We start from the raw sequence: 66,902 nt of genomic DNA, 5'->3' as shown, positions 1-66,902 counted from the left end.
GTCACATCCTGTCTCAGCCCTTCCCCACCCCCCAACACACCAGTGAAGACAGCTGGAGATTTGAACTGGAGGGGAGGAGAGGGAAAGGGAAGAAAGAGGCTTTGAAGTTGGCCTGACAGCCCCGTCAGGTGTTAGTACCCCTTGCTTCCAAGCAGTACCATTTCCCAGGTGTTAGTACCCCTTGCTTCCAAGCAGCAGACAATGGAGACAGATCAATAGGAAAAAGATGGGGGGATTGCATATTAAAGTGTTAAACACTGGTGATGATAGGAGAAATCCAGTCCCTTGGCCTAGAGAGAGAAATGTACACAGACTTCTTCCTCTCAGATATGAACAAAACAAAACAAAACAAAGTATACCTCCAAACCTTCACATACAGCTTGGCGCCAGAAGGAGCAGACCAGTTACGACCAGAATCCCAGAACCGGAGTATTTGGCCACGGTGTGGGATGGGGTTGCAAAGGGAAGCAGGGAAGACATTCCTGAAGGAGCCCCTCGCCCACACTCCCAGCCTTATCTTCAGCAGCTCTGGGGCAGCCGCAGCGGCCGGTGGACTGGGAAGAACAGATGCGTTTTGGGGAGGGGGGCATGGGGCCGAGGGGCCGCCAGCGGTTTGTTTGGAGAGGTCTGAACCAAAAGCGACTGGATGGGGAGAAGGCTGAGGACCCAGGTGCCCTAACCACCCCCGAAGAAACCGCCACTCCCGGGTGGTGTCCGGTCCAGCGGTAGCGGCAGCGCAGCCCCTGCCTCGGGCACTGGGCCGGCCTGGTCCCCTCGGAATCCCTATCCCAACCCTCGGGTGGGGCGCCGGCGGGCCTGGGCTCTGTAGGTAGGGGGGTGGTCGGCTTTCATTGTGCAGATACAAAACCCAGGCTGGTATTGAATTCAGCCCCGCGCCCGGCTCCAATGAGGGCAACTCCCTGCATGGTCCTGGCCAGAAATCCATTAAAACTGGTCCCCCAAAGAAAAGCAGTCCACTAAAGTCTAAAAGAAACATACTAGGGCGTGGGGAGTGAGGGGGTGGGGGAGAGAAAAGAGGAGAGAGAATATGCTGGAGCATGGGAAGACAGCAATCTCTGAAACGGAGAAATTATTTTTAAGGACGAGCAAAAGAAAAGCCAGTGACACGAAGGCACGCCGGGCAGGTTCTATTAAAATGCCCACACTCTTCGGATCCTGGGAATGTCCATGTTCAAATAAACAAGCGCCCGGGCGTGAGCAGAGTGCTTTCTTGCTGCCGATAAAGCGAACGTTTATACTGTGAGAAAGGCGAGATTGATTTACGAATCTGAACGCGCCTGTTTTATTGCCGATCACAAATCCGTCAGCGCTCAACACACGCTGGGAAACTTCCCAACTCCACTTTCCAACCAGACCCCCCTCCCGGGCCGCCGCTTCCCAGGGAGACCCACCACGGGCGCTGGGGCTGCCCCGGCGGCGACAGGCTCTGGCAGGACCCAGCAGCCCTACTCTGCCAAGACCGGTGCAAGTAAGAGCGAGGGTGGTGAGGGCCCAGGAGCTGGAGGAAGAGAGGTCCAAAGATTCGGAGGATAGAGGTGGCCGCTAGAATTGTAGATGGTGAGCCCAAGGGGCTGGGGAGCCTGCCTGCAGCACTCAGCTCTGCAGAGGTTGGGGTCTGGGACTGAGGGAGGGGGAAGGTCCCTCAGTTCCCACCTGTGGGGCTGAAACCCTCAAAGGAACCCCAACCTTCTCTTTCCATTGTTTCCCTCCTCTTTCCCTTTGGTGGACCTCTAATCCTCACATTGCAGAAAGCAGGTTGTAAAGACTCAGGGGACTAGATCTTTATCACCTGGGCCTATAGAGGGCTCACAACTGGTTATCTGCCCTTATGAGTTATGGGTGTACATCGCCCCAAATATTTTCATCCCAGGAGCAGTCCAGCTTGCCTTTCTGCTCGCTCCCTTTTCTTACCAAGGCCTCCAGCTCCTGCATTTATTAAACCTCCCAGGGACAAAGGAGAGGATACCAACCAACACCAGTTATTTCTTGCCTGAGACAGTCCCCAAGACATAGGAGAAAATTTACAAAATGCAAACCAACACCCCACATACAGCCCAGCAAGTTTCTTTCTCTCCTAGTCTTAAGGGAACACTTCCTTCTTCCCAGCTGGAGTCTGTCTGTGTGTCTGTCTGTCTCTCTCTTTGTCTCTATCCCCTCCTAGGAGGATGGCTGCTGGTGTAGATTTTTAAGATACAGCAAGTAGAATATAGATTTGAAAAGGCTCTGTGTTCAGAGTTCACTTCTTAGCAAATCCTCCACACATCTCTTGAAAGTTGCTGGAAACTTTGGTTAACATGGCACAGCTGCCCCTGGCAATGGTCAGAACAGCCTGCACTGACCCTTCTCCCATCTCTCTTGCTCCTCTGGTGGGGAGGTACTCCGTGGGCTCTGTGAATAGCTGGGGTGGGATTGGGGAGTGGGGAAGGGGGTGAGAGTGATTACAGAAATAGCTTCCTAAACAAAGGGACTTCAGAAAATGGGTTAAGATTTTGTGGATTTGGATAACAGACCTCGAGAGACAGTAACCACAATGGGGGCCCTCTGTCTCCTTAGGACCCAGGGGTTTGTCCCCCTAGCCCTCTGAAGCCCCTGGACCGCTCATATCTGCCTCCCTTTGTCTTTCTTCCCTCAGCTCCCTCCAACGAAACAGGAAAGAAGGAGGGATGAACTGGATATGGATGGCGGGGTGAGTCTGCCTGAGGGAAGGAGCTCTGCACAGAGAGAGACCAGCACCCTACTTTCTTCCCCCAGCTGAGCTAAAAAAATTTTTTGTTCCTTTTCTCCCCAATGGACAGTAACAGAAAAACAATCCAGAAATTTCAAGATAGCAAAGAAGGGGTTGGGGGGGCTGGTGGGGGGTGGAGAAGATGGGACATACAACAGCCCAAGGACCCCTCCCTGCGGAGGTGTGACTTTCCCTTCTGGGCAGGAGGCAAGAGCCAACACAATGTCCAGTCTCAGAGAGGTCAAGGGGCTTCCGAGGTCATTTTGTGGTTCTAATACTGAGCTAATCGCCTAGAAAACGTGGCCTCTCCATGAACTCTCTCTCCTGCCAGCCTCCTACTTCCAAAGCCTTAGTGAGCCCCAGGGAAAAAAGGCCAGCACATTCTGGTCTGAGGCAGAGCCCACTGGCTCCCTCACCCTCAGAAGCGGGGCCCCAGAGGGGAGAGCAGAGCCCCCAGACCAAGAGAGCAAAAGGAAACCAAACTAAACTCTGAGCCTCCAGGAAGAAGGAAGGGAGCAGAGTGGAAGAAGAGGAAGATTCCGGCATCAACGAACCTTGCCTGTGAACAGAACAGTTTCCTGCTCCAGAGAGTTGCAAATATTTGTCTAGAATCCCAACCTAGACACAAAAAGAAAAACCGAAGACATCCACCTATACCCTGCTCTGAGGTTGGGGCATTCCATCCAAAAATTTCATTCCATTTTTCCAGGAGGTGGCAGTGACAACTGCTCACCGGTAAACAGACCTGTGGGACACCAGCCCCCAGTGTAGACAAGCAGAGTCACGGAACCCACGGGCCACATGTGCACCTCACCTCGCTACACACACACACACACACACACACACACACATGCTGGGGCTCCCAAGGCCCTCCTGCATTTTCTAAAACCAGAAAGCACTTCTGAGCTGCCTCGTAAACAACCTTTTCTGGGGTTTTTCTGGTGCCTAACACCTCAGTCCCAATCAATTCAAACACTCTCCAGGTGTCAGTCCCTGACCCAAGCATCTGTCATCATAAAAGGCATCAAACCTGACCAACCGTCCACCATAAAAACCCCGCAAAGATAGTTGAAAAAGAAAAAGAAGGAGGCGAGAGAGTGTTTCTTCTTTCCCTAGTAAAAAGAGCTCATAAAACGATTAAAAAAAAAAGCCAGCCCAGGCGGGGCTTTGTTACCTTTGAGCCTCTCGCCTCCTCTCGCCTGAACTCTGCAGATCCCATTCATGACGAACGGCTTCTTCCAAACTGAGAGAAAAAAGTTTTCAGCTTTATGGTTCCAAATTTTTTCCCCCTTGCAGATCCGGGAGTGGCGGCTAACACTTTTTTCCCCCAACAGCCGGTCTGCGGAGATTTGCTGTTGAATAATAACAAAGGAGAGAGGATACGTATTTAAAGAAAAGAAGTGATTAATGGTTTTCTGTATAATTCTCACATTTTTCTTAGCTCTTGTCTACACAGAATGGCTGTGAACTTTAAGCTCCATAGAAATCTTTTTTATTCTATTCATACCTTCCTAAGAGCAGCTTTGATTTGGTTCTATAGAGACATGGGGGGGGCATATGCTTTTTAAGAACTATTTTCCCCTCTAGAAGGGAAGGGCCGCCGCATCCCTTGGCAGCTAAACATCACACCGCGATTCCACCGAAAACAAAGCTCGCCACTCTCAACCTCCAGTTCCGGGCGATTTGCTACCAGTATCCCCGCAGCATTGAAACGAGCGGTTCAAACGCCCCTTCCCGCGCGGTGGACCCCAGCCCGGTCTCTCCCGGGCCCGTCGGCACAGCCTCAGACGCCCGGGAGCTGCACACCGGAAGAATGCAAAAGAAATAACAGTAAAACGCGCTGGTGGAATTGGTTATTTTTATTTTCTGAAGGGAGATGGGACCGAAAAATGACTTTTAAATGCATCTGCTCTCCCGAGCCCTGAGCTTTTGGGAGGCGGGATGGCTGTACCCGGAGCCACCACCGGACCAGAGCCCCGAGGCCGGAGCCCCCAGACCTTAGAACTTCTCTTGGGCTCAGCCCCAAAGCGGCCCAAGCCTGACAGAGCTTCTGAGGGTCACCTGCACCCCTCCCTTCCCCCACTCCATTCTAGGGGTGACTGGGACCTCAGAGACAGAAAGCTATTTGGTCCCCAGTCATACTTTCGATACTTTCTATGAGAAAGAAAATGAAAATTAATACAGGAGCAGGGCTTCACAAAAGAGGCCATTTGTCTTCTTGATTATCTATTTGCTTGTCAGAGTTTGAGCTATGGCACCGGCTAGCTCCTTTGTAATATAAAAATACTCTGAAAACCTGCAAACACCCAGAAACATCTGTGCAAAAAATTAGACTCATTAAAGCCTTAAACACCTCAGAGGAAAACGATACCTTCTTACGCGGGAGGAAAGAGGCCGGCCGCTCAGAATCCTCTCTCGGAACTTTAATAAGCAAAGAGCCGTCTGTCTAGAAGGAGACAGCTTTAACCGCATTTTATTTGCTTATGACAAATAAATCACTATATGAAAGCCTTTGTCATACTTAAGCCTCTTGTGTTCTACAATGAAACATTTTCCCCTCATTAGGGATTGGAGTCAGCCCTCCCAGTCCTTTCAATCCATTTTTGGACTAGAGGGGAAAAATTAAAAGCCCCAAACAAAACACACCCACCCCAAAAGGAAAACAAACCAGCCACCACAATTTGGAGTCCTCTGAGATACAAATTCCCATCGGATCCTTTGAAAAAAATTCCTCAACCACATAAATGTGCGGTCGAATGGACTGGGGTGCCTAAAATATACTCTGGGAGGCATTTATCTGCATCTTTACATCAAGGTTTCAACAAAAACACGCCGTGCTGGTCACAAGAAACCAAACATTTATTTCTATTGTCACTCTGTACAGGACACACATTTTCACGCCAACAAAGGGTTCTAGACTCAGGCAGCCCCAGAACTAAGAATGGTCCTGGTTTGGAATGTCAGAAAGAGCATAGGAGAGAGGACGCACATGACATAAAATAATTAATAATAATAATAATAATAATAATCAATGCAACAATGATAAACTATGGGAGAGGTCTCTGTAACCTCATCTCCCAGGTGGGAAGGGCATTTTATTTCCCAGTTTCACATTCACTTTCAGTCTGGAACAGGCCTCCACTGTACAACTCCAGATTGGCCAGAGGGTTGTGCCCAGCTCCCACAACGCAACTAGCTCCTCACCCCGCCAGACACGGCTTGACCTTCCAGAGGAAGGCCCTCCTGGTCTCTGGGTCCTCTCTTTCTCTTGGACTCAATTTCCCTGCCCTGCTCCTGCGTAGCCGAGGCACGCATCCCCCCACCCGCCTCCACTTGTCCCCTTGCTGTGGTCCCTACCCCAGCCCCGCAGTGGAAGGGGGTGAGCGGCCAGCGTCCTCGTGAACGGGCACGGAGGGGGAGAGAGGTTGTGTGCGTGTGTTTGTTACCGTGGCCAAAACACTGCGCTATCTGGCAGTCAGAGGATGCTTTCGCTGGGTTTCAGTAATGGGGGACAAAGAAAAAAAATCCAGACTGTCTTCCAGCAGCGGCAGCAGCAGAGGCAGAGGCAGAGGCGGCGGCGGCGGCGGCGGCGGCGGCCGAGCCGGGCCTCATTTGTTAGCGGGGTGTCGAGGTAATGGTCGCCACCGAGGCCCGTCCTCTCCTCGGCAGAGTAAACAAGACAGATGGGCCTGGGCCTGGCGTGATTAAAGATGAAACGTGGATCCATCTTCACCAAAGCTGAAAATGAGGAGTGCAGCCTCCTCCTATTTCTCTTTTTCTTTCTTCCTTCTTTTTTTTAAGGAAGAAAGCAAGAGACTTGAACCTTGCTTCTGGGGGGCCTCGCCCGCCTCCCTATTGTCATTTCTATAAATAAAGCTTCCCCTCCCCCCTCCTCTGCATTTATTCGTGTAAATAGACAAAGTGGGGGGAGGGCAGGTAGGCTTTTTCGGACCCAGGCCTCAGGGTCCCCTCCCGCGTCTCCCCCAACCGTCCCCCCCGCGCTCGCAACCCACCCCCGCCCCGAGGTTCGCGGCTCCCACGTGGGGGACACTAGAGCGCGGGAGGGCCTCCGTTGGGCCGGCCAGGGGCCCCTCCGGCTGCGCCTGCGGTGCCACCCGAGCGGATCTTGGTGTTGGGCAACTTGTGGTCTTTTTTCCACTTCATTCGCCGGTTCTGGAACCAAATCTTAATCTGGCGTTCAGAGAGGCAGAGCGCGTGGGCGATCTCCACCCTCCGGCGCCGCGTCAGGTAGCGGTTGTAGTGAAATTCTTTCTCCAGCTCCAAGACCTGCTGGCGAGTGTAGGCGGTCCGAGAGCGCTTGGGCTCCCCGCCGGCGTAATTGGGGTTTACTGGACACACACAAAGAGAGGGAGAAAGAGAAAGTTTTATTGCCCCGAAAGGGAGGAGGGAGAGCCCTTTCTTCCAGCTAACACAGTGTCTCCCTCCCTCCTTCTCCCGCCACCTCTTCTTCCTCCGGAGGGGGTGGGGATGAAAGAGAAAGCGGGACCCCAGGAAGAGAAAGAGACCTCTAAGTTTTGGAGGATTGTGTGGTCACGACGTTGTTGTTTGGGTGTCTGGGGGGAGTGAGGAATCTTCACAAGGTTTTAATCGCTCCTCTCTCCCCGCACGTGGCCTGGGGCCCGGGATGGGAGAATGAGGGGTGAAAGAGGGAGGGGGCTTCATTAAACCTTTCTTCTGTTAGTTCCCACCCTCTCTGCTCAGATTCCAAGCAGTGCCTGCCCCCAGTAAAAACTTTTGCCCACTTCTCAAGCCAAGGAGCCAGACTAGAGGAAAGAAAGGAAAAAAAAAAATACAGGGAGTTGACTCAACTCTCAGCTTAAATACAGATTACCTCCTCCCCCTTCTCCTCCCCCCCTTACACCCCTCCCCAATTTCCAATTTCACTGAGACTGCATCTCCCTGGCGAAAAAGTCGCTGGTGAGAATGGCAAAGAGGATGGGGAACCGACTTCAAAGGCGCGGGGCCCACCAGGCCATAAAAATTTATGGGGGATGTAATTATGTGGCTCTGAAAACAGGCGACCGTAAATCTCCGGCAATGGCGAGTTTATAGCGGGGACAATTGGCTTCCCCTAGCTCCCCCCCCCACCCCGCCCCATGTCTCGAGGTCCCTTTGGTGTAAAGCGCCGGGGGTGGGAGGGGGAAGGGGTGCCCACGCACTCACCCGTGCTCACGTGAACTTTGCGCATCCAGGGGTAGACGACGGGCTCTTTGCACGCGGAGTGGGACGGGCTGGGGTGCAGGGGGTTCTGAGCGCAGGGAGGCGGCGGGGGGCTGCTGCTGACCGCCTCGCAGCGCTGGCCGGGCTCCGGGAGGAGGGCCCCAGAGGGCGGCGGAGCGGGAGCCCGAGGGGACAGCCCGGGCGGTGGCGGGGGCGGCGGGGGCGGTGGCGGAGGCGGCGGGGGCCCAGGGTCCCGGCAGGCCGCGTAACGCTGCACGGTGCACGCGGAGCGCCGCCCGAAGCCCGCCTCCGGCTGGAAGCTGCTCTCTCGCCTCTGGCCGCCGGCGTAGTACCCCGGCGAGTGGTCGTTGGGTAGGTAATCGCTCTGTGAATATTCCTCGCACGGAGGGAACTTGGGGTCGACATAGTTTGAGTTGATCAAAAAAGAACTCATAGCCATTAATTTCTGGGAATTGTCCACAAAATATACTAAAATTTATTCCGACCCCTGACTCGTTTTCCTGTTTCCGAAAGCCCTCCTACTTACTGTCAAGTGAACAAAGTTAGGGGCCCACGTGATCCTCGGAGCCAATGGCCGCCCCGCCTGCGATTCCCGGATAAGGAAATCTGCTCACCCGGACCCTACTCTAGCCAAAGAGGTTTATTTCCCCTTCTTCTCTTCCCCCCCCCTCCCCACCCAACACTAGGATTTACATAGGGCTCCTGCGGGGCGACCGCCTCCTCGCTTCTCCTCACCAGGATCGGGGAGAGGGAGGGAGGGAGATGGAGAGCGAGTGAGCAGGTTGCCACCCGAGGGCCTGTTGGGGCGCTGGGCGGAGCGCAATCCCTGGATCCCCTTAGAAGCTGGGGCTCCGGGTGTGGCCCCTCCTGTCCTGCCTCACCTCCCCCAGGCCTCCCTTAGGGCCCCAGCCCCTCCTCACGACGTGGCGAGGGGGAGCCCCTGCACCCGGCGTCTGTGCGGGGGAGTTAAGTGAGGGACGGACTAGGGGCTCCGCCTGAGAGGGGAACCCACACGGGGGAGAGGCACTGAGCGTGGGCCTTTTCTCTGCAGCCGCACGGGGAGGGGTAAGGAGTGAGAGAGGAGGCATCGGAGCAACCAGGCGGGTGCACGGAGGGACTTGTCAGAGATGAATGGAACCGCGGGCGGATCGATAGGAAATTCATGCACTAATTCGGGGAGACCTCGCCTTCCAAATCGCATTTAGCTGCGCTATTAGTTTGGCTGTGTCAGTCAGTCCGTCTGTTTCCCTCTCCTATCCACGCCTCCCCTTACCCCACGCGGCCCAAGCCGGGAGAAACGACTTGGTTTCCCACACTAAACATGAGCACTGGAGTAAAAAACCTCCAACTTTTGAGAGCACGTTGAATAGAAATTTGCTAATTCCAGAAGCACCGGAGCAACGCTAACCTCGGCGTCAAGACGTTGTAATTGCCGCTAATGCGGCCGCCTGCGCAGCAAGCAGAAATCTCACATCCTTGTGATGCTGAGGATAGGAGACAGGGGTGATCCCCACACAATAACACCCCTTGGTAATCGTGTGTTTCCAGGGCATCTTGTTCTGAACCCAAACGGAAAGGCGACCTCTGCATCCGTTTGAAAAGCAAATTTCCTTTGCCTTCGCACACTGAAGACAAGTCATTTTTACCGGATTTTCAGTGAAGCCTCCCTAAGCCCAAAATAGGGAATAGGTGGGCTGGAGGGAGAGGATAAAATAAAACATCAGCAACAATATTAACCTTTTAAGAGAAGTGAAAAAGGACCAAGGCTCCCAAGGGCAGGCAGGGGGAGATTTCAGGTAGACGATTCCTCCATCTCTAAGCAGTTGAGGGAGAAAAAGAAAGAGAAAGAAGAAGGAAGGAGTCTTCGTGCGGTCAGTCACCGGATGGTCCTCATTTAGGAAAAAAAAAAATGAGCGGAGTGTTTATGTCAACTACATATTCCCCTAGATACGAATTTGTGACCACAAAATTCCTTACACAAATTCGGATCTACAGGGTATATACAGAAGACAGATATATCTTCTTGGCCCAGAAATTTTCCAGTTCTCCTACTTTCCACGCGTCCTTCGTTTGGGGTGTGGTTTGAGTGCTTCGATTTTATTTCGTTTTGTTCAAGTTTTGAGGTCTGGGAGCAGGAAAAGTCACTGCGGGTCCGTTCCTGCGATTACAAGGTTTTCAACTCTCTTCCTCTTCTATTAGAAATAGAAGCTGCCGGTCCCGCAAAGGGACGCGAACCATGGGGCCGCTGCGCAACTCGGCGGCGCATGAATTATGAGATGTAAACATTAGCTAAGCACAAAAGGAGGAAGGGTCATCCTGAGGCTGCGGCATAGTCAGAATCAGGCCCTTCTGGGTGCCCTCGCGCCCCTCCCCTCCCCCCAGGACTTTTTTTTTAAAAAAAAAAGAAACAAAACCCCAATCGGCAACTCCGTGCCCCTTGCAGCCTTTAGTTTTCGATCAAACGAATATCTAGATATTTTCCAAGGCGCCTCTCAGCAAAAGGAAGAGGGAGAGGTGGCTGGGTGTGAAGGGGGGGGGGGTCATAAAAGTCCTTTTAGAAAAATTCAATGGTAAAAAGAGAGAGAAACAGCTGTAAAGAAAAATGCTGGGAGACCAAGCAGATGGGGCCCCGGATATTTAATGATGGGCAATTCCGTTTACAACCTGAGAAAAGATCAAAGGCGTTTCATTTCCGAATGAAGGGCAATGAGGAACCATAAAAGATGCAGCCAGATGATATTCCGGCCCCTCCCAACCTCCCATACCTCCTGGGGCCAGAAAAGGAGGATAATAGGTAAAGCGTGAGGAGGAACCCCATTTCCCCCACCTCCCTAGCTCCGGGCACGCTCTCTCAGTCTAAACTTGCTCATTCAGCCACCTGCTAGGGTTGCTGGCAGTGGGACCAAAATGGGGATCTGGGAAACCTGGGGGATCTGGAATTTCTGAAGGGACTTCCTGAGGCTGCCAGTAACCACTGAATTTACTAAGCTGGGAGACTGAGGATGGAGCTGAAGGGAACTGCGTCCTAGACTGTGAAAGCTGAGGGCCTTCACAGGGTGAGGAGAAGGGTTCACAGAAGCCTCTTCTGCACCCAGACTCCCCATTCATCTCTCTAGGTCTGAAGAATACTTGCATCCCTAGTGAACAAATCAGAATATCAATTTCTTTAACAAGTACATCAACAAAACAAAAAGCAACCCTCTAACCACCATACTCTAAAGGTCTCTGCCCATCCCTAGTCCTGGGACCCTTGCAGGTGGATAGGAGGAGAGTTTCCACCTACCAGCAGCTAAGCCCAGAGACCCTCTGATTTTCTGTCCCACATCTAGATTACCAAGGTTGGCTTCCGGGCCTGATTTCTAACACCAACACTCTCCCAGCCAGGCTGGACTCACCTATATTTGAAAAATCACACACACACACACTAATATTGTAGTTATCTTTGCCAAGAGAGGGTCCAATAAGTAATCTCAGAACCCCATTTAGGCACCCAGGGAGACTGGCACCTGACCCTGGATCCACAGACAAAATGTGTGGATAGGACCCCCAAGAGCCCCCCAGCGTCAAGCAGGGGCTTTCCCAAGTCTTGTCAAGGGCCACTTTAGTGAGGGGCTCCACGACCCTTTCCAGCTGGCCAGGCCCCTCCCCCACCCCATACCTCCTGTCCTTCTCAGCTCGCCTCCCTGAAACCCGTCCAACTCGAACGCTTTTCGGAATTTGGGGAGGGCCAATGCGCTGGCCACCGGGGCCTCTCTGCTGCTCTACACTTTCTCAAGAGATGCGGTCCAGGTGCCCCAAGCACCCCAAGAGAGAGGGATGGGAAGCAGAGCCCGCGGGGCTGTGTGTGGCTGATTCTGGGGACAGAGCGCTGCGCGCTGAGAGCCGCCACCTGCCCATCCCACAGTGGCGCCGCACCCCCCATCCCAGCCAGTCCCACCGCGATGGGTGGAGGACTTGGTTTATCAGCGACTTCCAAGACGGGGTTCAGAGCAGGAGGCTGCCTCTCCCTCCACCCCCGAAGAGCACTAACATCAATACGCATAATAATAAGAAAGAACCAAGGCTCCACCCGCGTTCAGAGCCACCTCCCCGGCGCTCCCGGTGGCTCGCTGGCCCGCCGGCCGCCTTTTCCCTGCAGCCACAGGTTGCTGGAGTGACCTCTAGCTGCTCAGTCCCTCCGCCGTCCCAGGCGTGCCCAGCCCGCGTCGCAACGGCTACCTTTTGTCGGCGGTGAGGGAGGGACTGAGCGAGGGAGGGAGACCCTGAGGCCGGGAGGGCGAGCCCCGGCGGCCCGCACCGCCAGCGGCGCGGAGGAGCGCCAGACCCGGAGGGGCGCGGGCGGGAGTACTCACCGGGCCGCTCCCCGCGCCCTCCAGGCCGCCAACCCGCCCGCGGGCCCGCGCGGCCCCCGACGAGCTCGCTCTCGTCCAGTATTGTGTGTTCCGAAAACCGAACCGCGGCGGCGGGCAGAGGAGCTCCGGGCCCCCTTGGTGGCCGGAACAAGCCTTTTTTTTTTTTTTTTTGGTGTGTTTTTGTTTTTGAATCGCAAGTTTTCGTATTAATCTCATACTTTGGCAGTCTTTGTTGAACAGCTAGGCGCGTCACCAGGCTCTCGAACATTTTAATAATTTTTAGACGCCGTGACCTGCGGTTCACCCCTCTCGGGCCTCCCCCACGAGCAGGCAGTTACTATAATACGCTCGCGCAGTTCGCTCGGTCATATTGAATTTTGCGCAGGTCATTACTTGGGAGAAAAATGACAGAGCAAGGAATTTGATTCAGCTCATCCTCTCCAGCTCTTTTTGCCAGAAACTTCTCTCCCCTTCCCCCAACCCCCACCCCCACCCCCAAAAAGTCCCATTCGTATAAGACTCAGCCCGGCCCCGCCTCTTCTTTGATATCCCATCATTCCTATATTTTTTGTCAGCTCTCGTTCGGGGGCCAAGAGGGAAAGGGTAGAACTCCACGGGGGTTCCCTTTGCGGCCTGTGATGGAGGCTGGCACCTGGAGAGGTGGAAATGTGGGGATCTGGGTCCCAGAGAGCAGGCCTCAGCCAGAGCCCCCTTCCCTCCTTCCTCCCCTATAAATGGCTGCACTGACAAGGCCTGTACTCCCACCCAGCTGCACACTCCATCTGCTTTGTTCTGCCCCTCAATGCCAGAGAGACCCCCCATTTCTGCCAAAACTTTAGAGGCTCCAGGGCCCCAGGAATGACCCCTCTACCTCCTGGTGCTGAGATTTGGTTCATAGGCCAGCATGTTTGGGGAAGATAGAATCCTGAGAGAAGGGCTGGACTGCACTGGTCAAAGCTGGGGTACTGGCTTTCAGAGGCTCTAATTCTCCTTTAAAAATCAAACAATATCCTCCCCATCTGCATTTTTATTTAAAACTACTTCTCATCTGTACAGTAACTCCTTTGCCTACCCCCAGCACCACCACAAGGAGGTTGAGGAGCAAATCAGAGAGGTGTTAAAAATACTCAAGAGATTTTCTTTGCTTTGTCCCTCCAGGATCAGAAATAGGTGACGGGCCAGCAACACATTTCCCCCTTTCTCCAGCCTCCAAGGAACCAGCAGAAGTAGATCAGGTGACTCCCCCTCCACCCAGTTCAAGTCTACGGGGAGTGTCTGCAAGGGGGTATCTCCCTAGTGCGAGGAGGCCGGAAGAGAGCATCCCAAGGTACCCAGCTTGGCCTGGGATGGCAGAGGACTCCTCTTTCTCATTCTGAGGCCCCTCCAGCTCAGGACCTTGGGCTGCTCCAGTCTATTCCACAAAACCATCAACTTGCTAACATACTGTACTGGAATGGAGGGAAAAGAGACTGAGGAGGAACAGAAAGAGATAGATTCTCCAGTTCAGGTTTTGACCTCTACCTCCTCTGGACTCTAGGAATTGCCTGTGGCCTGACTCCCCAGAAAAACTTGCCTGAAGGCCAAGTAGAAATGAGGACCCACACCCAATTGGTTTAATTTAAAAAAAATTGGGGTCAAATTGATTTGAAATTTGACATTAAACTGTGGTCTCTTCTGGCCATATTTCAAAACGCATCTTTATAAAAACTCCCAGGTTATCTTTTTTTTCTGGCGGGACAAACACCCAGAGAGTACCTCCTATATTAAATGCTTAGAAGAGCATATGATGACATCTCATAATGCAACAAACAGTTACTTAAAGACCCCAAATAAGCATATGCCCTGGTGTTATAATTAGTCTCTCTAAGCATTTTACTTATGAGCTAAGCTTAATGCACGGATTCATGGTTCATTTCAGGTCGCCAGTTAAAAAGATCTCTGTGAGGCCATTCAGTATTTTTCCTTCTCATTTCCCCTCCCTCTTTGAAATAGGAAGAGAGGGACTCTGGAAGAACATACAAATGTAGGTTTGGGAGAGAGTGAGATAATTAACAAGCTAACCTTCTTTCAGTATCCAAGTGCTTAAACCCAAGCGATCGGGAAAGAGGGATGGGAGTTTTTAAACTCCCTCCAGTCCTGGCCCATGGTTACTGGACTCCAACTGCCTGGACCCCGTCTGGGGGTAATCCCTGAAAAAACAGGCCTGCCTGGAGGGAGGAGGAGCTGGGGGATCCAGCTGTTTGGCCCCTTTAGGGGAAGCCTGGTGGGGCTGATGTGGGTTGGAGTCAGGTCTTCACCTTGGAAGACTTCTTTGGCCCCACCAAACGTCCTGCAAGGACGTGTGGGTAATTGGATTTTTAAAATGTGTGCGGCTGGGTAGGTTTTAATTAAATTTTATATGGTGACTCAAAGGTTGTCTTTGGGAGAGAAAATTGCGCAGAGGATTGGCCATGCCCAGAGCGCTTTCTTTTGTGCAGCTCCCCACCCCACCAGAGCCAGTCGGGGGAGAAGGGTTTCTTCCTCCCTCAGTTTCTCGTTCCCCAGATATCTGCCTCTCCCCTCTCCAGTTCCGCTCCCGCACTCCCCGAGCCCACAAGTCTTCCTTGCCTCGAGCATCCCTTGCTCGCTTTCTTCTGTGTTCACACACACACACACACACACACACACACACTGCCTCCTCCCCTCTTCCACCCCACCCCAGCCGCTAGACGCCTGCGGCCGGCTCACGCACGCTGTAAACTTTTGACCCTCCAACTTCGCGACCCCTCGGGCAATAACACTGGCCTCACGGCCCAGGGTCTCATTCTGCTGCGCCGGCTGCAGAAACCCAAGCGCAAAACGTCTTCCCTGCCCTTCCTCCCCCGCCCCCACTAAGGGCCTTAGGCCTGGAGAAGAGGAGTCAGTCTTTCGATTATTCAATGACTCCTCCTCGGGAAAAGATGCTGACTCCACTTCCGGCTTTTTTCACCACTTCCCGCATTTTCACCGTTCTCTCATGTTTAGATGGCTGGAAGAGCTTTTGACGACCCACCCCTCTACATTCTTGTCCCCCAGAATGGGGCCGCAGTTGCCGTTGACAGGAGTGGGGACATATAGGAAGCCATAGAATGGGCTGACCTGGAGAAGGGTGTTTCTGGGGTGAAGAGTGGAAAGAACTTGGAGCAAGTGTTCCTTGGGAGAGGAGGGGGCCATAGGCCCCCAAAAGGCTGGAGAGAGAGCTCAGCGTCCAGGCTTTGCGAGGCCCAGCGGGCCCGGGGCCACCTTGCGCGGCCGCTCGCTGGCGCCTTGGAGGCTCCAGTCTGGCTGTGAACTTGGTCTAAGGCGGACTCTACTGGCAGCTCGGGGACGTTACAGCCTCTGCCTCTCGGCCAGCGCAGCGGCCGCGCGGCGACCTGCGCTGTTTCGGTTTCCTTTGCTCCCAAATATCGCTTCCCAAGCCCCCACTTCTCAGAGAAGGATTTTGTTCCTCCTTTCCTTGGGGCCCTTGGGGGTTGGAAAACAGAAAAGAGAGAGTTAGAGAGAAAAAGAGACTGGAACAAGCAGAAGCTCCGATATACAGGGATTATGCTCCATCGTGTCTCCAAGCCCCAAAGAGGAGATGTTCCCACACGCAGGGACTTTCCCCCTTCGGCTCCCCTAAACGCTTCTTTTCAGGCTGAATCCCCTCCTCTCCACCTGGCCCTCCTGGGTCATCTCTTGGCTAGGCAAGCGGTGTTCGGGCTTGCGAAGTACCTTTCCTCTCTAGACACATTCGTCCCTACCCCACTGGGCTCCGAGGTCAGGGATCGCTGCAGCCAAAGTCAGCCGCCACGCTCAGAGGCTGCAGCGAGGCCGCAGCTATGGGGGCTCAGCCCGAATCCACTCAGAGAAAAAGACCAGAGCGTGGCTGTGCAGCTAGGGAGGAAAAGCTAGAAGATGCCAAGACGAGATTTAAGGAGAGAAAAGACAGGACAGAGGACGCCTAAATCATAGAGAAAGGAGAGAGAAGGGGGGAGAGAAACGGATTAAAAGTTATAAAGGTGCTGATATTCGGGGTCCGACAGGTCCAGAACTGCCCGAAGTCCAATCCTCTCCAGTCTCCTAAATCCCCCACTTCCTCTTGGAGCCCGAAATCTGGGTCTCAATAAATTCGCCAAAAGGAGGGGAAAAATCGGTCTAAACCTGTGGGCCTGCCCCCAACCCGGCCGGGAGCGATGTAGGTGGCGGCGGTGCGGCCAGCGGCGCGTAATGTATGCGGCAGCGGCTCGGAGCCCCAAGTAGGCCGGCGCTCCGGCCCTGTCTGCTGACCTCTGCGTGATCCCGGACTCTATGAATTATTGATGAGATATGAGCGTTGATTTCCCCTTTCAGGATGCAAACTCCATTATATTGTTAAAATGGCGATTTAATCGTTGAGAATAGCTTTGGTGTGGGTTTTTTCCCCAAACTCATTTGCGCCTCCTTCCTTTTCATTTAACTCTCTTAATTAAATCCTTTAACAGATTTTAATTACTCTTTGGAGGGAGGGGTAGGAGGAAGAGGAAGGACATCACTACCACCACCAACAAACACTAAAAACAAGCCAGAAAACCATAAAAAGCTTCTACCTTGGGGAAGTTGAAAGGAAGGTGGGGAGGAGGTGTTAACCCCTCTAGAAAGGTCGTGCTGGGAACAACCACCAGAGGATACATGCATCCGAGTGCTGGGGCAAACTAACTCTGACAAGGAAGTGTTGGGCCTGGGAGGTGTTTTAATTCCACCCGGGAGGAGAGTTGTGTGTGGAGTCCGACTGTGGAGAGTAAGTCAGGCTTACCCTTCTTGCTGAGAAGTCGAGGAACGTGGAGCTTGGGGAAGACACGTGTTTCTTGAGGGGAGCGATTCTCCAATCTGAAACCCGGGGCACGGCTTACCGAGAAATGTCCATTCTCTTTACCGCCCCCATTTCTCCCCTCCCCCACCCCAAGCAGCTCGGTTTCCAGGCGGTGTCTGGGTTAATTAATATGGATGTGTAACAGCGCTGCAGCAATCGATAAATCCCGCTGTGGGCAGATCCCAGCCTCGAAATCCGATTACTCTGAGAAACTCCAAAAAATGGAAACAGTGACCAGTGGGCTCTCCCCTAAAAGAGGGGAAAGTTTCTTGCTAAGCCCCGTTCTCCTTGGTTGGCCGGGTTGGTCCCCAAGCTGGGAAACCCATGCAGGCAAGCGCCTTCTCTGCTCTGTCCCAAAAGGGACTGAGTCTGGGGGACCGTGCTGAGCGGTTCACTTCTCCCTTGCTCTGAATTCTTGGCTTCCACCTCAGCATCCAAACCCCAAGGATAAAGGAACCAGCCCAAGAGAAGAGCTTCCACGTGGATCCTGCCCTCATACCCTGCCCCCCCAAACCCCAGTGAATACTTCTCACAGCCAGGGAAGAGTTAAGTGTCCCTGTTGCAGTTACCAAGAGGAAGCCGATGAAATATGGGCGCTTGGAACTCCAGGCCCGGCTGGCTTTCCTGTTTACATTTCTTTATACTTCCTCCTACCCCGAAGCCTCGGAGAAACAAAACAAAAAACCAAACCAAAAAAATAACCAAATAAAACAAAACAAAATTAAATTGTCCATTGAGTGGTGGTCAAGCTGGCCTCAGAGGGAAAAGGGAAAATGTAGCTTTACCCTCCCGCTGCTGACCTCCTCTGCCCTGCCCAGGTGGAGGGTGCTGATGGATGGGCATGAGGATTTGGCTAGTGGGTTCTGGCCTGCAGCTCAGAAAGTTGGGGCCTGGACCCAGCTGGGGAGGGGAATCAGATGGGAGAGGAGAGAGAGGAACAGCTTTCCCAGAGAACGTCTTGAGGAAGACTGGAGAGGAGGACACAGGTCTGGGGCAGAGAGAGTTCCTTTGCACCAGAAACCATTGGAAAACTCTCATCCTCTCCCCCAACACGTCCTTGCTGGGGTTCAGGGGAGACAGTTGCCCAGAAAACCTGAAGTGGGGAAGAGGAAAGCCCAGCTAGGGTGGAGTCTTCTCCAGGCAGGATCTGCTCAGAGCCGGAGGAGACCCTTCAAGAGTTCTGGCTGTTGCAGCAGAAGTGGGCACCCCCGCCAGAGCCGCTCTTCACCACTCCGGAAAATCTCTCTAGATATGCTCAGCAGATGTCCCTGGGTCGCTGGCCCCAGACATTCTATATCAGAGTTTGCAGGACTGATGTGGGAGGGGGCCAAAAAATCTTTAGTGGCAGGCCTGGTGGTCTGGGGTTTCTGGGAGAGGGTGGCTGGCGGCATCAGAGTGAGACCAGGGGCACAATAGGAGTGGGGTTTCCCAGGAGACCCCAGGTCAGATTCTGTGCCCACTGCACTCTTCCTTTGCATCTCATTCACCTCATTTGTCTTGTCCAGAGTGGAAGCCTGTGGAAGTTATGCCTCCAAAATTTATTGGTATTTTAAATGGTGCTCGACATCCTTTGGGAACTGACCAGAGTCTCCTTTCCATGGGATACAAATGCCCCATCGTTTCGGGGGAGATGTATCTTCACAGTAAGGTGAGGACCCCAAGCTCTCTGTCCTCTTTGCACTCAAAGCCTGTGAAAGGTCTCCTGTAAATCAGGCCTGGGCAGGGAATGCAGAGCTCAGGGAATAGAGAGCAGCTGCAGGAGAGAGAGGAAATTAGGAGAGAGTGCAAATGTTCTTTAATGTGAAATGGGGAGAATCTTGTGACCCTCTCCTTGTCCCAAAGATCAGAAGCCCCTTAAGATGCCACATGACCAATTCCAGGAACAATGGGAGCTGATGAGCTAAATCCAGAGAGGGTGGGCTGGCAAAAGCAGGAGTGACAGGGTGGTTGACCCCCCATGGGTCTTAAAATTGGGAGGTAAGTTTGGTGAGGAAGAGGCCTCCAGTTTTTAGAAGGAGGGTGACTTATCCTTAGAAAATAACGGGCCCCAGGGAGTCAAATAATAAAATCCTTCTGGTTTGTGGTGCCACAAAACAAAGGGGCCTCTGGGCTCTGGTAGGGAGAGAAGAAGGAGAAAGGAGAGGAGAGGAGAGGGAAAGAGCACCTTTCCAATTTTCTCTCCCAGCTCCTAAGTCCCTTTTTATTCTCCTGACAGTTGGGGCTCTGTGTTCTTCAGCAAGTTTTATTTTTGGAGGGATTGCCAGGGATCTGCTTAAACACCTACATCCTCTAGATAAAAAAAGAAGCTCTATATGTTAATATAAATGTTTCAGACATTAAAAAAAAAAGAAGCTCTCCCCTTCCCCCCACTCCCGGCCAGAAATTTGAGGGAAATGCCCCCTCTGTCTGCTCCCTGCTTGGACCTCAGGACCCTACATAGAGCCAAGACAGAAGGTTGGCCTGGGACCAAAAGGCTGAAGCTGGGTGCAAAGGTGCCACACTCCCCATCCCTGATAGCCCTAATGGAGCCATGGAGAACCAGGGGTACCCCCTTTCACGGGTTTCGAAGATCTAAAAGCCAGAGAGTGTCCCAGTGCAAGGCAGCCCACAGCAGCTGCATTAGCCTTCTCCGGACTTTTTCTCAGCTCAGATGTATCCAGATAAAAGTGCCCGGCGGCTCGCTCCCACACACCCCTGACAAATGAATGTCATAAAGTTCCTTTCCTGGGGGTGGGGAGATGGCTGTCTGAAGATACCCAGTAGTGAAGTGGCCCCCACACACACGGGGCCCTCCCTTCAGCAGTAAACACCCCTCTTTCTTGCCCCCTAAATTTCCAAGGGCACTGAAAGAACCCACACAAGCTTTGTCCCCACAAAGACTCAGACACTCCTGCAAATAAAACCAGGCACCCCGGACTGCAAAGGCCTTATTGAACGGACCCGAGTGCCCCTCTTCAGACACCCAGCTGGTCAGAACTTAATGCAAAACCAGGCTAAATTTCCTCCACTTATCACCCCACAGTCCTGCCGGAGGCAAGGTTTCCTTCCCCCAGTTCCAAGCCCCACAATTGCGAGGGGAAAAGCAAAAACTGGAAGCGACTTACTGCGGGAGAGCTGGGCCTGGGCTGCTGCCACACCACCGCCTTCTGGGCTGGGAGAGCGCTCACCTACCTCTGCCCCCTTCCCCACCACTGCGAGCAGTTAAAGTGTCACTTAACATTCTGGAGAATGTGAAATATACCGCGCGGTGTCAACTCCCCAAAACCATAAAACTAACTTTATGGACCTCACGTGACTTTCTCGAGCCAGTGAGGGGTATCTGTCTGACTTCTCCGCGATTTTTACGATCTAACTTCAAGATAAAACCCCTATCCATTTGACATCTAAATGTCATAGCGACTTTTGGGATAGTTTGCTATGGACAAAGGGGGACAAAGTCAAGGGGGAAGGGGGAAGGAAGGCCCAGTAGAGCCACCAAGACCCTCAGCTGCCTCCTCACCAGCTCCCCCTCCCCCCACAAGTCCTGTAAGAAGTTGGGCCAAGCTGGAAGGGATTGATCGGGTAAGTGTCCAGACTTGACTCTTGTGCTCAGGGTGGAGGCTGACTTGGATGGAGGAGGACTGGCCCCTGGCCCTGAGCCAGTCCAGTTGATGGGGGAACCAAGGGTCTTCCAGGAGGGACCCCAGCTCCTAATCAAGAGGGCAGGTCAGTTGGGCCCCTGGAGAGAGGAAGCCCTTGATAAGTGTAGAGAAGACTGAGGGTGAGAGGAAACCTTTGAAATTGAGCTGATTTTTTTTTGTTTGTTTTTGGCCTTAGTGGGTGGCAGAGCTGAACTGGGATTTGGACCAGGGGACAGTGGTGCTGGGCAGGCCTGTATCACTCCCAAAAGGCCAGGAGCCTCCTGCTCAGGACTTAGGCCCAAATTACTTTCCGCTAAGCGGTTTCCAGAGACTTTTTGGCCAGCTGGTGGAAGGCCAGGGTGGAGTCCAGCTCAGCAAAGGCTTGCTTTTTGCCCCAGCCTTGCCCCTTGCCCCAGGCTCATGTGGGGTTTCTGGGTCTCTCAGCCCCCCAGGCATGAAAGCCTGTCCCCTGGCCCAAGTACCGCTGACCAAGCAGAGACATAGGTGGTTGAGAGGGGCTGCTGGTGAGCATCCTGCTTTCCCTTCCCTACACCCCAGGTCTATCAAGAATGGTCTAGGGTGTGCCCGGTGATGGGAGAGGCAGGCCCCAGAGAAAAGACAAGTGGAAGGGCAGTGGAGGAGGGGAAACATTTATTTGACTTCAAGGAAAGCTACAAACAAATACCAAAAGCGAATCACTGAGACAGGCCCGCCCGGCAAAGACAGATTTCACATGTAGCACAGCATCCACTCGCTCACTACAAATGGTCTTGGAAGTGAAATGGGTAGGGAGGAGAGGATAGATCTGACCCAGACTATCCCCATATTTACAAGCTTTGGGCCCTCTATGCCAGACCCATAGATTCACAGAGAAATACACAAGACATTTTACACTGAGGATTATTTTTGTTTCCGGATGCTCCAAGACCAGGCCTTGTGTGGCCTACCCAGGCGGCAGGAACTTAAATCTCATTATTTACCGGCTCTCTTCTCAACATCACCCCTTTGGTCCTCCCCGGTCCCCTCCCACCCCAGGACCAAGTCTTGGGAGACTTGGGCCTGGGAGTGGGGAGGGAGGAGGAAGAGGAAGGTGGAATGAGACACAGTCATGGACTCCGGTCTCCGAGGCCAGCTCAGCTGGGCCCGGTGCTGCGGCACTATCCGACCTCAACTGCTGCCCCTTTTAGAGAAGTTTCTAGCTGAAACTCAAAATACAGCGATCATCCTTTTATAAATAAGTTAGAAGAACACAGATGGGGAGGGGAAAGTTCACATTAAACATGCGAGTTTCTTTTTTTCCTGGGGGAAGGAGTGCAACCACAGACACGAACGTTCAGAAACACTGGCGGATTTGGGGTGAGCAGAGGGGAGTGGGGAGCATGGTGGGAAAATAATAATTATCATTATTATTACAATAATAACAAGATTAACCAGTCCAAGAGAGAGGGAGCCACAGGAAGACTTAAGACCAAACGAAAAATCGTAGCACAAGGCCCGGGCGAGGCAGGCTCGTGGGAACCGGTCCCCTGCGGGCGGCGGCAGCGCGGGGAGGCTTGGAGGGGCCAGGGCTGGGAGCAGCACGGGCTCTTGGGCCGCCCGGGGCTCCTCCCGGCGGGCTCAGGGCTGGAAGGCGCTGCCGGCTGTAGCCAGGCTCATACTTTTCAGTTTGTTGTCTTTCTTCCACTTCATGCGCCGGTTCTGGAACCAGATCTTGATCTGGCGCTCGGACAGGCAGAGCGCGTGGGCGATCTCGATGCGCCGCCGCCGCGTCAGGTAGCGGTTGAAGTGGAACTCCTTCTCCAGCTCTAGGGTCTGGTAGCGGGTATAAGCGGTCCGGGCCCTTTTCCCGTCCGGCCCGGTCATATCTGGAGCAGACAGAGCAGCGAGGCAACGTTATTCCGGTTAAGGGAGGGGGCCCTGGGTGGGAGGGGGGCGTGGAGCAGGACCGAGGCGTCCCCGGCACCCAGCTCACCGCAGCTCCAATTCTCCCCACTCCAGATGCCCGCATCCGAGCTCGCTTTCTGCACCCCTTTCTCCTGCAGCCCCCACTTCTGCCGGCAGCGAATGCGCCCGGCTTTGTCTGTTGCTCCCTCCCTGTGCCTCACCCTTCGCTGGGCTCAGGCGGTCGCTCACCCCGGGAGGGAGGAGAACGGTTGCACTTTTGCCCTGGAAGGCTCGTTTTACTGCTCGCCCCTCCTCTGCTAGAACCAGTCTCAAAATTTCGGGGGCAAAGCAGGACCCTTCCCCACGTTACATAAACCTCATCCTTCATCCTAAAGCTAGTTCAAGCTGGGCAAATAAAACCTAAGGCGAATCTGGGAACAAATTATTAAAAATACTCCTCCCCAAACCCCCAGCTAAAGACCTTCTTTGGCTCTGTCCCCCGAGCTGTGAGGACCCTCTTAGAGACTTCTCCCCCTCTGGAGAAAAGAAATCTATATTTGAGGAAAAGCCAAGTTCTCCTCGCCGCCCCCCCCCCAAACGCGGAGAAGGAAAGCCGAGAAGACAAAAAGGGGAGCGAGAGCGAGAATTACCATGGCTGATGTGAAGCTTCCTCATCCAGGGGAATATCTGCGGAGTCTGCCCCTCGGGCGCGGCTGTGGAGGTGGCCATGGGCTCTGGCTGCGCCCGAGCTAGGCTTGGGCTGCTTAGCTGGCTCGCCGCTTCCTCGGGCTCCGAGGACACGCTGGCCTCGTCTATTTCGGTGAAATTGGCGCTGGAGCTGGCCGGGGTCGCCTGGTCGGAGGGGGACGAAGCAGAGGGCTTGGCGCCGTGGCTGTCGCCGTTGGTGCAGGGCAGGGACTCGGGCGAGGACAGGGAGCAGCTCGACGCCGCTTGCCTGAAGCGGGGCTCCTGGGAGGGCGCAGGGAAGGCGCGCGAGCTCTCGCCCACCGCCCCAAAGTGGCTGGAGGAGGCCGAGGAGCGGTTGACGCTGAGGTCCATCCCATTGTAATTGTAGCCGTAAGAGCCGGTGTGCATGGCAGCGGGATCCCTGTAAGAGCCGCTCAGAGAGCTGCCACTGCCATAATTTAGCAACTGATAGTCCGGGCCATTTGGATAACGCCCCGAGAAGGAGTTTACAAAGTACGAGCTCATTTGGGTGATTTTGGAGGGCTTGATTTGTGGATCGTGGTCGTTATAACCCTGTGCTTCACGATTTATGATGTATTAATGAATTATAGCGATGCACTGTACTTCGTTTTGCTATGTATGCGGCCAAACATGGGGGGGGTGGAAGGGGGATGGGGGGGCGTTAGGGAATCACGTGCTTTTGTTGACCAGTCGTAAATTCTCGCTGATGACCTCAAGAGGTAATTCATGCTCTATGGTTACAAATAATGACGATCCGAGAATCGTTAGGGCCGATTCAATGCGAGCCTCCGAGAGAGGGGGAAAAAGGAGAAGGGGGAGAAACAGGGAGAAGGTTGGCGGCGGCCTCTGAGCAGAGCGCGCCACCTCCCGGCGAACGGCGGGAGCGCGGGCCGCAGACCGCCATGGCGGCGACAGCCGCCTCCCTGCTGGCTCCGTGCAACCGCGGGGCTCGAAAGAAACCCGGCCTAGGCTCACCCACAGGGTTGAATCTTTTAGAGGAGAAACCCGATTGAGCCTTTACCCACCTTCTCGGGAGTGGAGTTCGTCTGTGCATCGTTCCTTCTCCCTGTAGTTATTATTATTATTATAACAACTCTGGATAAGATGACCAAAAATTGAGTTGCTCTTCCCTTACTCGGGCTTTGCAAGTCTCCGAGTTGGGGACGGAAATGGGGGAGAGGTTGGAAGATGTCTGTGAAACACAATGATTGCAAAGGGTTTCCCCTGTGAGCTCAGCCTGGCCTGCTTCCTGACCGGGATGCAGTGGCCCATCCACAGCATCCAGGCCAAGCCGGTAAGGCTAAGCCGAGGGTTCGAAGGAGAAGCCTTCGCTTCTCCTTGTTCCCTTAGAAGTTTGAAATCCTCTTCCTGACCTCTTCGTCATCCTTAGCCCAGGACGTAAGAAGGGCAGAGCAAGACAGGGACCCCAAAGGAAGAGGCCGGCTGGGGCTAAGTGGCCTAGTTGCGAGAAAAACGGTGGAGGCGACCGCGTCGCGGGGGCTGGGGTTTGGGTGTAAACATGGTCCTGAGAGTTTGGGACCAAGGCAGAATCCTTTCGCCTTCTCACCAGCTGCCCGCTATTGCCTTGGGATGCCCCACTTGAGACCCCTTGCTGGCATCTGGGTAGTTTCAGAATTTGCCCAGCGGCCCACTCCTTCCCAGGAAAAGGGTTCCGAGGACCCGCGGCCCCTTGCTGAGCGCGCTGGGCGGCCAAAGACCGCCACAGCTGGGCCCCTTCTGCCAGGCGGCTATTTTCTTTAAAAATAAAAAAGGGAGAGAGAGGGAGGAGGAAGAAAGGAAAACAGTCTCCGCAGCTTGCCGCCTGGGTGAGGGTGAGGGTGAGGGTGAGGGTGAGGGTGGGGGTGGGGACAGAATGGGTCGGTTTTGGTTGATGGGATGAGACCGAACTGCCCCATCACCTGGCCTCCTGCCCTCAGGTCTCCAAAGAGCGGGGGAAAGTCTTGCCCTTCGCCCAGCGCCTGCCAGCGGCTTCACCTTCCCCTACTTGTCGCTGAGCTACTACTTGAGGCAGGAAGGGGTGCCGGGAGCCTTCAGCTGAGGGCAGAGAGATAGATACCCGGTGGCCCCAATTTAGGCCAGGAGCCGAGGGCCAAGGCCGGCGGAGACCAGGCCATGTAGGCAGGCCAAAGACCACGGGCCTTGGCGATCCTGCGGACAGAACAGCGCTGCTGAGGCACTGAGACCCGCCTGGCTCAGTCTCTGCAAGAGCTCCCGGCTAGAGGGCCTCGGTGGCGTCCCTCGTGCCACGGACAAACGAGGAAATGCTAGAGACTGAGAGGGAAACGGCCCTTCTCAGTCCCCCAATTCCGCACCAGGAGAGGCCGTTGTGAGCCTCAGAACCGGCGAGGCGAGGCGCTGGAGCCTGGGCCGAACCGCTGTAGCCTTTATCTCAACTGTAACTTCCGAGCCGCATCTGGCCCTCTGGGGCCGACCAGGGCTCCTGCCTTTGCTGCGGAGTTTCCGGCACGGGGACGCAGGGGTGGCGGTGGGGGTGGGGGAGTGGCAGGGGAGGAGCAGAGGTGACCCAGCAGCGAGGTTTTACGTCTTTATTATTATTATTATCATTATTAATAATATTATTATTATTACCGAAGTATTTCACGTCCAGAGCTAAGACAAGACTACAAACACAACACATAGAAAATTAATAAAATAGAACTTTGTTTTCTTCTGAGGCTCCTCTTCTTACTTCTAGGTAGTATGTGCTCTTTCCAGTGGCTTTGGGGAGGGGCTGGGAGAGAGGTCTGGGGTCAGGGAGTCTTCGAGGCCCCCGCTGAGGGGACTGCGAATCTACCATTGAACCGTGCACGGGGGACATGGACGAAATGAGACGCGACACGGACGAGAGCATTTTGCTCTGCTTCCAGGAAACATCAAGTGAGTCCGGTCCTCAGTTCTCACGGGAGAGCCTCTTTGGGCTCAGGAGGTTCCACGGGGATGGAGGGGGCGCTGGGGTGCTGGCTGGGCTCAGGCAGCGCGGCCTCCCAGCGCCCAGCGAGAGCTCTGCGGGCGGGGGCGTCCAGGAGAGCAGTGGCCCCGCCTGTCGCGCGCAGGAGAGCAGGTCCCCAGGCTCCCCCGCCCGCAGAGCCTTCTCGGGGCTCTCTGATGCCCTCGGCTCCCCAAAGGCCTCTCCCTTCGCGTCCCCCCGCCCCCTTCCAGCGCCTTCATTCGGCTGGTTTTTCTTCTTCCTCCTCGGCACTGAGCTGAGACGCGCTGAGCAGTTTGCTCTCCTTTTTCCACTTCATGCGCCGGTTCTGGAACCAGATCTTGATCTGCCTTTCCGTCAGGCACAGGGCGTGCGCGATCTCGATGCGCCGCCGCCGCGTCAGGTAGCGATTGTAGTGAAACTCCTTCTCCAGCTCCAGTGTCTGGTAGCGCGTGTAGGTCTGGCGGCCTCGCCGGCCACTGGGCCCAAAGGAGGAACCTGTTACGCAGAGAGGAGATGCTGAGGCCTGGGGTCACCAGGGCCAGAGCCCCCCTCCCCCACTCGACCCTCGAACGGGGACTCTAGCCTGTCCCGGGATGCCCTCCACTCTCCCTGTTTCCCTGCCCCCCACCCTTCCTCACTCCTCCAGCGCCCCCTCCAGATTCCCTCCAGGTCTCCTAGGCTTATGCCTTCTGTCTAGATTCTTGGTGGGGGGATGGGAGGAGCAGTTTTAAATCCCACCTGAGCCTAGGGGGAGGGGCTGGGAAAGCACTGGCCAGGTGTGTCTCTTCCTAGCCGCATCTTTTCTTTCCATCCATCTGGCTCCCCCACCATCCTGTGATAGATTCCGGCCCTTAATCCGTAATGACGTAGATCGATCCGTAGTCGGCATTAAGGGCGCCTCACTTTCGTGTCCCGTTAATGGACATCAATTTGGGACTTAAGGCCGACAAATAATCCAACCTGAGATCCCGGCGCCTGCTTCTCCTTCTGTTCCCCTCCGCTCGCTCCCTCTCTTTCTTTTTCTTCTCCCTCCCTCCTCTGACTACCACCCCTTTCCTGGTGCCTCATCTTTCCCCAGCCCGCGACCCCCAGGGAAAACCAGTCCGGGACAGACTCAACCCTCCCTCGCCAGCGTCACGCCGCCCCTCTTCCCATGACGCACTCCGTTTTTAATGAACAGTCTTGGAGTGGGGGATCGGACCAGAGCTGGGGGTTACAGGGAGAGCCCAGCCAGTGACTGCGGCCCCTGCCCGCCTCCCTGACCCAGAATCCCGGCTTCGGCCTGGCGCTCCGGGAGAACCCACTCGTTCCCCCTGACTCGGAGTGCATCTGGGACTTTGCAAACTTTGCAACTCCTGAGGGCGAGAGGGCAGCGCGGGAGACCGGTGCAGGCGCCCAATCTTCCCTAAGCTCCGACCCGAGACGCTCTCTCTGGAGGAGAAGGGGGTGCTCTCTAGCTCTGGCTCCGGGAGGGGGGCCCGTGGGGGTCACGGCGGCCGCAGCAAGTCTCACTCACTGTTGCATGAATTCATCCGCTGCATCCAGGGGTAGACCGGGGTGGAGCACTTCTGCTCCTCCGCCTCGCCGAACACGCTCTTGTCCTGCGCGCAGTCGGACTTCCGCGGCTCCGGGTGGAACGGGGGCGGCTCGTCGGCACCCGAAAGCGCGCAGGCCGACTCCTTCTCGCGGTAGAAGGCCGGCGCCGGCCCGTAGTCGCAGGGCGCCGCCCGGCCGTAGCCGCTGCCGGCCGGCGGGTAATAGGCGGAAGCTGCAAAGCCCTTGTCCTGGCCGGGCCCGGGCCCGTAGGGCGCGGGGTAGTGCCTCAGCGGGTCCGCATAGCCCGACGAGTAGAGCGGGAGCTGGCCCAGGAAGGACTCCTGCCCGCTGGCCAGAGTGACGGGGAAGGTGGAGTTCACGAAATAGGAACTCATTGGGAGGGGAGGCGCGCGCGGCCGCTGCTGCTTCGCCGGGTTTATGATTTGTTGTGTTTTATAGTCCGAGCGCCGCGCCTATTAGTAGTATATCTGAGATTGGGTTTTAGCTGAGGGGGGATGGCGAGGTGCCAGTGAGGGCCAGAAGGAAATACAACCATCTGATCCAACACTGACCAATGGCAGAGGCAGGAATTGTCAAATAGCACCCAGGAGGAGCGCAGCCCGCGCTGGGGACCCGCGCACAAACCTATCAACCTTTTTTTCCCCTCCTTCTTCTCCTTCTGCTTTCTCTCTCTCTCCCCAACAGCACAACGCGTCCTGTTCCACCTACGTAGGATCTGCGAAAGAGGAGTCTGTGCCTTTGAGGGAGGAGGGAGCACTTGGATTGATACCACCCCATCCCCCAGTGATCAAATAAATATATCCCTCCCCTCCCCACGCAGAATAGGAAAAAGTTAATTGTGTTTTCAGAAAAGTTAACCCCTGCCTTGCTTGGGGTTAGGCAAGGCAGGGGTTATTCCCTCCAGGGAAGGTGGGTAAATGTCTCCGAATCTTGAACCTCAATCTCCTTAGAAGAGAACTAAAGGAGAAGGCTGGTTTCTCGGGTTTTGTACTGGTAGAAGGGGAGAAGAGTTCTCCACTGATCAGCATTGTTTTCAGAAAGCGAGAAGCAAAGAAGAAGAAACCCTCTCCTTCTCAGGTTTTGAAAAACGTTTTTCCTGTTTCTCAGATCTACTCCATCTCCTCCAAGCCTGGGTTTATTATTCCTGCTTCTCTGCAACTCTTATGGTCTGAGAGACAGGCCAGAGCCTGCTGCCCAGAGGACCCAGAAGGCTGGGAAATGGGAGCAGGGTCTGAGGCTAAGCTTCTCCCTCTGGTTGTGCAGCTAGGCTAGGAGCTTCTGGGAAGGCTACCGCTGCCGCTGCCCAAGACATCTTGCCTGGTTCTAGTATGTACTGCTTGCTCTTGGCACAGGAAGGGGCACCGGGAAGAGGGGGATAGGGAGAGGAGGGGTGAAAGGCATCCTCCAACCTAGGTTGTCTGATCCCTATCCTGCCTGCAACCCTCCCTCCACCCCACCTCCTACCCCAAAAGACATTAGAATATACTGGGCTATAGATTCTTAGGAATCAAAGGTGTTTCAGTAAGTCTGGGTTCAGGGAAGAAATTGTTCCCTCCTCCAGTTCTGGGTCCTCAAACCCTCCTGATATTGGAGACAATCAGAGACCAACGGGAAGAGAGGAGCCCTTGCTCCTTTTCCAGGTCTCTCCAGAAGCTGACAGTTCTTTTTAAAATTAATTCTTTCTCAAGACTTGGTTTTTGTTTAGTTTTATAAGGAGGGAGGGGGGTTGGGTCCTCCTGGGGTTGCAGTAGGCAGCTTACAACTATCATTCCATATCCCTTCTCCAGATGCTCACTACCCTTCTGTTTGTCTCTCAGCATCTCTACAATCCCTACCACATCTCATGTTTGTATCACCAGCTTGCTGCCTACAAGCTTTGGTGTGAGAGAGTGTGTACATCCCTGACTCTCTCTCTCTCTCATCTAAGGAAAATGAGCATTGGAGGCAGGCTGGAAGACTCAGCCATGGTATATTTTCAACATTCTAATGTGCACGTGGAGGCCAGGCATAAAGGGTGACAATCTTCGGACCTGGGGCCAGGAATGGGCCAGGGTGGGAGACAAAACCTGATGATGAAGGGGCTGGGCTGACCCTTCTCTGACTTGTTCTTTGGGCTCCTTTTTATGGGACAATTCTGCCCACTGAAGATGGCACAAGACATTAGGAAAAGAGGTAGAGGGCTGAAGTTGGTGACCAAGGGTGGGAACTTGGTTGCTTGCAAAGTGGCCTCCAAGGCTCCCTGAACTCAGGACAACTTCTGGGCTGCAACTTCATGGCTAAGTGGCTATTCCCAGTTGTCCCATCAACCACTTCCTAGCCCAACTCTTTGGGAGGTTTTGTCAAGATTTAAGAAAATAAACTCAAGCCTCCTAATGACGGAGAGTCATAAGTGCTCTAATCCAGCTGTGGTTAGGCCCACTCCTGGAGAGGAATGGGGAACATTTGGGCTGGAGGAGCAAGGTGGGGAGAGTGCCTTGTGTACCTCCTTCCTCCTTGCTACTGAGGTGGGGCCTTGGGCCTCAGTCCTCTGTGCCTCCTCTCTGGCCACAATGTCCTCATACTAGGACTGGATGGTGTGGGCTTTTCCATGAAGCCTGGATAACATAAGATTTGGTGAGGGAGGAAGTCTTCCCCTGTGACAGAAGCACGAGAATAATCGCCTTATCTTTAGAGTCATAGCCCCAAATTAACCTCACCTCTGCAGGTTGCCTGTCGTGAGATGGAGCCGCAAAGGCAGAGCCTGGGCGCCTGGAGTCCGGCATGAAAGGAAATAGCGCCTCATCGCTCTTATCTAAGCCCAGAGGTATTTATGAGCGTTTATTCGTCTGATCCGTTTGTTTGGGAGAAAGAGCAGGCAGGCAGGGCCGGGCGAGAGGCCGCCTGGCTTCTGGAGCCAGATCTCTATGAATCTGTCTGTGGTTCCGTCCACTGCCGTCTGTCTGTCTCCAAGGGGGAATATGTAAATACACAGTGGGCACAGCCATCGGCAGGTCTGGGGTGTCTCCCCCTGCTCAACGAGGAAGTGTGTGTATGGAGAGGTGGATATAAATGTGTACTAAGTCTTGAGTACACAACAGAAGGATTGCATAGAAATCTCACAGGCAGGATTTATAATTGTAATTTTCTGAGCTGTGACTCTGTGGTCCTGTGGACGTACACACATTCCAGCTCCCAGAGAAAAGTGTAAGTTGTGTTCAGCTCTGGAGTAAAATTCTCCTGCACCGGTAATATCAGGGAGGATATTTGCCAGTAGGTGTGTGGAGGGGAGGGGATTGAGACATTGTCCAGGCTTCCCACTTCCTCTCAGCTGCAAAGCTCCCCCCACCCCCAGCTCTTAGGACTGTGGGCACCTTCCCCCACCCCACTCCCAACTGTGATTGGGGTGGGGTGAATTCAAACATCTCAACCCAGTTCTTCCCCTAGACTCTGTGATTCTCTGGTTTTGGGGAACACAAATGTTCCCAGAGGGAGCAGTGTGGCCTCTCCCACTCTTTGAGAGCTGTTTAGAGAGAACATTGCCTTAAAATTGGCCAGTCCAAAGCACAGTACAAAGACATTTCCATTATGCAAATGAACGGCATCTTCTCTGATGGAGGGGGGAGCAGTGACAGTTCAGCTCCCTCTCCCCAGGTCCTTGGGCACCCTAAGAGCCCTTAAGGGTTTCGATCCTCTATACCAGCCGCCTTCCCCTCCCCATCTGTCCTTTGGATTGTCCACAAGAAAAAACCTCCGAGGGGCCCAAGACCTTCGGAGAGCGCTCCCTCGGGGCCTCCGGCACTGGGCCGGGCCTTCTAGCCGCCAGAAAGTCACTCTCTGCTTAAGAGCTGAAAGGGCTGCTCCTGCGGCCCAGACTCGCGAGGCGCCAAAGGCTCCGGGCCGCAGCCCCCGCGTTTGCCCCCAGTACCGCTGGGCCCCTCGACCTCGGCAGCTCCTCCAGCTCCGGGCCAGACCCTACTAACACCTCGGCCTGCCTGGCACCGCAGGCAATTTCCTGGAGCCCCCGCCCAGGAACTGGGGCCACAGCACCTTGAAAGGGGCGGCCAGAGCTTCCTCCTGCGGCTTGAAAGCCCGAGCTAATCAGTAACCCGTGAAACAGGGGCCAATATTCAAACTCGGCGGCAGCGGCGCGTACCCCCGCCCTCGCCACCCGCTTCTGGGAAAGCAGTCGCCTTAAGCGGGTGTGAGGGGTCCGGCAGGAACGGAAATTACAATGGTTGGATTCCTTACTGATTGATCCCCACTCCCACTCCCCGTTTCTTCCCAAAGCATATTTGTGTCGATTTCGCTTGAAATGATCGGGAATGGGGAAGGGGACCCACACTCACTTGCAAGACACCAACAGTTTCCAGAAAACTCGGCTCAATTCCTTCACCACAGACTCAAATGGCCAAGAAACTGGCAAGACCCACCACCCAACCCGGAGAACACAGACTCGGTTTGTCTTTTGACAACCGAGTGGAACTGCCCGGGCCAGCGCCTCCCCTGCGGGACCCCCCCCCCACCCTTAGCCGAAAAGAAAACCAAATAAACCTTGAACAGCCTTGGCCTCGGATCTCCCTAGCGGCCCTGGTGATCCCCTCTTGATCTTGGAGGGGGATAGCGGGGAGAGGGCTCTCGACTCTGATCCCCCAATCCTTTGATTCAGGGCCCCCTGCCCGCGGGATGAAGTATTAGTCCTTTTTAAATATGCCCTAGAAAAAGCCGCTTCCCTCAGCCAGCCGCCAGGTTTGGAGCTGGGATGAGGCTGACAAGGGGGAGGGGACGCTTGTTCTCCAATGCACACGCGGGCAGGCGGGAACCAAGATCCAGCGGAAAGCGTCAATCTGGGCCGACGTCCCCAGAATCCCGCCGAACCAGAGCGGCGGGGGCTCCAGTCGTCGGGCATGGTTCAGGCAGTGTCGCGGGGCATTCGGCGCCGAAGCCGCATGTCTCCAAACGGACGGTAGATGGCAGCAAACCGCATAATTTGGGTCAGAGCAAACTGTCTAAGGGATGATTTATACCCCGCCAAGACTACAGGAGAAAAAGACCTTTAGTCTGGGTGAGTTTGGGGAATTTTTCCTTTGAGAATAGGCTCTTAGTGCCGTGGGTGCTGGCCGAGAACTTCTCTGGCTACGCAGCCTAGGAGTCCCTTCAGGCACCCATTCCGGGCCTGCTTCGAGGGCATCTACCTGTGCCTCCAGGGGCCCCCCTCCAGCGCCACAAGTGGCTGCTTCTCTCTTCTCAGCTCAGGATTGAGAGGGCCAATATCCCCCTACACACACCCAGACCCCACAATCCCTGGGCAACCAGAGGCCCGAGGCTGAATGCTCTGCATCTGGTCTTTAAAAGAGTAAAGCAATCACCTATTCCTGCAAACCAAACTAAATCACAGTCTCTCCTGCCCTCCGCGCCCTAAATCCCTTATCGGTCGTCTGGCAGCTTCCCCAGAAGCCTTCTGTATTTTTAAGTCCTCACCTAGCGACTTGTGCCTTTTTCAACCCCAGCAGCTACTTTAGGAATCTCGGCCTCCCGCCCTACGGTTCTTCTCCCCCCTACCCCCGCCCCCGGAGGCCTGGCTGGGGAATGAAATCAGGCGCCGGAGGGACAGGATTAGCTGTCTGAGCTCAGTGCCAGGCAGCTTTCTGGCCCGGACACCATCAGGTCCCCTAATGGGATTTTCTTTTAATTTTATTTTTCTCTTTTTTGTTTTTGTTTTTCTCTTTTGTTTACACGCCTAAAGCAACGTGTTAAACAGCTTCTTCACAATCACCACATTTGGATCTAGGAAAGTTTGAAATGTTTCCACATCAAGACACACACGGCAATTTTCTCCTCCACCAAAATCCATACCAATAAAACACAAGTAATAGAACCAATATTGCACAGAAATCAACACGCTGAAACCTACCGCGTTAAAAACCACAAAATTGTCTCCCTGCAGAGCGAGGCTCCCTCCTGCGGGAGTGGCGAACGACCTGGGCATTTTCAGGCATGCTTCCTGGGAGGTCTCCCTCGATTTGGGTGCCTCCACCCACAGCCCTTTAATTTCAGAAATATCTCCGAAGGGAGATAATGAGTATTTCTCTATGAATTGTTCTTTCTGTGTCCCTCTAGACGCCTCCTCGCCCTCGCTGGCTCTGCGGAGATTCCAGGCCCTCCAGAGACCAGGACGTCCCTCAGCGCCACCGCCCCTTGTGCCAGTGCTGCCGGGAAACCACCGATACCCGATACCCGCACCGGGCAAGAGAACTGCGCGGGGGCAATTGGGGGAGGCCGGAACAAGGGAAGGATGGTGGGAGGGGGAGGGGGCGCAAACCCACAGAGGCCGTCGCACCCGGCTTCTGCCGGCGTCCGAAGCCCAGACATCCCCATCCTCTCTTTTGCAGCCCCCTCGCTTAAACCTCTCCTCCCAGCTTAAAAAGGCTACTTAGAGCTCGCCTCCGTGGCCCCTTTCGGTTCCTCTTCCCGTCTCCCTGCCTTGCTCCCCCTCCAGGAAGCAGCCACCCCTCTCTCGGCCACCGAATGTCCTGGGAAGCTTCTCCCTGCAGCGCCCAGAGGTGGGGTTCAGCCCCGTCTTGGGGGGGAAAGAGAGAGACAAACCCAAGCCCCACCCCCTATAAAATCGATGCAAAAGAATAAGAAGAAATTGTAGAATCTCCCTTACCTTTGCAGAGCTTGGGATTTCTTTCCTCCGATTGAAGGGGGTGGAGAGAAAGGAAAAAAAAAAAGAGAGAGAGAGAGAGAGAGCGTTCGGCTTCTTCTTCATCTTCCAGATAATATTGTCCCAACCTGAGAGCCGTTGCTTCCCCTTCTCTGACTTGGGAAGAGAGGGTGTTCGCTTTTCTGATATTTGCAGAGAAAATGGAGTAAGTTCTGGCTTTGAAAAATGGTATCAGGTTGCAGTCCTGGGCAGATTGTCCATTTACCCTCCATGATGACTAAAATCCCAGATCAGCAAGCAAATTAACTTAGAAATTAAAATTATTTTTGGTTTTCTCTTTTGTGTAATTCCCACCCCTCCTTCTCTCTCTCTCTCTCTCTCTCTTCTTTCCTCTCCCCCTCGCTTTTCCTCTCTCTCTTTTGCTTTATCGAGCTGATACTGAAGTATAAAAATATCAAGAGGCTGGAGCCCTGAAGGACGACAGTGCTCCGATCTAGGTGTGGTGTCCAAAAGAATGCTGCATTATAACCACCAGGGAAATGATAAAAAGTTCATGTTCACGATCGCCCGGCCACATGACCGGCGCTGGCCAATCGCTGGATTCAACCACTCATAAACTTCTATCACAAAGTTGTAAATTTTCATAAAACAACAAGGAATTTATTGCATTTCTTCATGGCTGCTCCACCAGCCACGCTTTTCTCAGTCGCCATCTTCTTTTCTTCTCCTTCTCGATTTTTGGGGAAACCCCAATCTGAGAAGGGGTGCGATTTGGGGTGTGGGGAATCAGGCGGAGGAGGCACAAGCATCCAGCTGGGAGGGGGGTTCTTTTTGGAACCTCCCTATTCTCACAGGAGCTCTGTCCCCCTCTTCTAGTAAAAATTCACCCCAAAACCTCCACACAGGGACCGTTCTAAGGCAATCTGGGGGTGAGTTAGGAGCAGCAGCCAGTGTCCAGAGCTACCACTTGCATCAGGGCGAAATGAAAGCTTCAGTGCCCCCTTTCCCACCTCTGAATGCCCCCCTCACTCCCAGCACTATAGATGGCGGGAACCCCACCTGTGAAGCTTGTAGCACTGCCGGTGTGGGGCCCTAGATCTCCTAGGGCCTACTTTTTGCCCCAAAGAGGCTAATGGGGGCCAAGGCGGACACTCTAGCCACTGGATGCTTGCCTCTGCACCACAGAAATTGGAGGAGGGTAAAGCCGGACCCTTGACTCTCCCACCCACATGTCCACACGCCCAGGTTCCCAGGGACAATTCCCTGTGCTCTGCGGGGGGGGGGGGGGGTGCGGTCATTAATGAGGGAACTGAAGGTTTAGGAGCCTTTTACTTACAAATTCAGATTAAACAGATTCTCCTAAAACACGCTTCCTTCCAACCCTCTTCCCCTTCTCTGTTCCAACGCCCGATCTTTAAATTTAAAAAATCCAGGGTTTATAATCGAATAGATACTAAAAATCAACTCCGCAGGTCTAGCTACGTAGGCACCGTCCTCTGGGTATTTATCCCTCAATCAAGGGGGTGTTTTGGAGACAAACAACAACCCAGATTCACCCCAGGTTTCCCAGGTCCCCTGAAATATGCCCGAATTTTGAATTGAGCTACCAGCGCCCAAATGCAGGAAAGGAAATAACCTCCCCCACACACAAATGTTTTTCTTTTTTCTCTTTCTCTGTACTCCGGAGAAGATTCCAGGTTGCCGGCAGCGCGGACAGCAAGCAGAAAGGCTCAGAGGCAGCCCGCGGAAGGCGGGCGGCCGGGCTCAGAGCGGCAAGGATGCGGCCACAGCAGCCGGGTAGTTCGCACCGCTCAGCTTCTCGCTATCGGCGCTCATTTTCTTCCCCCAATTTCAAGTTTTACTTGGGTCGCTGGGTCAATTTAGAATGAGATAAATTAAAATAAACGAAAGTAAAATAAATTGCAATAAAATAACCGAATAGCTCTTGCGGAAAATGTTTGCCGACCGAGCGGAAAGCCAGGAGCATCTTGACGTTGGAGGCCTGATTGGGCGGCCGGGAGGTTTTGCTCGCCGGCCTGGCCTCTGCCCAATGCCGCCCGCCCGTCGGCGCGAGAAGGGGGAGTGGATTTGGGTGGTCACCTTCCCTTTCCTTCCGCTCCTTCTTCGCTTGAGGCCTAGCACTTAAGATTTCAGCTCTATATTTGTGCCTCGGCCGCCGTGCCGAGCCAGAGCCTGGTGTGGAGGCCTGAATGAGGAAGAGTTTGTGGAACTGTGGGGGGTTTGTTTTTTGTTTTGTTTTGTGAATGTGTGCGACTGGGCACGTGGACTCAAGGACGTGTTTACTTGGGGGCAAATGTGAATCTGTGTGTTTTATGAGCCAATGTGTGAGTGTACCCTGGTATGTATAAATGTCTGTGAGTATGAATGTGGGGTTACTTGTGTGAATGTGAATACTATGTGTCCTGGGCAGGGTTTGGGATGTGTGAATGCCTGTATGTTTATTTGTGAACATAAGAATATGCGTGTTTGTGACTGTGTGTGACAATGTATATATTTATTTATGTGCAGTGTCAGCCTGTAAATAGGTGTGGTTGGGTGCATCTGTGTGTCAATATGTGTAAAAAAATGTAAAGGGAATGTGTGTGTGTGGTATCCGAGGTTCACTAGTTGGCAGCCCCCAGAGCAAGGGGCACAAGAAAAAAGAGCAAGCCCCAGCACAGAAAGAAATGGGCCAGCAGCAGAAGTTGGAGCAAAGGAGTGCTGGGATGCATGACTATCCCTCACCCCTCCCAGCCTTAGGGAGACACAGAAAATAGGGGATCTGTTTATTTTTAATTGCATTTATTTCTTCATCCTTCAGATACACATAGAATGCAAAGAGGATCACAGGGGCTGGTGGGAGCAAGGAGCAGCGGGCAGGCCAGGTGCACAGAGGGGACACTTGAGCTAGTTGGTGGGTCCTTGGGGCTCCCTAAGGCCCTTTCAGCGCCACTACTGGGAAGGGGGTGTTGCTCAGGAAGCTGGGGAACCACACATGTTATTCCAGACCCACAGACCACACAGACAGCGTCAAAGATGGGGCTTACAAAACAGCAAGATTTTACCAAAGACCTTAACAATTAGCGACATAGAAAAGGGGAGGCAAATTCCAGAAAGCTACAGAACAGGTAGATGATGTCCTTCCCATACTGTACAAAACAAACCTGATGGACTTTCCTATAGGTAGTATTTTTTTTTCAGTGTTAAGAAACCAAAATTTCACCTTCTCTCCTTAAAAAAAATTAACTGCTTTCCATTTAAATAGGTTTTTTTTTCCCTCCCTATTTGACTTGAGTTTCCTGGTTCAGTTCCCAGAGCTGGGTTTCTCTCTCTTTCCCTTTTTCATCTCTCTTCCTCTGCCCTTCCTCTGTCCCTCACTCTTCCTCGTCCTCCTCCGCCTCGGCCTTGTCCTGCCTGGTGGCCCCGGGGCCTGCTGTCTTGTTCTCTTTTTTCCACTTCATGCGGCGGTTCTGGAACCAGATCTTGATCTGTCTTTCGGTGAGGCAGAGCGCGTGCGCGATCTCGATGCGCCGCCGCCGCGTCAGGTAGCGATTGTAGTGAAACTCCTTCTCCAGCTCCAGGGTCTGATAGCGGGTATAGGTCTGGCGACCTCGCTTTCGGTCGGTCCCTGCGCAGGTTATTTGCAGGAGAAAAATCAGTGAGTGAGGAACGAGCCATGAGAGTGCTCAACTCCCTCTTGGACCCTGTATGCGGTTTGGCATCGGTGGTTGGAAGAGCCTATTTCCCATTACATCAAATTGTCACTATCCATACCCCAGCCTATGCCTGCCATCTTTCCTCAACGTGCAGACCTTTCTACAGACCTCCCAAGGCAAACACTCCCATCTTCCACCCAGGAAGTCTTCTAGCCTAGGGCTTCTGAACACAAGGTCTAACCTGCTGGCTCTTGAAGGCCCTGTGCCTAAAGGGGTGTATGTGGGATGAAAGGCAGTTAATCCTCCGGGACCAGGAACCCCAAGTCTCCCCTTTTGCATGCTGACTCTGATGGTCTTTGGGGGTACAGGATAACAGAAACCATGCAAGTGACCCTGGAGTGGGACTCTAGGCCTGGCCTGAAGGCTTTTCCCAAAAAGAAAAGGAGACAAACAGCCTCATAGGTCCAGTCTCCCCCCTCCCCCAGCCTGTTGTGGAATGAGGAGGAGGTGAGAATTTGCAGATTTCCTTGGAGCGTGGAGTCAGTTGGAGAGCAGCTGCCTTCTGATGACTATTTTCCAGTGAGTGGCTGAGGTTCAGACAGGGCCAGGCTGTCCTGCCTGCCCACCTGTCCAGACAACCCAGCCCTCCAAAGCAATCTTTGGGCCTCCAGGAAGGCACAGAGGGAGAGGAGAGACAGCAGCCTGGGTTGGGGTAGAACATTCAGTATCTGGCTGGTGGGGGCTGAAGGGCAGGGAAGAGCTTCCCAGGTTAGGCCCCAAACCCTGAGGAGGCTTGGGGGAGGTGCTGGTGCCAGCCCTCCTAGGAAGGAGACAGTGGGAGGAGGGGCTAGGGGCCCTAATTTCAAGTCAGATAAAAGCCAAGCTTAAATGTTTATGAGCAGAAAAATTGGAGCTTTAATAAATCAGCTGGAAAGACAGTTGAATTATGAAGCAGGTAATGGGGACCGTGACCACTAATACTGAAAGTGTAAGAGCTGGGCTCCTCCTGGCCCTCAACCCTGGCTGGATTGGGAGCATCTGACCACAAGTCTTGGGTCTTCTGGACCTTGAGATTGGCCTCTGAGTCCAGGACAACATTATGAAGGATGTCTGGGACAGGCTTGTCAGGAGACCCCACGGAGCCTCTGGTCTCTTGGGGTTCCTGCAGCAGCTTCCTCGGTGGCCTGCACTCTCTAACTCTTGATTTGGCTCCTTGGAGTCCTAGCGTCTCCCCCAAGAGGACATCCACCCTTCTGGAACGACACTTGCAAACTAGTTGGCCAGTTCTCCAGGGGAGCTAGGAAGGGCACCTGAGGAAGCCAGCTGTACTCCCCTGAGGCCTCTGCTCCTTTCTCTAGTTCGCCTGCCTCCCCCTTCCCAAGTTAACTGGGGGTCAGGAGCCTGCTCTCTCTTGGCCTTAGCCCCCCTCTCTCCACCTGCCTCTCTGGCTCTGTGTCCCTGGCTGAATCCTCATCACCTCTCACACCCCCTCCTCCCACCAGGCCTCTAGAGCCCACCTCTAATTGTCCAGAAGGGAATAATGGGGGAGCGGGGTTGGCTGGGAAGAAAGGGGGAGGGGAGAACTGCTCAGCGCTGCAGCCCCCTCCCCTAGACCTTATCCAAGCTGGGGCTGGGGGACACACCCAGAGCTGAGATCCCCGGCTGGGTAAGGGAGAAGGGAGGGGGGGAGACCCTAATGGCTATTCTTTGAAAACCCCAGCCTTCCTCCGCAAGACAAACGGCCTCCTCTCCAGCCCGTGCCGGCGCGGCTGATAAATATTTAAAGCTAAAAGGACGGGAGGAAGGGTGGGTGGGTGGGGGGGGCGGGTGGGCTGGGGGCTCAGAGCGCCGCGGCGTCGGCGGAGAGGGATCCGCTAGGGAACAGAGCGAGCCTGAGAGCACCAAGCAAAAACGGGAATGGGGGCGGCGCGCCGGGTCGCGGCTCGGGGTGGGGGGCCGCGTCCCCAGGGCCGACCTCCTACCAGGAGCACTCTGGACACGGAGAGGGGCACTTGGCCGGGAAGGGGGCGCCTTCCGGGGAATGTGCCCGGGCCACTGCGGCTCGGGACCGCTCGGGACTGCTCGGTGCGCGGCGTTACCTGAGCTTCGCATCCAAGGGTAGATCCGGAAGTTACTCTCGGCCGCCAAGTCCGAGTCCCTCTGCTCCTTGGCGCCCGCCGCCTTGGCAGAGTCGCCGGGACACACCCCGGAGAGGTTCTGCTCAAAGGGTGCGCAGTGCATGTTGAAGGAACTCGGCTCGAGCCCGTAGCCGGCCGCGTAGACGCCGGCTGCACTCTGGCCCGCCATGCCCCCCCCGCCGGGGTACAAGCCCTGCATCGAGGCGGCGAAGGAAGCGCCCGAACCCGCTCCATAGCCCGGGCGCTGGGGGTTAGAAGCAAACGCACAAGAAGTTTGTTCGGGGAAGGCTCCGGTAGCGAAAACCGAACTTGCGGCTGGATATTTAGAAAATAAAGCATTCGCATAATACAATGAACTCATAATTTGGCCGGATGATTTGTAGGCAGGGACGTTTTAGTGTCGGTTTTACGAGATTCCTTGATATATTACAGAATTAGAGTCCAGATTTACACCAAAAAGGACCCCCTTTTTCCTCTCTGGACCACGTGACCCCGCCCACGTGACGTCCCCTCTGCCAATAGCCGTGCAGCCTCCCCACGGCTCCCGGTAATGTGGAAAAAATTGTGTGGCGTTGGATTTATAAAATATGATCAATAATGAATGAGAAAACCAGGCCCTGTGGATTGGGGCTGGGGGCTCAAGGGCCGCTGTCGACCCCCGTGGGCTGGAGGCAGCTTGCAGGCGAGATTTGGGGAAGAAGGGATTGAGTGGAACGGAAAATAAATAACCTCCGAGAGCGATCCTTGTTGTCACCCCCTCCTCCCCAGCCCGTTACCCAGCCAGAAACAAACGCAGGGATTGCATACAACCGGGTGAGTGGGTGGGTGGGGGCAGGCCAGGTCTTTATTAATCCGGACCGCTTCAGCCTGGCTGGGCCTTTGGGGGAACTTGGTCCGGAACTGGTCCGTTTCTCCCGAGGTGAGGAGCGAGGTGAGCCTGGCCTCAAGGCTCGCTCGCTCTTTCTCTGCCCCAGACGGGCAGGGATGGAGTGAGGTTTCCTGGGTGCTCCCAGAGGCGCGGAATCCAGCCCATGGGCGTTGGATGCTGCGGTTTCTGGTGGCTAAAAAATAAAAAATAAAACAAAGGTTTTAAAATTAAAAAAGGAAGGGGGTGGAGAGGGTGGGAAGAGAAAGGAAGGGAGGAGGGTGGCCCGGTATGCTGCTCTCCTGGTTCCCGGAGGCGGATGCCTCAGTCGAGCGTGGCTGCTGGAGAAGCAGAGGGAGCGAAGGAAGGAAGGCGGCGAGCCACCACCTCGGAGCTGGGCGAAGGTGGCCAAGTCCCAGAAAGGGAGAGGCAGGGAAGAGCATCTCCCTTCTCCTCCTGCTCCCCCCCACGAGAGTACGAAAAAAATTAATTTTTTTTAAATTTTTCAGCTTGTTCAGCAGCTCCACACTCCACCTCTACCCCTGCACACACACACACAGGAGAGGGCACACAAAAACAAAGTGGGAGGTTGGGGAGATAAAGCCACCAGCCCAGGCGCATCTCTCCCGCATGGCCTGGGCGCGGGGGGTCTCCGGGGCCGGCAGCCTCGGAACGCGAAGGGAAGGGGAGGGGGTTTCTCTCGGCTCCCCTCCCTCGTTCGTCTCTCCTCCAATCACGCGCAGCCGCCTCCCTCACCCCCTGCGCCCCTGGGCCAAGGGACTCGCACCACCTGCCTCCAGCCCCCGCCCCCTCCGCTGCACGGCCAGGCGGACGCAGGAGCCCGGTGACCGGCTTCCCCCTCCGCAGCTCTGCAAGGCGCCGGGAGCAAATGAGGAGTACGGGCCGGGCAAGTCTCGGGTTCTCGCTTGTAAACTTTATTGTAACTCTTCCGCCCTTTTCAGGCGCAGACAACAGAACAAAGTATAGAGGAACAACAAAATATATAATTAGCCCTCCCGCCCCCCAATAAAGCAATTCACGGATACAGGATACATTCTCTTCACAGTAAACCTAAGAACACTTTAAACAATTGCCCACAGCGCGCATGCTAACTAAAGTAACCTCTTTTGAGAAACACTTAAGACAAAATTGTTAAACCAAAGCGGTGGGGGGGGGGGGGTGGGAAGAGAGAAGCCAGAGAAAAAGCCAGCGAGCTAGGGAGGGCAGCAGGGAGGGGGGTGGGAGGGGAAATGAGGACGAGGCGAGAGAGAGAGAGAGAGAGAGAGAGAGAGAGAGAGAGAGAGAGAGGGAGGGAGACAGAAAGAATTACGGCGTGAATAGGCAGTTTCATGTTGTTGGGAGAACTTAGCAGAAATCGGTACCTCGGTCATTACAAAGAAGCACGTTCAAAGGAAAAAAGACCATTGCACAAGGAGGCTTTTTACACGGGGCAGGGGCGTGGGGGTGGGGCTCAGCCAGGCCGCAGCCGCTCACCCTAGCAGGGAGAGGAAGTCCTTGCTTAAAATCCTTTTCTTTCCCCCCCGGCCCCCAAGAGATGGGAAGGAGATCCACGGTAGCTCACACACAGAAGCTATTACGAGAAACTACCACTAGCGGGGACTGGCGCGGCGGGGACGCTGCGGTGGGAGGCCGGGCTCCGGGCCCCGCTCACGGGGCCAGAGCTCTCTCGGGCGGGGGCGGGCGACGGCAGCGCGGTCGGGTGACCCGCGGAGGCAGGGCGGCCGCGGCCCTGGCAGTCCCAGCTGGAGCCTACTTCTTGTCGCCCTTCTGCGCGTCGCCCTCGTCCGCCGCCTCCGGGGCCCGCTCCAGCTTCTGTTTCTCCAGCTCCTCCTGCTCGCATTTGCTGCTAGGGAACTTGTCTTTGTTGTTCTCTTTTTTCCACTTCATCCTTCGGTTCTGGAACCAGATTTTGACCTGTCTCTCTGTCAGTCCCAGCGCATGTGATACCTCGATCCGCCGCTTGCGAGTCAGATAGGGATTAAATAGGAACTCCTTCTCCAGCTCCAGGGTCTGGTAGCGGCTGTAGGTCTGTCGGCCTCGCCTGCGTCCGGCGGCTGCTGGGAATGGGGGAAAGGGCGAGACAGAGGGGAGGGGAGGGTGGGGGAGGGGGCAGAGACAGAGAAGGTTGGAAGATTCGTGAACCAGCCTAGGAGACCAGTATAATAAGGGCAGGGGACCTTCTACCCCGTGCAGGGGCGGGAGCGCTGGGAGGCCGCGGTCAGCCGAGGGGGGGCGGGTGAGGGGGATCAGACACCACTGAATCTAAGGGAGCCAGAAAGGGGAGCCCCCTCCCCTGGTAACCAGCACCAGAGAGTTGGGCGGGGGTGGTTGAATCTATTAAAAGTGCCATAAACTTTAGAAGGAAGGATGTGAAGGAGGGGGAAAAGTAAGAATAAAAAAGCCGGGATGGGGACGAATGGACCCACCTTGAAAAGCCCCCAGAGCCTCTGCCCCAGAAGAAAAGTTTCTTCAGGGTAATTAAACTATAAAGCAATTGAGAAGTGCAAAAGTTGAGCGCCCCATTCCCACCACCCTTTCTCCACTACCCCCCATAAAACAGTAAAAGGGGAAAAAAGGAGGGGAAGAAGAAAAAAAGGCAGGCAGGGTGAGGGGTTTATGGATTCAGGAAATGTCGCTTAGCGACCTCCTTCAAGGGAAACAAAAAAAGAAAGAAGGAAAGGGAAGGAAGGAAGGAAGGGAGGGAGGGAGGAAGCAAGGAAGGAAAGAAGGGGGAGCCTATCTGAACGGAGCAAGCAAGTCTTCCAGGGGCTGGCGGAACCGCGCCTGGCCTGCCCGGACCCCCCGTGCCGGCCTGGGCCCCGGGTCTCCCTTCCCCCCGCCGGCCCCGACGCGAGCTCACCTTGCGGGCGCATCCAGGGGAAGAGCTGTGTGGGCGATGGGCTCTGCTCGGACCCCTCGGCCTCCTCCCCCAGGCCGCTGGCGGCGGCGAGCTTGCAGTCTGCGTACTGCACCAGGTCTGGATCCTGCGCACCGAACAGGCTCTGCCGCTGCAGCGGGTCGTAGCCGTAGAAGTTGCCCGGGTCCCCGTGGCACGCCACGGCGCACGGGTTCTGCTGATAGGGAGCCGTGGACAGCGACGACGGCCCGTGGTAGAACTCCTGGATTTGCGATGGGTGCTGGAAGCTGCCGCCGCTGCTGGGACCGTACACCACGGTGGGTCGGCCGCCCAGGTCCTGGGCGAAGCCGCAGTCATAATAATTGGGGCGCAGGGACTCCCCGGTTTTGTATTTGGAGAACAGTGAGTTGACGAAATAAGAGCTCATTTTATTGAATTTTGAGGCGGCGGCGGCGGCGGCGGCTGTAGTTGGGGGCTGTTGGGGAGGGGGTGGGGAGGGGGAAAGGGAGGGAGAGAGAGAGAAAAAAACGCGGATTCGCCGGCTCCTGGTCACCCTCGCCAGGAAAGGAGAGGAAAAGGAGGAGGGGGGAAAAAGAAAAGAAAGAAAAGGAGAAGAAGATCTCGAAGCCACCACACTTTTTGTGATTTCCAGGAATAGAAAAGGACAGCGAAGCCTCCAAAAGTCTAAGCTTGCATGGCAGCCACTGCTCGCTCGCCCTCCCCCACCCCCCACCCCCCCAAAAAAAATATACCGCCACTTAAAGAGGTCCTCGCTTTACATTTCGAAGAAGGGATGCCAGTTCATAAACAGTTTTCGGTGATTTACTTCCCTGCAAATGAGTTGTTTCATATTTTGCACTGTCTTTTCATGATCATTTGCATCCATTAGAGACCCCGCATCCTATTGGCTTCTCCGTACTCCTCCCGGACAGAACGCAGAGCTAGGGTGAGAGCGAGAGAGAGCGAGCAAGAGAGAGAGCTAGAGCGAGAGAGCGCCAGGGAGTGAGGAGAGAGCGGAAAAAAAAAAAAAAAAAAAAAGAAGGGGAAGGAAAAAAAAAAAAACACCCAGGGAGAGAGAGGGGGAGAGGGGGAGAGAGCGGGGAGGAGAGGGGGGGAGAGAGAATGAATACGGATTAAATCTGTTTAACTACCTACATTAATGAGATATCTCTCGCCTCACAACAAATCAAATACCTTCGCAGACCACCCCCAAAGACTGATGTGGGGCGCACGGAAAAAACCACGCACACACATACACAACGCGCCAGGCGTAGGCACGCTGTTAATTTCGCGATTTTAACGAGGCAGTTGGAGTCTTTTTAAATGTCAGAGTCGCTTCGGAAAAATGTAAAAGAACACGGTTTAATTGCACCGAGTTTTAAAAGGTCCTATAAATGTAATTGGTATTTTAATACAAGTTATCAAATCATACAGCTTCCTCTCCTAAACATATTTTCAAACAAACGAGGTAGTCATATTTAAAGCTTTAATGATCAATTTCCTTATTATTGATAAAGGTTTAACTATCGTGTGGAGGGAATTGGCTGGGTAACTGGCCCCCAAAAACGGCTGTAAACTCTTTAACAAACTATAAAACGCAATAAAGCCGAGTCTGTTGTTGTTTATGCCGCAGCGCATAAAAGCTGTTAGCATTTTACGAGTTCTTTCCTCTACAGCTATAAAACTGCAGCTTCGATCGCCCCCGCTGCCCGACTGCAGCATGGTGGGGGTGACAAAGCCGAAATGAGAATGATTATGAGTTTTTTCGGCGCAAACTGTGACTTTTCAGAGATTTTCCGCCTCCTTCAGCTGTTGAAGCACCTGCCCCCACTCCCTCTCCGGAGCCCCCAACCACGCTCTCTGCCCCACCCAGGCCACTCACCAACTTTCCAACAAACAAACAAGGCTTTTCTTTGGAGAAGGGATCCAGGAGAGCTTGAGGAGGCACCAGGAGGAAGAGCTGAAACTTTCTGGTTAAAGGGCAGTGGTGAAGTCCTGACCAAAGCTCACCCTGCAACTGCGATTCTGCAGTTTTACACAACCTGGGGTGGCCTGGGAGGGGGTTGCTGGAATGGGGAGGGAGTCTCTAGAAGGTACTGGAGCCCAGTCAGCAAGCCTTTGGTAGACCAACTCTGTGTGATGGGAGAGGGGCCTGATGCCACCAGCAGGATAACATTCAGTTGGGCCGCCCCAGTCCTGCACCCAGGCCTCGGGACCCAGTAACCAAGCCCAACTGGCTCCCAACCTTCCCAGGCCAGTCCTCCACACCTTCCGCATCACCCTCGGTTGAGAGGGCAGTTCCAGGCTCATCAGCACATCAGAGGGAGGGAAGAGCAGTGGAGGCTGCTGCCCTGGTGCTTGGCCTTGGTGCCCACTGTCTTGTGCCCTCCTCTGCCCTGGACACTGACTGCAGAGTGTATGAATGGGAGGGGCACCATTTAGCCTTCACCGTCCTTTGAGCCACTGTCACTACCTAAACTGACTTTGGGGTAGAAGGGATTTGGATGCAGCAAGGTCACTGAGTCCCCATTTTCTCTCCTCTCCCCTTGGGAGCCTCTAGTTAAACCCTGCTCTCCCTCCAGACCTGAGGACCTAGGTCCTGAAACAGACTGCAGGACCCAGCTGACTGGATGCCACACTCTCTTGCCAGTTGCCTTTCCCGGCCTACTGGGCCTAGTGACAATGGTGGCCAGGCTTTAGAAGGCCCCAATCTGAGGGTCCAAACCAATGGCTTCCTGAAGTGGCTCACTGAGCAAGGAAAGGAAAGGCAAAGAAAGGAGAGGAAAGGAAAGGAAAAGAAAGGAAAGAAGGAAGGAAGGGAGAGAGAGATAAAGAAATCTTCTAGCAACAAAGGTGGAGCCTTTACAAATACATTGGATCCACAGCTGATCCATTGTTTATTCACGAGAGAGTGGCTTCCTTTTGGAGGGGTGCTTTTTGGGGATCCCACTCACCCCAACCTTTGTATAAAGGAAATTATCACCTTTTCCAAAGGGAAGGTACCAGTGGGGCCACTTGGTCCTTCAAAAGTGAATCTGGAGAATGGGAGAGGGGCTGAAAGGGAGAGAGAGAAAGGAGAAAAGGAGGGGAGACGACCAGGGTCTTGAATTTTCAGCGCCAGGCTGAGGGGCCGGTGAGGCAGCGGAAGGCACAGTTAAGTTGTTGCCAAAGCGAACATTTTTATCAAGTGCCGGGGATTTTATGGTCATGATTTGAGGACTCACCGGTGAGGTAGAAATTCAATGGCTTGTTCTAAATCATCCCTACACCGTGCCAGAAATTCCTGATGGAAGGAAAATGTTTCTATTATAAGAAAAAACAAGAAAGAGCGAGGAGATAATTTATAAACACCCAACGGAGCGCAGATTTATTAGAGAAACTCAAGTTGAGAAACTCCGCTAGCCTCTTCGCACCCGGTCCTGGGGGAGGAGAGGCGAGGCTGCAGCGGGGCTAATCTTAAGGGGGGGGCATCTGTTTCTCGCACGCGTTTGTCCGGATGGAGGGCAAGGATCGGCCGGGCCGGGTCGAAATGGGAGATGTGGAATCTAAGGGGCTATGGGCAGGCTGACAGCGCTCAGGTCTCAGAGCGAGAAATGCCTGAAGTCCAGGCCTCCAGCTGCTAAGATGCGAAGGGACCGGTGTTCCCCAGGTCTGTCTGGGGCCGGGGCCTCGGGGCACGGAGCCCGAGCTCGCACCTGGAAGCCACGGGACGCGGGGAGAACCAATCCCCTACTTCCTGCACTGCGCCTGTTCCCACATCCATCCGGAAAACGCACTCTTTTTTGGCGGCCCAAATTGGAGCGCCCAGATTAACCGAGGAAATATCCAAGCCTTTCGCACCTCGCCGTTCTGGGAGCCCCTGCCCTGAGCCCGGGTCGCCCGGCGCCGCCCCGCCCAGCCCCGGCCACATACAAAGGCTCTAGAGCCTCGGTCCGTGCGGAGCCGCCCCGCCGGCTCTGGGCACCTCCGAATCCCCGCCAAAGCCACGGATCCGTTTCCCCCAAAGTGCTCCCACCCCTACCCTGGACTGGCTCACCCGGTTCCCTCTCCCGCCGATCCCGCAGCAGGTTGGGGCGGCTTCCTCTGTATCCGACCTTCTGCTGGCTCGCCCCTCTCACCTGACCTGCTCACCCGTATCCGCAGACATTCCTCTCGCCCCCCTCCCCTGATAATCTCATTTTTCCGAACCAATCCTCCTCTTTTATTTGGATCCACTAATCCTATTATTACTATTATTCCCCGTTTTCTTGCATTTGTTGTCCCACCGAACGTAGAAAGTGGGTGAGAAGCCCTGAGCCCTGCTCCTGGGGGAAATTCAGAAAATTGACCATTTGAGGAGAGAGGGTCAACACCACTATATCTGAAATCTACAAAATGGGGGAAATGGCCACAATGAACCCTGTATTTTTATTCTGGGCAAATTATTCATGACTTTTGGTAGCGCTCAATTCGTAGATTCAGGGCCGACCGAAGTGCGAGGTGCAGCCGCGGGCGCCGGCAGCCGCAGCACGGGGGATTTTCACGTGGAGCAAGGGTGCCATCTAGCGGCCATGCTGAGAAAAGGCGCCGCCGCCACCGGCTCCTCCAGCTTCTCAGAGAGCCAGCCAGTGCGGCGACAATGCGGAGAAACTTTCAGTATTAGCAGAAAAGGACGAGGGAAACGAGAGCGGGCGAGAGAAAAGGCGTCGGAAATCAGGCAGTGGTTCATAAAATTGTGCAGATAAGCTAAAAAAAATTTTTTTAAAAACAAAACAAAACAAACAAAAACAAACAAACAAGGAGAGGGAAAAAGGAGCGAAAAAGAAACCAGAGGCTTTTCTCTCTCGTCCCCACCCCCCACCTCAAGCCCCTAATTTCGGGCAGATACCGCCGAGCAGTGCGCCGTTTATGGCCCGTAAAAGGGGGAGCCGAGCACATTTCAAACCCAACACGATTGTTTCAAATTCTGAGGGGAAACAATTGGGCTTTTTGTGGGGGAAGAGGAGGCCTGAGAGGGTGGGACGAGACTGTAAAAGGATCAAGAGGCTGCCAGCGCCCAGACGTCTGGCCCCGCCGGACCTGCGTGCGTGTGTGTGTGTGAGTGTGTGTGTGTGTGTGTGTGTGCGCGCGCGCGCGTGCAGGGGGCTTCTCTTTATGACGCCCGATTCTGGAAGGGGGTGCGGTTTCGAAGAACAAAGACGAGTCCCAGTTGCATTCCGTGAAGCATTTGTGACAACAAAAGTGTTCTTCCCTCCCCTCTCCCTCCTCGCCCCTCTTTGCCCCCTGGGGCCCCCGGAAACCCCGCGCCCGCACTTCGGGAGGGTGAGGATGGGGGCGGCCCAGTCAGGCCCACCCATTCGCCCGCCAGGCCCGGAGCCCAGGCCCAGCTGTGGCTCTCTCAGCTCCGGAAAGTTTCCCCTCACTGTTTGCTTTGCTGCTGTTTAGTTTCTTAACCTTCAGAAATTTATACGCTATAAACTTTTATAGCGGTCATATTCTTTTATTGCTGCGCACACGGCATTGAATTCCTCTCCCGGCTTCCCTCTGTCTCGCACTCTCCCGGTCCCCCTCTCTGAATCTCTCTTTTATGACAGCAGATTTCCCCATCTCCGGCTTCCGAGCCTCCGCATCTTCGCCTTTGTTTGTTTTTAAAGAAGCCACCCCGGGCTGGGGACCCAGACGCCGCCGGAGGCTTCCCGGGGCGCCCTCGCCCCCTACTCCGCAGCACTCCGTTCAGTTCCTGCCTCACTTTCTTGCGTTTCCTCTGGGCGGAATCCGGCCTTTTCGGCTCACTCTCAGCACGGGCTGGCTCCTGGGAGCCCAGGATGGGGAGGGAGCCCATTCTACACAAGCTTTAAAGGCAGATTCACTTTATATATCGACTGGAACCCTCGGAGGAGGAGGCGGGTTGGGGCCCAGCAGTATCAGGAGCTTCGCGTTCTCCTGCCTCCTGCTGTCTCTCCGATTAGCTCATCCTTCCGTTCGCCGGAGAGGGGTAGGCAGGGCCTTTTCGCTTCCAGGCTGCTTTCTCGAGGGTCAGGCTTTGTCCCCAACCTCAGGGTCTCCGCGGACTGCAGCGCTGCTGGGTGGGCCCGGTGGGAGGCTCTGGCAGGAGGCCGGCTCCCAAGCGCCAGCACGGCAGAAGCAGAATCCCAGCGGCTGGATGAGAACGGCCGGGCTGCCGAGAACAGCGCTCCCCATTTGAGGCTTTGGTGGGACGCCACAGTCTGAGGGGGACAGAAAGGTGCCTTGAAACCGAATTTAATTCTGGGGTCCGACTGGGAAGGGTTTTTTTTGTTTGTTTGTTTTTCTCCTGAACCATTTCTGTTTCACACTCAACCATCTCTCCCAGCCTGTCGGAGCTGCCTCCACCCCTACCAAACTCCACCCGCCTTACACCGAGGCTGCTACCCTGTGGCTCAAATTGGAGCCTCATACTCCAGGTGGGGATTGAAAACCCTAAGGCGCTCACTCTTTCTGAGTGGAAAAAAGGACAGCCTGGCCTTCCGGAGGCCTCTATCTGCATCCCATCCCTCTGCTGCAGGGAATAGCAGAACGAAGTTACTGCCTTCTTCACTTGCATGATATTTTAAAGTAGCCAAAGCAAGGTGGATTTCTCAGTCAGCTGAGAGAGGACCTGCTTCCAGGGATGGCAGGGCAGCGCTTGCCTTCCTCTGGCTCTGGAGGTGGTGGGGAAGTCTCTAGTGCAACTTAAGAGGACGATTCTCATTGCCCCCTGCAGACCCAGACCCCTCTCCAAACCACTAATCTTTCCTTTTCTCCCCCTCCAGTCTCCCAGCTCTCCTGTTGGAAGGCTCTTGCTCAGTTTAAGCAGTGGTCTTGGGAACCTTGGTCTGGACCAGCTCTCAGCTCCACTAGGAAGCCCACCCTGCAACCTCTTGGGCACAGGACTCTCTCTTTATTCCAAGCCACCCTCTTGGAGCTAGCATCTCTACCTCTGGTCAGGTGAGGCGAGCCAACACAGAATGACACACAGGAGAGATTTATTTTCTAGAGTGATATATATTTTTTGTTCTTTTTCTTTGTTTTGTTCCTTCCAAAACGAACAATCAGCTCTAAGCCCCTCGCCCTCCCCACTCCCACCCACAACCCTCCCATATAAGCAACAACTGAAAACAGGCGAGACAATCACCCCCAAAGAAATCACAAAACACAGCACAATTTCACGACTGTCACCGGCAAAGCAAAAGAAGTTCTACTGGAATGTCCCCTTGCAGGGTTGGGAGAAGCAGGAGCGAGAGTCCATGAATTGAAGGGGATTGGAGAGGTGGGGTAGCAGGGGGAGGAAAGAAAGTTGAGAGTAAGCTCCGGCCTAATGCTTAGGTGCGACTTCGCCTCTTTCCTTAGCAAGCGGGACTGCTCCCCAGAAGCGTGCGCGCGCAGATCGCCATCCAGGCCCGAGTCTCGGGAGGCAAAGCCAGGCACTGGGGCTGGTCTCTGCGCTTCTGCGCTGGGGCGGCAGCTGACAAGCCCGGGGCTCCTCCGCAGGGGTCAGACTGGGCAGGACGGGAGGAAGAAGTCAAGCTCCATGCGCCCGGGGAGACTTTGCTCCTCCCTATCCTCCACAACTTGCTCTGGAGAGGAGCCCGGGAATCGATTCACAATAAATTCTCCATCGGGTTCTCCTGACTTGGCTTTTCCGCCTGTGGAGGGGTAGAGCTAGCAGAAGATGGAGGGTGGAGGGGGATTTCTACAGGGGCGACTTGACTCACTGGTGCAAGGTGGATTGGCCGAACAGAGTTGATTTCAGAGCTGGGGAGGATGCGGAAGAATGCAGGGCTGGTGTTGAGCAAGAGAAGCTACAGTCTCTGTCAAGCAGGGCACAGATGAACATGAGGACGACATTGTCAAGGCTTACGACCCACGATCTGACCTCCTTTTGTTGGAAGGAGAGGAAAACAACATGCAGAATTAAACATTTCCTGCAGCAAAATGTGTGTACGTGGACTACCTTCATAAAACCTAAGAGACTCTCATAAGACCACCGCTGCCTTTCCTTGCCCTTTCGAACCCACCAGCTTGGGAGCTGAATTTACCCCACTCGCCCTTGAGTCCATGCCCGGGTATAGTTAAGGATTCCGTGGGGATGGTGTTGTGATGCTGGGCCTTTTGAGCTGCAGCGCCTCATTCAGGAGTGTGTCAATAGACTTCTTCTTGGTGTGTATTGCATCAGGGGCAGACCCTGGACTTGCCTGATGGTCTGTGGGCTATTCCACCAGATCTGGGGTGTGATGGTCTGCATTTAGGGTGCCACTTCATTTGAGTGTTGACTGTGAGTGCTTCCCATTGTTACTGTGGGCTCCACGCTTTTTGCAGGTGGACGTCTGTTGGGCTGTGTGCAGTTGGAGTGTCCCTGGGTGACTTTGGGATAGGTGCAGGGGGGAAACAAGCAGGCTGGAAGTGAGGGGCTGGGGTTTCCCAGGAAAATTAAGAGGGTTGCTAGGGGCTCTACTAGGGGCACTCTTTCCTTGGGGCCCATCACCTTCTTAGGAACCAACTATATCTACCTTCTAAATCAATAAAACTCCCTCCTGAGGCCCAGGGAGAAGAGAAGGACAGGTGAGGGCAAAGGAAAGGAGAGAGGCTCTAGATGCAGAAAAGGACTTTGAAGAAAAAGACCCCCTTCCCCATTCACTTGAACACATCCCAGACAGCACAGGCTCCACAGCCATCCCTTATAAATAAGCATGAGATGGGGAAGGGGTGGGGAGGGCTGGGGGGAATCTTTACTCTTTGCCCTGTTCCTTATTCATTTTCTTCATTTTCATCCGCCGGTTCTGAAACCAGATTTTGACTTGTCTCTCACTCAGATTGAGGAGTCTGGCCACTTCGTGCCTACGGTCCCTGGTGAGGTACATATTGAACAGAAACTCCTTCTCTAGCTCCAGCGTCTGGTATTTGGTGTAGGGACAGCGCTTTTTCCGGGAAGAGCGAGCGTGCAGCCAGTTGGCGGAGAGGTTGGCTGAAAGAGAAGCAGCAATAGAATCAAAGAAAGGAAAGGGGGTGAAGGGCCCCTGTGTTCTCCTTCCAAGAGGGTGCACCCCTGGTCTCCACTCCCCATCTTACATTGGAGAAAGGGGCACCTGGGCCTTCAGGTTCCCAGAAAGGCTTCCAGAGATGGGCCAAGAGTTGCTATAGGTACCTCCAGGTGCGTTATTTGGACAGGATGGAGCCAAACGTGTGCCAGGCTTCTCACCACTTCCAAAGCTTTGCTTGCCCCAGGTCCTCACTCAGTCTCTTTCTCCACTTGGGTCGGAACTGGTTAGGACTTAGGTCAGAGCCCAGCCTGGCTAAAGCCCTCTCCCCCACCAGCTCTACCAGACTAACTAGTGGTGGCTGACTGAAGGGTCCTGGCTCTAGGTCTGAGAGGTGAGAGAAGGACTGGGCTGGGGGAGAGGAGAGTGGCTTCTGCTCAGCCACAGCCAAGAGACCTCCTGGCCCTCCAGTCCAGTTTGAGTGCACCCTCCTGCCTTGATCACAAGCTTGCATCTCTTGGCCACATGGCAGCAGCCATGTGTGTCTGTGCAGATATCTCACTGCCCCCCCCCACACACACCACAAATAGGGATTCACATTTAGAGATGCAAACATCCAGCACACTCCAATTCACATGCAACCCAATTGCAACCATTTATCAACTCCAGCCTGTGGACAAGGGAGTGCTGGAGGCTCACAGATAACTTATGGTTGCAATAGTCTCCTTTTCCACTCCTGCTCAGCTCGCAGTTTGGTTAAAGTAAGTTCAGGGAAATTGGGATGCAAGATTGGTCCAGTCCTAAGGGGGGGAGCCATGGATCATGTGGGGGTAACAGAAGTCCTTCAGAGCATAGCTAACTCCAACTGGCTCCATGTGGTGAGAGGGAAAAGAGAAAGGGAAGGGGTGACTGAGTAGAAGAGGGGAAAAAAGAGGAAACAAACATATATACAGGCTTCTCTTCTCCTTACCCCTGAACTCAGAAAAGTTGCCAAATAAAGCAGAGCCAATTAAAAATAACAGCCACCCTCTACTAGATTCCTTCACCCCAAATGAAAAGCACTGAATACTAAAAAAAAAAAAAATCTGGTTCATCCTGCGCTAAGTACCGTGTCTTACCAATTTGCAGCGCTATTTCCTTAATGTGATTGCCTGGGATGGCACCCACAGCCGCATTAAATATGAAAGAGGAAAAAAACTGTTAATAATTGATCCTAGCCAAACTGCTGCCTTGCACTAATGGACTTTCCAGGTAGAGTTTGTGGGCTTGGGGTGGGGGTGGGGTCTGTTTGGGTGTGAGCAGGGAGGGTTTGGGAAGAGCCGTGTGTTACCCAAATGCCAACTCCTGTGATTCAACCTGGCAGGTTGGAGGTGGTGGGACCTCACAGAGACCTCAGGGGAGTTGGGCAGTTCTCTACCCTCCAGCAGGCAAGGGCACCCCCAAAGGGCCTGTGGGCCACTCTGCTGATGGGAAATCCGGCAGGGCAAGCAGAGACTAAAAGATCTGACCCTCACTCTCCAAAAAGAGTAAGGGGTGAGGACTTGTGCCCACCATCCTGAAGGTTATTGTTTGGGGGCTAAGAGCCCCGACCAATTTGCCCTTCTCAACCTTAAAAAACGAAAAATCCGCGACTCCCCTCCTGCCGCCCTTAGCGAGCAGCACATCCTGGAAATTAGCCAGACTTCGGTTCCTGGCGCGGGTGCGTTTGGAGGGGTGGGAGATGGTGAGAAACTACGTTCCGAGGATAAAGTTAGCCTCTCCGGCAAGCCTCTCTTCCCCCCACCCTTCTACTCCCCAGGGTCCTTTCGGGATCTCTCCTTCACGCAGCCGGTCGGCCGCGAAGTTCGGAAGCGATTCCCCAACTCCCTGCGAGGCGGACAGCTCTGGCTGGGGCTAGGGAGCCCCGCGGCGAGCAGCGGGAGGCGCAGAAAAGGAAGCTGCAAACCAGGCGAGGATGCCACGGAGGGGAGGGGGCGACCGGAGGGAAGGCTCCCGGGGAGGGGCCGGCGCATCCGGGGAGGGGGCTCAGTCTCCGGGTCCTGGGCTTCCCGCGCCCCTCCCGGCGCCGGCTGCGGACCCTGAGCGGCTACTGAGCGAGATCTGCTAAAAACAATCCTCCGTCAAGCTGTTGCATCGCAAATAAAATCCTAATGAGCCCCCTCCCTCTACCCCTTGGCCGGCTTTTACGGTGTGCGCGTGGCGCGGGGAGCTCTGCCAGCCGTGCGGTGCCCGGCAGCCCGGTGCGCTCCCGCCCTGGCCCGCGCGGGCTCTCGGCCTCGCTGGCTGCCTCCCCGGCCCCGCCAGCTCCTCTCCCAGCCGGCGGTGGTCGGCTTCTTCCCGGGCTTTCAGCCCGGGCCTCGGGGGCGTGGGGGAAGGGAGGCCGAGAGAGCGGCGAGCTGGTCCTTGTGCCCCGGGTCCCCCGTGGACTTGGAGGAGTGGGGGCGGCGCTCCTCCAGCGGCCTCAGTCTCCCTTTCTGGGGCACTCAGCTGCCTCCCTCCATCTTCCCTCCGCCCCCGCTCGCTCTCCGGCCGTCGCCGCGGTTTCCCTTCACATTGTCCGCAGTTTATTGCCTCTCCCCTCCCCTCCCCTCCCCCTCGCCTGGCCTTCGGCCTGGGTATTTCCTCACTTTTTATAACTTACTTTGATCCGGCCTCTCTTTGTCCTCGCTTCCTTCGCAAATTTTATTGTCCCCGTAGCCGGGTCTTTGATTAGACAGGACGGCCTCCCTGCCCGCCGAAGTTTCCAAACTGTACTCGGGCGTGCCCTGCTTGAGCAGCTCCCCAGGCGCGCCCAGCAGCGGCTCCGCCTTCACCGCCGCCTGGCCCTGCGCAGGAGCCGCTTCGCCGCGCGGCGCCGGCTCCAGCCAGGTGCGGAGGTACCTGCTCTCGGCCGGCGGGACGCCCTGGGGCTGGATGTAGGGGTGGTAGACGGACGGCAGGCTTCCGGACGCGTGCGGGCTCAGCGGCGCCCAGGAGGCGCCGAACACCGGCGCTTTGGGCTGGAAGCTGCACGAGGGGAACTCCAGGTGCTCCGCGTGGCCCGGCTGCCGGGGGCTCGCGTACTGGCCGGAAGGAAACTTGGCTGGAGGCGCGTCCTCACTCTCGTGACTTATGATCGAGTCGACATAATAGCTGCTAAGCGTCCCAGAAATGGACATTCTCAGACATTATCCGGGCGCTCGCAGGGGGAAGGGAAGCGCTCGCGCGCGGCGCCCAAGCAGGGAGAGGTGGCACCCGGACCGGTGTGAGGGCTTTCGGACGCGACCCCCCCAGCCCCCCACCCTCCCACCCCCACCCCTGCTCAACTTCTCAGCCAACAAAGTACAGTGGAGCAGCCTGGCTCAGCGCTCCTTGCAAAATGATTGGTCAAAGTTTTTCCGACTGCCTGATAAAGCGTCAGCTCCGACATAAATCAATCGGGCGAGGGGGCTGCGCTCTCGCTGTCATCCGTCCGCACAGCATTCCATATCGAGGATGGATTGTTTTATGCTGATGCAATGTGCTATCACGTCAGGGCTCTGGCGGCCACGTAACCTCAGCCCGAGCTGCCGGCCGGCTCCCCCCCCCTTTTGCAGGAAGGGGGGCCGTTCTCGACATGGGGCGGCGGGGGCGGAGGAGAGGCGGAGGGAAAGCAGCGGGCTGCCTCGGGAGGGACGCTGGCTGTGGAGCCCTCTCCCCAGACGGGTCCCGGAGGGAGAGAGGGAGCGCAGGACAGAGGGAGGGAGCGAGCCCCAGCCTGGGGAGCAGCCGGAGAGGCCCAGGGCATAATTAAAGAAAGAGGAGGTGGTACCGTCCCCCCCACAAACACACCTCCACTCCACCCCGCCGGCTCTCCTTTCCTCTTCTCTGTCCCCTGACACCAGATATTTATTAAACAACAGCGCAGCAGCAAGCCACTGGAGATGAAGTAAAAGAGATGGGGGAGAAGTTGGGATTTTATAGGATGTTGTCTGCTTTGGAGGGGACTCTGTAACTAGTTTGGGAGGTTTGTAGGCCTGGGAGTTTCTCCTGACCCTTCAGTGGCTGAGGGAGGAGAGAAGGGAATAAAAGGGCCTGCGTGTCCAAAGATCCTGTCCTAACATTTAGCTGTCCTGAAATTAGAACCCGCATGAGGTTAAAGGGATTCATCGGCCCCTGGAAAGATGAGCCTCTGAACGAGTTTAATACAGATAGTCAAAGCTCCTTTAAATTTTTTGGGCCCCTCTCTGGCCCTGGTCAGAGGAAAGGGGGTGCATAGCCATTTCTCCTTTCCTCCACTGAATAACAGACCCTTAAAATTGCCCAGATTGGGGAGCTGAACAGGAGAAAGGGTTAAGGGAACTTCCCTAAAGTGTCAGCAGAGCAGAGGTGTGGGAAGGGGTCCAGAGTTATCTCCCCTTCCACCCAGTGGGGAAGGAGGTGAGTCGGAGTTTTCGCCTCTCCTGCTCGGAAGTATTTCCAAACACGCTGTATTGGACACCAGCATAGACAGGGAGCCTGTAGGGTCAGTCTCCCGCCCTCCCGCCACTTTCCCTCCTGCAGACTCTCTCGCAGGAGCTTCCAAATAGCCGGCTTTATTAGTATCTCCTCTGCGGCCCTGCGCTGGGGCTCCCTCGGGGCCACTGGCGGGCTTCCTGGCCCATCTCCAGCCATCTTTCCTCCGGCTTCTGCCCTGGGTGCCGTGGCTTCTCGTGGTGTGGGCTCTCAGGGAGGTGCGGCCCCTGGACAGACCCTATCCTCTCCGGTTGGGTTTTGGGCAGGATGGGGCCGATTTTCTCAGCATTCTCCGACCCTGGGTCCTTATAAGATAGGCTGCCCCAGTCCTGTCGTTTTAACAAAAGCGGAAGCATTCTAATTTGAGGTTTTATCTTTTTGGCCATGTACCCGTCTGCCGTGCAGAAAGCTGCAGATCACCTCCGCACACGCACACACTCCCGCCCGCTTTTCTTTCCAAATGAAGCCACCTCGTGTCATTACGTGTGAAATACGAGGGCAAAGCGCCATATTTCTTCACATTATGGCGATTTCAAAATGATTTTTTAAAGATCAATGCCGGCGCCCAGCCGGCCCCCTCCTTTTCCACTCCAGCTCTCCGAGGGCGACAGCCGAGCAGATCCGGAACCAAACATCGTGAAGATCTGCTTTTTCCATAGGACCCAAGTGGGAAATCCGATGCAAATTCTTCTAAGTAGCGGTTGGACGCTTGGGAAAGTCTAGGGAGCTCCCCGGACTTGCCAGCGGAAAAAGCTGGGTGCCTAGTGAATGAATCACAGTTAAGGCAAAGCACCTGTTCTCGACTTGCCAGACCTATGGAGTCTGCTGTTGGCTTTACCTGTAATAAATATATTCTTCTTCAGAAAAAAGAAAACCAAAAGCTCCTCTCCTGCTGTAAATAATGGTGTTATGAAGCATGGCGGGCTTGAGTATATGACTTTCTGTAGTATATAAATTAGGGCCCAAAAGGACATGTGGGCTGTGGGCAGGGGCTTTTTTATTTATGGCAAAGTCATAGCACTGGGCTGTTCTTAAGACCCAGGCTGTGCAGACGCTGGGCTCTGGCTGCAGCCCTTCTGGTTCCCACTCTGGCCCTGGCTTTGCCGCTGTCTCTCTTTGCAACAAGAGAGAAGTTGAGAGAGCCACTTAGTTTAGGGAAGAAGTTAGAGGAAGAAGAACATTCAGGCTCATGACTTGTGCTCTACAAGGGTGGAGTGTCCCAGCAGACAGGGTTCAGGTTTGTGGGTTGCTGGTTGTCTGGTGAGTTGTCCCTAACCCCTGGTGGCTCCTGGGTGCGCTGGGTAAGGAGGGGACCCAGGCCTCTTTTCTGAGACCAGAACTTAGTCTTTGCTCACAAACGAGCTGGAGGGTGGAAATAATTCCAAAGTGACAGGTTTTGGAGGTCTCGTCGTTTTCTCAGGAGAGGTGGCTCTGGAGGGAAGAGAATGAAATAGCACCCAAGCCCTGGAGTCTGTGCCCCAGCTCTCATCTCCTCCAGGTGGGGATCCAGATACAGCAAGCAAGGAGTCGCACTTCAGCCAGGCTTTCTAGAAAGCACTGCTGCCTCAAATTGAAGCTCAATTCCAGCTCAGGCAAATGATTAAAGGGTCAGCTGAGAGGAAGCCCCTTGTTTGGGTGCTCTGAGGACCACCCCCCAAAACATACTTTTCTCTCCCAGACAATGGTACCCACCATGACAGAGAGAAGCAAACAGTTGCGGCCCCTGGAGCCCAGCTTCTAGAGCTGCTTAATAGAGGGGTTGCTTGAGTGGGAGTCACTTTGCCCTGATAGACCAAACTGCTCCCCACCTCCCCCCAGTCCTAAAGAGAAAGAAGGAAAACCCTCTTGAAGCCTTTTGCCATTCCCTGCACCAGCACTGCGCCTGAACACAGCTGGGGCCAGTAGCTGACAGTTCCAGGAAGGGCAGGCAGGGAAAAGCTACAGCTTCTGGCCACAGTAGGTCCCAGAGCAGCCAAGAACCAAGAAGGATGCCGAGGTGGGGAAAGCAGAGGCCAGCCCTGGCCAGGACCAGCCGGTGAGTGCCTGTGGTTTAAGGTCTGCTTTTGGAAAGGCCCTTCACTATAAGAAGAGAGAGAAAATCTAAACAGAGGGAAGGAAATAAAAGCAAGGAGAAAAAAGAAAAAGAAAAACACTAAGTGGAGAAGGGGGAACGTTTTTTTAATCGATAAGCTAAGCTGAAATTTATGCATGCGTACTTGAATAGATGTGTGTTTCCTGTACCTATATTTCAAATCAATATTTCTTTATGGGGAACCCAGTGTGCACATGTGCTGTGCTCTATGTTGTGTATAGAATATGTAATAAATAAATTAACGCAACTATAAAACTAACTGTGCTTGGGCATTTGTATGTAAGATCTAATGGTGCATACGTGATGCGTGTATAACCCCTCTGAATGATATGGGCTTACAATTCTGCTCATATAAGATCTATGACCCAAAAGCCTGTGTGTACATTTTTATAACCATCACACACTTACAGAAAGGGCAAAAAACTTGAGTATTTGCGTACTTGAATTGTGGCTATAAAACATCAACTGATTCAGAAGCTTCACTTGAAAATCTGCCTGTTGACTTGATATTCAAGCAAAATATATGCCGTATCCGCAAACACATGTGACTTAAATCTGGATTCTTTTACAACTTCCTTCTAAAATATTTCTCTGGAAGGTGAAAGAAATTCCTGGCCCAGGGCAGGTCATGAAATTTTGTGACTGTTTTGTCTGACCACGAAATCCTTTACTGTGTCTCTTACCCAAAACCGCAGGGACAGAGTACATCGTGTGATGCTTATTTCATGGTAGCAATGGACACGGGGATGAAGGCACCGTTACTTGTGCACAAGCGTGTCCCACACAAGTGTGAATCTGACCAGTGGACAGAAATGAGTTGAATTTAAAAGCTCTCAGGTAACTGTGGAGGTCATAACAAAAGCACTGCTGTGTACAACGAAATTAGAAAACTCCCCACGTCTATGTCCCCAAGCACCTGGAGTTATTTCTTCTGACCCAGAATCAGAGTCCAGACCCACTGTGGGAAAGAAAGAGGTGTGGGGACACTTGCTCCAGGGGGGAAGAAATCAAGGCCCCCAGAACCTTCACCCATTACACACAACAGACTCCAAAAGGGATCACATCGAATCTGCACACATGGGTTCAATCCTTAGTGCTTCCACACCCTCCAAGTGGGGATTTTAATTGTAAAGTAATGAAATCTTCTCCCAAACCTTCCTCCCAGGATGTCAGAGGTGAAAGGAAGGACGGAGAGTTCAGCGGCCCAAGCAGAACTCGGGAATCTTCTTACCAACTATCAGCCACCAGGAATATGGAATGCTGGGGTGGGGGTGGCTGACTTTTCGGGAGGGGGCATCCAGGAGGCCAAACGGGGTGGGCGGCAGGCGGGGCGGAAAGGAGCTGAGCAGGTAGAAGGTTATTACGGAATTGCTTCCATAAAACCTGAGGCTGTTGTAAAACTCTGCTTTCCAAAGACTTTATTTCCTCCTTTCTCTCTAACATCCCCCTTTTTTCTTTTTACAGCACTGTTCGTGGGAGGGGGTGGCAAAGGGACGCCAGTGATGGAAGACAGTCAGGCTCTGAGTGGCTCTGCAGCTTTGTGAGAGGCCAGAGGAGAAGGATGGTAGGCAGCAGGACACTCCAGACCATCTTCACCCAGACCAGAGGATAAGAAAATGCCAAGGGACAGCATTGTTGGCCTTTGCTCACCAGGACAGTGGGTTGAGGGCTGCATTTCCTCCCAGGCTGAGGGTGGGTCTCCCAAGGGCCTCCTCTACCCTAGCAGGGTCCACTTATTCAGAGACACCCTTCGCCCTCCAAGTCAGCCCAGAGCCAGAGCCCCATCCGATCGAGCCTCTTCCCCGGGCCCCTTTCCGCCTTTCCTCTGGCTGAAGCAGGGGAACAAGTTTGGGAACAAAAGTTAGCTTATGCTTTGTACTGTACCCCTCCTTCTGCCAGCACTTTTAGTTACTCCTTTCCTGGGCAGAGAGCTAGCAGCCTGGAGAGGGCTGGGGTCAAAGAGGGTATCACAGCTTTGCCCCGTCCCACCCGCCCCTGTGCCATCTCCTGCCACTCCATCAGTCTGGGCTGAACTGTCCAACAGTCTAGGGTCCCCACTAGCCTGCAAGACGGGCCCCTCTGTGTGGGGGAGGTGGCCCTCCAGACCTGCGTATACCCGTAGCCCAGCCCAAGGGTCTACAGGGGAGGCTTAGCCACTCAGTGGGGAAGGGGCCAGCTGAGGGATGGGAAAAGGGAGGACTTTTTTGGACCCACCTCTGTCCCACTAGGGGGCCCTAGAAAGGACCCTGGGGGCCTGTAGGCTGAGTCTGCAAGGGATTCTGATGTTTCCCTTTCAGAATGGGACAGACTGAGCCCTCTTCAAGGACCTGAAGCTTCCTGTTGAGGTGGAGCCCTGTCTACCCCGCAAAAAGTTACAAAGACCTCAAGGACCCCCTGTTTCTCTGTTGAAATCAAGCATTTGCCAAGTTGGGGAGACTTTCTTTGGAAAGTCTGGATGTACACAGGAGCCCAAGCCGGAAGCTTGAAGCCCCAACTCAGATCCTTCTGACTCTGTAGAACAGCCCAGAAATGTGCCTTTGGAGAGTGCAATGCTCCTCATTCCTCCTTTCCCTCCCAACACACATGTAAACAAATACTGAAGTGGAAGACACCCTAGAACATCCCAGCTCACTTCTCCAGGAAACATTCTTGCTGCTCCTGGGTTAGGGACATCAAACCTCTTCACCATGTTGCAAGGGTGATACAGTAGTCCTGACTCTGCTTCACTACCCACCCACCCACCCCCACTCCTCCAGCTAAGCGAGGAGCAGTAACTGCCGTGAGTCGGGTGGTTTAATGTCGTTGTGTTCAGAAATCCAGGCCCAACAACATGAAGCTACCTAATTCACTCAGCAGTTCCAGTTCACGCTCTGCGTCAAGGGCTCACTGGGGGCAGGCCCCTGCAGCCATTTTTGTGGGCCCAAAGGGGTGGCCAGCTAACTCCATTTTCCTCCACCTCTTCCCAAACAGAACACAGTTGCTAGTAAACAACATGTCCAAAGAACTGGAGGCAGGACTCCAGGCAAAAACATGCTGGAGCTGGTCCTGGCAGCTCAGATTCCAGGAACTTTCGCTCTCTCCCAGGAGCCCTGGTCAGAGGGGACCCTAGACCCAGCCTCAGGCCTGGGCAGGGCCCTGGGGATATACCTGCTTGGTCACTGCCTCTCAGCCTCTGTCTCTGCAGCTGGAGGTCTCCACAGCCAAAAAGATTTCTCTCTCAACTTCAAACTGTTATCAAGGTATGTCTACGGTCACCATCTGGCTACTGCCTCTATTCCAGAGTCACCCAGGGTAGCTCGGAGAGGCCAAATCTTCAAGCCCTACATCAGACCCCAACTTTGAACCGGGGATAGACAAGAGAGCGGAGAAAAACTGACAGTCGGAGAGGGAGCCAAAAAGCAGAGCGGGAGAAAGTATCAGGAACACTAGGGAGCAAACAGAAACCCAGGACTGGAAGGGAAAGCGGGTTGACTTGAGCGGTCGCCAGGAAGTCACCCTGCCCTGGCTCCACAGAGGCTGAGCTGTCCCAGGTAAGTCAATCTATTCTGAATTCACAGATGAAACCGGAAAATTTGCTCCTTCCTTCCGGACCTTCGGCCTGGGCCCTTCGCTCCCCGCCCCCACTGATGTCCCCTACTGCCACCTATGCCCCTCCAGACCCCGCACCCTCACAGGTGCCCCGGCGCACACTCCGCACCCGGCGGCGGCCGCGCGGGCCGCGCGGCGGACTTACCTGGGCAGCGGCGGCAGCGCTGGGCGGGAGCGACCGTCGGAAGGGGCTGGAGGCGTGGAGCGAGCGGTCCCATCCCGCCCGGCCCGGCTCCCTCTCGGCCTCGCCCCGGAGGCGAGGGTCCCAGCAGCCACGTGTCCGACGGGGAAGTCCGAGGGAGCGGAGGAGTCTGCGGGGCCGCCCTCTCCCCCTCCCGGGTATAAATCTTGGGGACAGGAGATACAATAAAACTTCACCGTGTTGATGAACTTCAAACGGTTTACATCCCCTCCTGTCCTGAAAAGAAAGACGGCCGGGGGCGGGTTAAAGGAAGGGGAAACCAGTTTACGAGCCGTGGAAGCCCCGCTCGGCCCCTTTCTTTCGCCGGACGGACCGTGTCCGCGTGGAGAGAAGCGGCCTGGCCTCGGACTTGGCCCGCGCTCCCAGCCGCCCGGTCGGCCTGCTCGGCGCTCGAGAGGGCTGGAGGCCACCGCCCGCACCGAAAACGCACCGAGCCCGCGCATGTCCTCGGCTCGGCTCCCAGCTCTTCGCGAGGCAGAGCTAGGCGCCCCGGTCCTTGCTTGCTAAAGCTCGGGCTCTGCCAGCCACGCCCTGACCTCCGTTCTTTGCATCTTTCCGCCGAAAGCGGGTTTTTTCCTTTTTCGTCTCTAGCCACCAGATCTTTGCCCTGCCCCGCCCCATTTATTGCCAGGTACTTGCTAGAAGGGAGGAGAGGGGAGTCCGAAGGTCTGAGGGGGCTGAGCCCGGCAAGGGTGCCCAGAGGAGAAACGGAGGGGCCGGTCTTCGCCGAAGTGCAAGTGACAGCCAGGGCCTAGTAGTGTCCAAGCTGGCCTCTGCCGAGCTCTGCCACCGTCTACTCTCCTCTCCGGCTCCTTAAAAGCCTCAAAATCAAACAAAAATGACTGCTACCCGGACCTCCACTAATCCTCTCCATAGTTTTTTTCTGCTCTGAGCCGTTCGTTTTTTTACAAAACTTTGTGGAATCTGGATTTGGAATCGCAATTCGACCATGTGAACCAAAACTAAGAAAAATCCCTTTTCGCCTTGGGCTCCAGATAACTAAGAGTAAAGCTATTGATTTCTTGCTCACTTTGTCTGCTGGAGGGGCCTGGTTAGGTGCGCTTTGGGGTGGGAGAGCAAAGGAATTGCACCATGCCTCCCAGTTCTTCACAAAACAACCAAGGATTCGGGTCTAAGAGGCTCAGGCAAGTCTTGGGTACAGGACTGACGCCTAGCTGCAGACCCAGGTGGGAATTTGGTGCACTGACCCTCACCTTCCTCACACAGACACACAGGTGTGGCCCTGCGTGACCAGCCAACTCCACCACCTCCCCCTCCAAGAAAAGGCCCTAAAGCACTACTGGGAATTTTTAAAAAATGGATAAAAAGTGGAATGGACCGGGAAAATACTAGGCTGTGGTTTACAGTTCCCAAATTTTCTGAAAGGTTAACTATGTTGCAGGCAGTCCCACTCTGCCTCAGCTGGCAAGGGGTGGGGGATGCCCTCTGGTCCCTTCCCTTCACCAAGAAGGAGGAATCAGGGAGCTCATTAACAGCCGGAAGACAGGAAGGGGCTTGTTGCCATCCCAACATTCATATTCCAGGATATGCATGGGGACACCCCTCCAGCTCCCCTCCCCATTATGTGCCCCAATTCCCTCATTTCACCCTTCATCTTGCTCTATACATTTTTAACTAAAGAGTCACTCCTTCCATCAGAGAGGATTTGCCTCTGGGAGTTAGTGACAGGAGGAGGGCAGACCTGAGGGGCAGCAGTTTCCATACCATTCAAGAGTGTTATTACCCACCCCTGCCCTCCTAGGTTGGGGGAGGGGCAGACACAGGTCAGTGTGCTGGCTCCCTGCCCATTGCTGACCTGGGTCTCTGTGGAATCTGAAAAAAAGGAAGAGACCACAGCCTTAGAATGACACACCTGAGCACACACACATTTCACACACTTTTCAGGAGTTTTGTGGCTTCCCCTTACCCCATCCTGAGAACCCAGGCCATGGATTCCAGTTTAACAAATAAAATTCTCTGCACAGGGCCTCCAGCACCTGAAACCATGGATGCTGGCAGCCTTTTCATCCGAGGTCACCTGGCCCCACAGTCAACTTTCAAATGCTCAGCACAAGACACCCACCAACAGGGGCGCTGGTGCCAACAAGCACACTCCTGAATGTCACTCATACACGAGTTAATGGTCACTTAGTGAGTAAAGGCCATTTAGGCAATGTTTCTTTTCACCCTCAAAAGTTTTCCGAATACTTTTCCAAAAGCACGTCCATTTCCAAATTATTCTGAAAATTGAAAATGTAGATGACCAAGCCGTTAGATTTAGGGGCAACTTTTCCCTACTCCCTTCCCTCCTTGAAGATAAAGCAGAGTTCTAGCATAATTGAAGGAGGCCGGACAATTTGGATGGTGAGAGGAGGCAGTGCAGACACAGATGCACAACACGGGATCCTCAAAGAAACCAAAATTGAGACCCACCCCCACCCCCTCCCATTTAGTGAGAGTCACAAGAATAAATATTTCTGGACCTTCCAGGCCAGCGTCCCTTCCTAGGGTTCATTAAGGGCGGGGAGTGTCTCAGACAAGTCAAAGGTGCCAGAAGCCGTGTTCCTGAAACCCGAGCTGGATTTTCCCCCCCCTAATTTCTGGCCGTGGCTGCGGAAGCAGCTGTGGTCGCCGGCGGATGAGGCTGGGGCAGCTGCCGACCTCTAGGCGGCGCCCTGGCGTTGAGTCCGCGCTGAAGAAGATCCTCCGCCCGCAGCTCTGTGTTCCGCGCCGGGTTGAAGGGGCCGGCTCCTGCAGGCGCACTGGGCTTGGCCTGGAGCTGGCCGCCCGCGCAGTCGCCTTTGGCGCCCTCTGCCAAGCAAGAGAAACACGATAAACGAGTGAGGGCTGGGAAAGGAATCCAAAGCTAATCATGGCTCCATGCGCTCCCCACCCCCTACCCCATCCCCGACTCTAGGGAGCCTTCCACAGCCCAAATCGCCTTTGATCTCTCCAGAAGCCAGCTCAGGGGCAGCGCCAGAATCTTTAACCCCCTCCCATAACATGCAAAAGAAGTCACTGAGGCCCGAAGAAATTAAGTGGTTAGCCCAAGATCAGAGTAGTTATTAAAAGTGGTGAAGCAGGGCTGGAGGACGTGTCCTCTACTCCAAATGGAATGTTCTTATTCCAAATTCTGACGACCCCAGCAAAAAATGTCTTTCTTGTAAGCAAAATTCATTTCCAGAACGACAGCCTTTGGAGGTTGTCTATGGTGGAAGTTTGGTATTTTCTGGATTTAAGATTTGGGGGGGCACATAATGGAATTGGAGCCAGATATAGGAGAGGCTGGCCAAGATCGGGAGCCAAGACAGGTCCGGCCCTTTCCCTTCCAGGACTGGCCAGCTCAAGCTGCTTATAACCTCCCTAGCTGTGTGCGATCATGGGCAAGTGCTTTAGGCCTTCAAAGGCCCAGATGAAAACGACCTACTGGATGGGGATATTGTAAGGTTTGAATACTTTGTAAAAGAGACCCCATGGCTAAGAGAAGGTACCTGATATACAACTGTCCCATAAACCCCAAAGAA

At 54.5% G+C, this 66,902-nt stretch overlaps 6 protein-coding genes across 9 annotated transcripts; all 6 read right to left on the bottom strand.

Moving 5' to 3' along the window:
• Positions 1 to 5,587: 5,587 nt before the first annotated feature.
• On the bottom strand, positions 5,588 to 8,561 carry HOXB4 (homeobox B4). Its single transcript, XM_068530659.1, has 2 exons — positions 7,931 to 8,561; positions 5,588 to 7,095 (listed from the first exon to the last, which is right to left on the bottom strand). Exons 1-2 carry the CDS (start codon positions 8,385 to 8,387, stop codon positions 6,797 to 6,799), a joined length of 756 nt encoding a protein of 251 aa, XP_068386760.1. The 5' UTR covers positions 8,388 to 8,561; the 3' UTR covers positions 5,588 to 6,796.
• A 12,842-nt stretch (positions 8,562 to 21,403) lies between these two features.
• HOXB5 (homeobox B5) lies at positions 21,404 to 23,892 on the bottom strand. Its single transcript, XM_068530607.1, has 2 exons — positions 23,304 to 23,892; positions 21,404 to 22,634 (listed from the first exon to the last, which is right to left on the bottom strand). The coding sequence occupies exons 1-2, from the start codon at positions 23,863 to 23,865 to the stop codon at positions 22,387 to 22,389; spliced, it is 810 nt and encodes a 269-aa protein (XP_068386708.1). The 5' UTR covers positions 23,866 to 23,892; the 3' UTR covers positions 21,404 to 22,386.
• Positions 23,893 to 25,932: 2,040 nt separating this feature from the next.
• On the bottom strand, positions 25,933 to 34,551 carry HOXB6 (homeobox B6). The gene is made up of 3 exons (XM_068530662.1): positions 34,515 to 34,551; positions 27,828 to 28,583; positions 25,933 to 26,806 (listed from the first exon to the last, which is right to left on the bottom strand). The coding sequence occupies exons 2-3, from the start codon at positions 28,240 to 28,242 to the stop codon at positions 26,547 to 26,549; spliced, it is 675 nt and encodes a 224-aa protein (XP_068386763.1). The 5' UTR covers positions 28,243 to 28,583; positions 34,515 to 34,551; the 3' UTR covers positions 25,933 to 26,546.
• Positions 34,552 to 37,296: 2,745 nt separating this feature from the next.
• Positions 37,297 to 41,057, bottom strand: HOXB7 (homeobox B7). Its single transcript, XM_068530187.1, has 2 exons — positions 40,267 to 41,057; positions 37,297 to 38,139 (listed from the first exon to the last, which is right to left on the bottom strand). Exons 1-2 carry the CDS (start codon positions 40,664 to 40,666, stop codon positions 37,886 to 37,888), a joined length of 654 nt encoding a protein of 217 aa, XP_068386288.1. The 5' UTR covers positions 40,667 to 41,057; the 3' UTR covers positions 37,297 to 37,885.
• Positions 41,058 to 41,139: 82 nt separating this feature from the next.
• HOXB8 (homeobox B8) lies at positions 41,140 to 44,750 on the bottom strand. Of its 3 annotated transcripts, XR_011071924.1 has the most exons (3): positions 44,052 to 44,750; positions 42,665 to 43,248; positions 41,140 to 41,366 (listed from the first exon to the last, which is right to left on the bottom strand). XR_011071924.1 is itself a non-coding variant. In XM_068530660.1 (2 exons), exons 1-2 carry the CDS (start codon positions 44,473 to 44,475, stop codon positions 42,941 to 42,943), a joined length of 732 nt encoding a protein of 243 aa, XP_068386761.1. In that variant the 5' UTR covers positions 44,476 to 44,750; the 3' UTR covers positions 42,094 to 42,940. The 3 variants fall into 3 exon arrangements, 2 of the variants coding, with proteins under 2 accessions (XP_068386761.1, XP_068386762.1); XM_068530660.1 differs by lacking the exon at positions 41,140 to 41,366 and having other exon boundaries at positions 42,094 to 43,248; XM_068530661.1 differs by lacking the exon at positions 41,140 to 41,366 and having other exon boundaries at positions 42,094 to 43,245.
• Positions 44,751 to 49,560: 4,810 nt separating this feature from the next.
• Positions 49,561 to 56,312, bottom strand: HOXB9 (homeobox B9). Of its 2 annotated transcripts, none has more exons than XM_068531442.1 (2): positions 55,665 to 56,312; positions 49,561 to 50,254 (listed from the first exon to the last, which is right to left on the bottom strand). In XM_068531442.1, the coding sequence occupies exons 1-2, from the start codon at positions 56,179 to 56,181 to the stop codon at positions 50,064 to 50,066; spliced, it is 708 nt and encodes a 235-aa protein (XP_068387543.1). In that variant the 5' UTR covers positions 56,182 to 56,312; the 3' UTR covers positions 49,561 to 50,063. The 2 variants fall into 2 exon arrangements, with proteins under 2 accessions (XP_068387543.1, XP_068387542.1); XM_068531441.1 differs by lacking the exon at positions 49,561 to 50,254 and adding an exon at positions 51,146 to 53,010 and having other exon boundaries at positions 55,665 to 56,306.
• Positions 56,313 to 66,902: the final 10,590 nt, after the last annotated feature.

Source organism: Eschrichtius robustus, chromosome 20 (genome assembly GCF_028021215.1).
Source record: "Eschrichtius robustus isolate mEscRob2 chromosome 20, mEscRob2.pri, whole genome shotgun sequence".
NCBI classification, from domain to species: domain Eukaryota; kingdom Metazoa; phylum Chordata; class Mammalia; order Artiodactyla; family Eschrichtiidae; genus Eschrichtius; species Eschrichtius robustus.
Note: the sequence above shows the minus strand (reverse complement) of the source record. Positions and strands in the feature narration are given on the sequence as shown.

Coding starts and splice junctions, on each gene's coding strand:
- HOXB7 (XM_068530187.1), bottom strand. CDS start 40,666: ATGAGTTCATTGTATTATGCGAATGCTTTATTTTCTAAATATCCAGCC. Junction 38,140..40,266: donor CCCTTGGATGCGAAGCTCAG/GTAACGCCGCGC, acceptor TAACCTGCGCAG/GGACCGACCGAAAGCGAGGT.
- HOXB8 (XM_068530660.1), bottom strand. CDS start 44,475: ATGAGCTCTTATTTCGTCAACTCACTGTTCTCCAAATACAAAACCGGG. Junction 43,249..44,051: donor CCCCTGGATGCGCCCGCAAG/GTGAGCTCGCGT, acceptor CCCCATTCCCAG/CAGCCGCCGGACGCAGGCGA.
- HOXB5 (XM_068530607.1), bottom strand. CDS start 23,865: ATGAGCTCGTACTTTGTAAACTCCTTCTCGGGGCGTTATCCAAATGGC. Junction 22,635..23,303: donor GAAGCTTCACATCAGCCATG/GTAATTCTCGCT, acceptor TGTCTGCTCCAG/ATATGACCGGGCCGGACGGG.
- HOXB9 (XM_068531441.1), bottom strand. CDS start 56,181: ATGTCCATTTCTGGGACGCTTAGCAGCTATTATGTCGACTCGATCATA. Junction 53,011..55,664: donor CAAAGAGAGGCCGGATCAAA/GTAAGTTATAAA, acceptor CTTCTCTTTCAG/CCAACCTCTCCGCCAACTGG.
- HOXB4 (XM_068530659.1), bottom strand. CDS start 8,387: ATGGCTATGAGTTCTTTTTTGATCAACTCAAACTATGTCGACCCCAAG. Junction 7,096..7,930: donor CAAAGTTCACGTGAGCACGG/GTGAGTGCGTGG, acceptor GTGTGTGTCCAG/TAAACCCCAATTACGCCGGC.
- HOXB6 (XM_068530662.1), bottom strand. CDS start 28,242: ATGAGTTCCTATTTCGTGAACTCCACCTTCCCCGTCACTCTGGCCAGC. Junction 26,807..27,827: donor GCGGATGAATTCATGCAACA/GTGAGTGAGACT, acceptor TCTGCGTAACAG/GTTCCTCCTTTGGGCCCAGT.